Source organism: Sminthopsis crassicaudata, chromosome 2, assembly GCF_048593235.1.
Source record: "Sminthopsis crassicaudata isolate SCR6 chromosome 2, ASM4859323v1, whole genome shotgun sequence".
Classification (NCBI taxonomy): domain Eukaryota; kingdom Metazoa; phylum Chordata; class Mammalia; order Dasyuromorphia; family Dasyuridae; genus Sminthopsis; species Sminthopsis crassicaudata.
The window spans coordinates 271,385,588-271,456,054 of NC_133618.1; the positions used below are offsets into that span (position 1 = coordinate 271,385,588).

Consider the following 70,467-nt stretch of genomic DNA (forward strand, 5'->3'; position numbering starts at 1 on the left):
GTTCAGATTTGCCATAGTTTTCATTCTAAGGAACAAACATCTTTTTTTTTTTAATTAATTTTATAATTATAATTTTTTGACAGTACATATGCATGGGTAATTTTTTACACCATTATCCCTTGTACTCACTTCTGTTCTGAATTTTCCCCTCCTTCCCTCCACCCCCTCCCCTACATAGCAGGCAGTCCTATACATGTTATATGTGTTATATGTGAATTTCTTGTTGCATAAGAAGAATTGGATTCAGAAGGTAAAAATAACCTGGGAAGGACAAAAGTGCAAAAAGTTTACACTCATTTCCCAGTGAGGAACAAACATCTTTCAATTTCACAGCTATAGTCACCATCTGCAGTGATCTTTGAGCACAAGAATATAGCATGAATTTAATACACATAGATTACACGTGTATGAGAGATGGTATAATATAGTGGAAAGAGAACTGGATCTACCCTCAAAAGACTATGGTTCAGACCCCCAGCTCTATTTACCACATGACCTCAAGGAAGACCCCTAAGTCTCAGTTCCTCATCTGTCAAATGACTGGATGCCTGCAGCCGACAGGTCTGTGTGGGGCTGAACTAGATAGAGCCTGGCTAATAGAAGCAATAGTAGTAGATGATGGAAGGCCTTGCAACAGATATCTATGAGTTAGGGTGACTTTTTTCTGGTGAACTACACCCAGGCTGACCTTAATATAAAGAAGACTTCCTGGGTCAATGGACACTCCCCTACTTTGACTTTACATATTATCTAAATATCTGCTCTGAGGAACTTGAAAAGCTGACTAGAGTGGCTGGACAATCTAGCTATGTAGCCTCTTTGTTATCATGAACCCAACTGGGATGTCTTAGTTGCCATGGGATACTATATATCTGATTTCTATCCATGGCTGCTAGATTTGACTGGTACATCTAAACAGACCAGGTTAGTTGAATTAATCATCTTGGATCTTCTTGAAATGAGGATGCATCACCATCCCTGGTTATCTTAAAAAAAAATTTTTAAGTAACAAAATTTTCTATTTTCTCTCTTTTTAAAAATATCTTCTCCCTCTTTTCAGAAAAAATAAAATAAAATCCTTGTAAGTAATAAGTGTTGTCAAACAGAACAGATTCCCAAATTGACTGTGTCCATTCCCAGGTTGGCAAGTGGTTAACTCAGGGTCACTCAAATATAGGCCTCATTCTGCAACTTGAGTTCAATACCTTTCTGTGTAACAGACTTTTCATAAACCCCAAGTTAGGGTTCATCCCTGGGAGAACACAAGAGCATATCCCTAACTCAGAGTACAACAAATAACTATCATTGGCAGAAATGTCTGATTATATGAAAAGCAATATCCCTTCCCTTAAGTAGCCACACTATTGTCTAGTCAACCAAATATGTTTATTGTATAAAAATGTGTACCTTAAACAACAAAGCTCTACATGATTTTGGAACTGACTGCAACAATACGTATACAATAATATGACAAACTATTACAGCACACATACCACATATACACACACCAAAAACAGATTGAATTCATACCTGAACTGGAATCCTTTTTACATTATACCTGATAAGTGATCAGTCGATCTTTGGGAATTCACTGAGGCTGCCTATTCCATTTTTTAAATGTCTCTGGATTAAGAAGCTTTCCCTCACCATCAGACCTCAATCTTGCCTCTTTGTAGCTTCAATTCATTGCTCCCACTATTGTATCTGGGGCCAAGTATGATCCCTTTTCCCCAAGCCAGCCTTTCAAACACTTGAAAACAATTGTCAGACACCATACCCCTTTAAAATCTTCTCTTTTGGCTGAGCCTTCAACTTTTTCCTTACATGGCATTATGTTGAGAACTTTCTCGTTGCACAACTTGTGTTTTTCTTCCATTATTGATGTCCTGTGATGACCTCTAACAACCATTTTAGCTCTAAATCTATGATCTTATCATCCTTTACCAAATGCCTATCTCACAACTAAATACAATATTCTAGATGTGATCTGATCAGGTTAGAATAAAAGCAAACCTATCTCCTCTCTAACTCTAGAATATATTAGTTGATATACAATCATTAATAGCTATTTTTGTAGGTCCATTTCCAAATTCATTTAATTATACTTGGTCTAAATAAAATTTGTCCATTTTGCCAATATCATCAAAAATTTTGCTAATAGCTATGTAAATAATAACAGCTAGCATTTATTGGGCATTTTTAAGTGTTTTACAAATATCACTTCATTTGATTTGATACAACAATTCTGTAAAATAAAAGCTACTATTATTCCCATTTTGCAGATGAGAAATTAAATGGCTTGTGCAGGACCACAAAGCTAGTAAGTGCCTGAGGCTGGATTTGTATCAAGTCTTTCTGAACCAGAGGCCAGGATTCTAGCTACTATGCCAACTTCTGGTTGTTCTGTCCTTCAGGTATGTCCAACTCTATGTGACCCCATGGGGGTTTTCTTGACCAAGATACTGATTTGTCATTTCCTTCTCTAGTGGGTTAGTGTGAAGTCTAATGTAAACCAATGAGCGAACTCCTTTAAAGGTGTAAACTAAGTACATAAGTACCTTGTAAGAATCCTAACAGGAAGTGTTCAGGGAGATTATCTCCTTTCAAAATATTTATTGCAGCATTATATTTAATAGGAAAAACTGGAAACAATCAATTAACTATTGGCAAATAGCAAATTGTTATATATGCATTCGATGGGATGTTACTGTGCCAAAAGAAGTAACTAAAGGAAAAATGAAATTTGAAAAGGCTTAGGAAGTGATAAGAATGAAGAAACCAGAATCAAAACATACATACTTTGTAAAAATATCAGTAGCAGAAACAAATTCCTGAAAAAAAAATACAACCGGGAACTTTTTTATGACTCTTCTGTTAAGACACACACAACTTTCATCAACAGGTAAATGACGTAATTCCTGGTTTCTCGTAGAACCATTGCATTTCTTGTTTATATATGTCCATTTTTTCATCGTTATTAAATGTGGAATTAATTTACAATCCCTGACAACACCGGACCATATTTGGAAGCACATAGTAATGACGACAACGGCGAAGATGACGACAATGGTAAATACAGACAACACAGCTTTAACATATTTAAGTATGCCTTTATCTATTATTTATAGATGCAATTGTTAAATAAGTCACCACCATTTATTAAGCATTTCCGATGGGCAAGGTATCGTGCTAAACAAGAGGAGTGATACCAAAAAAAAAAAAAAGCAAAAAACACTTTCAACACCTTCTAATAGGGGAGACAAGCTGCAAGTAATTACGTACGCACAAAACACATACGGCGTAAATGCAAAGTGATCTTGGAGAGAAGACATTCAGAAGTGGAAGGGGGAGGAAAGCCGGGGAGACGGAGATGGCCGGTATACGCCCATAGCCCACCTAGTTCCGGCCTCGCCCCGCCCCAACGCGCTAACTCGAGTATTCAGAATCAGCTTTCCCCCCACGACTCGTGTGCTCAGGTCTTCCTCCCAGTTTTCTCCGAGGAGTAAACTCTAAGGGGTCTTCCAAGGCTAAAAGACACTTGCTGCGGGTCTAGCTAGCTTTTCCCTGTAGAGAAATCCCCAGGAAGAAGCAGCACGCGGGAACGCCTGGAGGGCAGATTCCCCACGCTTCCAGTCCCGCCTCTCGCTCGCCGCACCCTCCTCTCTCTAACTCTCCCCACCCCCCCCGCCGCGTTCCGTCCGGTGAAGGGGGTGGAAGTCTCACGGCGACAGCGGGGCGGGGCGAACGGCGTGCCTCGGAGGGGAGGGGGCGGGGCCTGGCGGCGGAGAGGAGCGCGCATGCGCGGTTCGCCTTTGTGTGGGTCGAGCGCGGCGGCGGCGGCGGCTGTGGCGGTCGCACTGGCTGGCGGGCAAGAGGGGAGTCCGGGCGGCGGCGTCCGGCGCGGGAGCCGGGGTGCCACCATGGTCAAGAAGCGGAAAGGCCGCGTTGTGATCGACTCGGACACGGAGGACAGCGGCAGTGACGAGAACCTGGATCAGGTAAAGGGGCAGGCCGCGGCGGGGGGCGGGAAGGAAAGGGCTGAACGGGGGGGCGGCCGGGGGCCGGAGCCGGGGCCGGAGCCGGGGCCGGGGCCGGGGCTGGGGCCGGGACCGGGACCGGGCCGCGGGGGCCTCCACCTGCGAGCGCCCGGCCCTCCCTCCCTTCTGCCGGCTTCCGCTCCCTCCTACCCGCCTTAGCCCTTCCCCAGGGCTCCCGGGCCCGGAGGAGCCCGGCCCGGGCCTTGAAACCGGAGTCCCGAGTACTTGGCGCCGTGAAGCGGGATGGTGGGGCGGGGACAAGAGCCGAGCGCCCCGGGGTACCGGAGAGCTGGGAGAGGAGGTCTGTGCCTGGGGTATCGAAAGGCTGGGGGCGGCTAGCGAGCGAGAAGGGAGGCCGACCCTTGGGTCCCCTCCCGGGGGGGCTCTCCAGTCCGGAGGAGAGACTTAGGAAGTAGCTCTGCCTCTTCCTCCCCGAGGCTGGGAGGTTTTCTGTGAGTGAGTGAGTGTGTGTGAGCGCGTGCAGAGGATCGAGTTTGGCAGGCCGGGGGCTTGGGTCGCTCTGAGGGCACGCTCAGGACTGTTTGGGCAGAAGGGGGGGGAGTCCTTGTACATGTGCCAGCCAAGAGATGAGTTGGGGGTGGCTATGGTTCTGGAGAGTTTTGGAAACCCGGGCCATTTGTGGTTGGGAAGGCCCCCAAGTGGGATGTCAAAACAAAGTTACAGTACAAGAGAAGGAAGCAGGTCAGATGCAGTGTGCAGTCCTGGATAGTTTTGTAAGGTGGCATGGAGGGCCTGTGGCAGAGGCCTGATGGGAGGACCTTTATACTCAGACATCCCAGAATCCTTTCCTATTTGGAGTTTATGCAAGAGACGTTAGAAAACTACTTTTAATTTAGCTAATGGCTTTGGAGTTACCTGTTCTGTCCCCTTGAAAATGCTCTAAGGAGGAAGCAAGCAGTTGCTTTTTAGGCACTTCCTTTGCCAGCAGTGATGCCAGAAGCTAAGTTCCAGTGGGAAAAGTATTTTCTGTTTTATTAACAAATGCTAGGGGAAAAAAGGGAAGTTGGAAAGTAGGTTTCTTTAGTGCTTTTCCAAATGTATTCCTAGAGTGGATTCTGCCGAAGCTTGGGGGTGAACAATCTGTTTTGTTTAGGCCCCAAACTCTCAGAACTAAGATATTTGAAGAGGAAAGAAACTTAAGAATACAGTAGCTATTGAAGAGAGGGAAGCAAGGACTGTTTTGGAATCGAAGGTGAAGGAATGAGAAAAAAACACAAAGAAATTTTATTTAGAGACATAAATGAAGGGAAATCTCACATGTACTAATAGAAAAGTCCAAATTTTGTGGTCGCCTGCAAAAATTTGGAAAATGTTGATACATAGAATCTTAACTGGGAATTGGGAAGATGAAAGCTTAACATTCTGAAGTTGTAAAATAAGGCTATTTGATGGGGTGTCTGTACAAGATTTTAACCCTTTACAGGAAATTGGCATAAAAATGAAAAAAGATGGTTCTAAGACACCCAAGTTACTTAATAAACAGCTGCTAGCTATCTTTTTGGTGAATGAACATGGGAGATAAGGAAGGAGCAGCAGTAATGTGGAAGTTCAGTTCTGTCTCTCTTTCCTCTCTCTCTCTCTGTCTCTCTGTCTCTTCTTTCTCTCTCTCTCTCTCTATCTTCTCTCTCTCTCTCTCATATCAAGAAGGTGGTGGTGGTCCTGGAAGAGGTAAAAATTGTCTATCCAGAAGATGGAGGGAAGTGTCACCTGAATCACAAATCTTCACTATGGGCCTTGTCACTAAAAATCATAGGATTTAGAAATGGAAGGGACCATAAAAATCTAGCCCTAACCCCTCTTTTTGTAGATGAGGGAACTCAGACCCAAAGAAGTAAAATGTTTTGTCCATTTAATTCAGTCTTCTCTACTTGTACTACTTTGTTTATTTTTTTTAATTAAAGTTTTTTGTTTTTCAAAACATAAAGCAAAGACAGTTCTTCAACATTAGCCCTTGCAAAACCCTGTGTTCCAATTTTCTCCTCCTTCCCCCACTCCCTCCCCTAGATGGCAAGTAGTCTTAATATGTGTTAAACATGTAGAAATATATGTTAAATCCAATATATGTATACATATTTATATAATTATCGTGCTGCACAAGAAAAAAAAAAACAGAAGCAAAATGCAAGCAAACAACAAAAAGAGTGAAAATGCTATGTTGTAAACCACACTCAATTCCCACAGTTCTCTCTCTGGGTGTAGATGGCTCTCTTCATCACTAAACAAATGGAACTGGTTTGAATCATCTCATTGTTGAAGAGAGCCATGTCCATAAGAATTGACCATCATATAGTATAATGATCTCCTGGTCCTGCTTATTTTACTCAGCATCAGTTCATGTAAGTCTCTCCAGGCCTTTCTGAAATCATCCTGTTGGTCGTTTTTTTTTTTTTTTACAGAACAACAATATTCCATAACATTCATATACCATAATTTATTCAGCCATTCTCCAACTAATGGGCATCCATTCAATTTCCAGTTTCTTGCCACTACAAAAAAGGCTGCCACAAACATTTTTACTTGCATCACTTTTAACCACTTTAAAAATCAGTGTTTTTTTAGATCAGAATAAAATCAAAATTCCTTTCCTTGGTACGTATATCCACTAGTAGAGGTGCTAATGAGTAATAAATCAATAAGCATTTATTGAGTGCTTAACTTTACAAAAAGCATTCATCAAAAATAGCTTTCAGGAAGGAAAGGGTCTCAGCTTAGGGGAGTTCTTTGCAGGGCAATTTAGAATTATACTTCTAGTAGTTATAGCGATTGGTACTTTATCTTATCTTTTCATCTTAGGCATTTTTAGGACATTTCATTTGCTAGTGGAATATTCGGTTTAAATTTGTGTCCTAATGAACTGAACAGTTTGAATAGCTGTTGTTTTGTGCCCTTATCCTTGTGGAAAAGGCATTGAGCCATGAAGTATTATCAGGTATTTAGTGTCAAGATCAGAAATCTGTATTTCATGAGTACGGCTAGTTCTCTAGATGAAGAATGGCTTCTTTAAGTGAATATTTCTCCAATCAAATTACTTGCACTTTCCCTATCCTGCATAATGCTAGGGCTCAGTTTCTAAGATTATCTCCAATTTTTCTTGTTGGTATCTTTTTTTGTATATAATTGTTTGTGTACTGTTTTCCCAGTTAGACTATGGACTTCTTGAAAGCAGGGGCAGCGTTTTGCTTTCTTTGTATACTCTGGTGCCAAGCACAGTACCTGGAACATAACAGCTGCTTAATAAATGCTTGTTAACTGTTACCAAAGGATTGTAAGTTGGATGCTTCCTAAATTCTTTGAGATAGGGTCTTTTTATTTGCTTACTCTAACCAGGTAGTTGAATAGTTAATTTTAGAAGGTGTTTGGTGTGGGGGTTTTTTTTTTAATTAATTAATTTATTATTATTATTAATTTTTTTCTTTTGCTGAGACGATTGGGGTTAAGTGACTTGCCCAGCATCACACAGCTAGGAACTGCTAAGTGTCTGAGACCAGATTTGAACTAAGGTCCTCTTGATTTCAGGGCTGGTGCTCTGTCCACTGTGCCACCTAGCTACCCCTACCCCCTTTTATTTAAAACAAATTTGTAATGTTATTTTATTTTTTCAAATATAATTTTCAGCATTTATACTTATAAAATCTTGCCTTCAAAATTTTTCTCCTTTTTCTCCTCATCCCTGAGACAAGCAAGCAATCTGATATAGGTTAAACATTTGTGAATCTTCATCATAAGTCTATTGAAATTGCCTTGAATCATCTCATTGTTGAAAACAGTTCAGTCCATCAGAGTTGATTATCACATAATCTTGTTGTTACTTTGCACAATGTTCTTTTGGTTCTACTTATATCAGTTCATGTAAGTCTTTCCAGGCTTTTCTGAAATCAGCCTGCTCATCATTTTTAGAAGGTGTTTGTAAGCAAATTGGATTGGAAGATAACCCATTCAACTTCCTTTCTCAGCTTACTTGCTCTAAGATCACAGGGACTTCAACGTGTAAATACAGATTTAACCTGGTAAATAATGGTGGTCTTTCTGTGACATCTCTTAAGACCAATTGAAATTAGAGGAGTTCTTGTTTAGCAACGATGTTTTATTTCAGGTTCATGACTCTAGTTGTATATTTCTCTCATATCTATTTGAGAAGGGTGAGTGGGGGGAGAGTTTATATATAAGATTAAGCCAGGATAGCCTGAAAAATTTAAGATCTGAAGGATATGTTTTTCAGAAATCTTTATATATAGCCTTAAAAAGTTGTAAACACAGGAATATTAAAGTCTGCATTAGTAAGCAATAATCAAGTAGGCTGCTTTTGTATCAACAATTAAAATTAGACAAATCTGTAAATCCTTTAATTGTATTCTTTTGAAGAACCTTGGAACTTCTGACTAAAACCCTTGGCCTTTTACCTCTAGCTTCTAGCTATACCAAAATGGTATGCTTCTCTTTCTGGCTTGACATTTTGGCTCCATGTCATTATGAAATAAATAGCATCAGAGGAACTAGAAGAAAAGAAGTCTTGAGTTATTTACACTTTAGAGCTTGGTGTAGCTTTTGGTGGTGTTTTTGTACATATGCTAATATAGTCTTTCCCAATCTTTTTAACTTTTTAACTAAAATTTCACAGTTCTAAACATATACATTCTTATACCCCTTGCAATAAATCTGTGACGTTTCCTCCTCTCTCCCTTAAATCTGAATCCCTAAGAACTTATCCTGTACTTTTATTTATAAATTTCTTGTTTTCTTTATGGTTTTATTACCATTAATCTGTTTTTCTCTATTCCTTGTTTCTGCTATAAGCTAGGTGTACTGTTATGAGAGATACAGATTAAAAAAAGAGAGAGAGTCCTTTTCTTAAACAGATTGATGTGGCTTCAATTACATTTGCTTTTCAACAGGCTCATGAGTATTTTTAGGAAATTTTCTTTGATACAAATATAAAAGAATCTCCTTGTCCTTAAGGATCTTATAATTCCTAATAGCATTAATTACATTTCCTTTAAGAAACTAGGTCCATAAGTATTTTTTTAAAAACTGTCTTTTGGAGTTTTGTGTTAAAATTGTTGTAGCTATAAACTGGCCAGAAAAAAAAAAGTCAGAATATGTAAAAATCCAATTTCTTATTAAGTGTCATTTTTCACATGTGTGGGTCACATTTTGAAGTGCAATATGAACTTGTGGTTTATGAGAAGTATCATGTTACAGTTTTACATTTTAGTAATAATGTTGCATTAGTGGAGCCTATTTGCTAATTTCATTTTATTTTATTTTATTTTATTTTATTTTATTTTATTTTATTTTATTTTCCCTTGAATAGCAATGCAATGAGAGAAGGAAAAGGCTGTTTTTTGGGCTTTGTCATACAAGTATTTGGATGTTATTATGGCTGAATGAATACCTAGCTTGTTTTGAAGGTAATTTGGTGTAGAGGTGAGGGAATATATAGCTTTTGTTTTAAATTCATACTTAGACCCTATTTTAGTAAATGAGTCCAAAACAAATGATTCTTTCATTAGGCTTTTTATTGAAGAAGGGTAACCAGAAAATAAACAAAGGTAATTGAGTCACTTATTTTATGTTTTTCTCTTGGAGTTCTATTTTCAACTTGTAGCTTTCCTAAATAATGCTTCTATGTAAGTTGGACTAAGCATGTTTGTATTGTGCATCCATTATGTTGAAGATGCTGAACAAGATCTTAGAAATACAAAGATAAAAAATGAAAAAAGCCCCTGCCCTTCTCCTGTTGGGATGCAGCATATACCCAGATAAGTAAATACAAATTAATTTAAGAAAGAGTATCAGAAAAAGCAAGGTGGTATCTGAAATTATACTTTGAAGGAAGCTATAAGTTCTATTAGGCAGATTCTTATAGGAGATTTGTATTGTAGCTGGAGGAGAATGATTAGCCTCCAAACTTAAAATGCATATTGTTTATAAATTCCAACAGCAGTTATTTAATTATATCCTAAAAGTCTTTCATAATCTGATACCACCCATGATACCATCATACTTTCAGATTAGGATAGTTTCTCTTGATCCCAATAAGGAAGTGATAGTCCTTCCATGTTTGCCCTGGTCAGAATATTATTTTCAAATTGGAGTGCCACATTCCAGGAAAGTCATTGAAAAGCTGGAAGGCTTTTATAAGACAACAACCGGCATGGTAAGAGGACTAAAAGAAACTTAGTTGAAGGAATTGGCAGTGTTTATTCTGGATAATAGAAGACTTAAGGGAAGCAGAATAGTTGTCTTCAAACATTTGAAGGGTTAAGTTGTGAAAGAGAGGTTAGATTAGTTCTGCTTATTCCCTGATACCTCCCCTACCATCCTGCCTTCCCTCTTACTGTAGGGGACACCATTTCTTTCCAGGCCCTCAGTCTCACACTCTAAATCTCATCCTTAATTCTTACTCCCACTCCTAAAACTCCTCTCCTCCCCTACCAATGTCTGTTGATTTCATTTTTGCACCATCTCTGGAATATGCCCCTTCTCTCCTTTGACGTTGCTGTTACTCTAGTGCAGCCTCATCACCTCATGCCATAATTATTGAAATAGCCTGTCTCCCTCAAGTCTCTCACCATTTCTAATCCATCTTCCATTTATTCAGTCCTGTTACACACATCCCTATTACCCAGTCCCCTCACTTCCTCCCATTCCATAAACTCCAGTGGCTCCCTGTTGCTTCTGAGATCAAATACAAAATGCTGTTTGGCATTCAAAGCTCTTTGTAACCTTAGTTCCCTTCTATCTTTCCTGGCTGCTCTCATATCAAAATACATCTCCCACTCTCCACCTTCCACTGATGCCTGGAACTCTCCCTCATATACACTGATTTATTCCATTGGCTTTCTTTAAGACCCATCTAAAATCTTATCTTTTATTAGAAGCTTTCTCCAACCCCTCTTAATTCTGGTATCCTCTCTGTTAATTCCTTCCTATTTGTTCTATATATAACTTGCTTTGTACATAGTTGTTTGCTTGTTGTCTCTCATTAAATTATAAGTTCCTTGAAAGAAGGGAATATCTTTTTCTTCTTTTTGTATCCCCATGGTTTAGCATAGGACCTGGCACATTGTAATTGTCACTTAATAAATGATTGTTCATTGATTAATTTGTTTTCTAATACACAAAGAACAAAAAAGACTGAATATGAAACTGTAAATGTGAATACACAAAGAGGACCAAAAAAGAATTGTGCATGAAACAATAGCAAACTTCTTTTACCTACAGTGTGTTTTTAAAAGCACATATTAAATTGTACAAAGTAATAGCAAAAATTCCCTCTTTGATTCTTTGGCACCTTCCAAACTATGTTTTCTATATTTTTTTAAAAATATATGTCACTTCATACTGACTGAATCCTTACTCTCCCTTGTTTGACCAAATGGAATTATCATTTGGAACAAATGAATGTAGTTAGGCAAAATGAATCAAAACATGGGCTCTGTTTGAAAATTTATATCTTGAGGCACTAGGTAGTGCAGTGGATAGAGCATCAGCCTGGAGTCAGGAGGACCTGAGTTCAAATTTGACCTCAGACACTTAACACTTCCTGGCTGTGTGACCCTGGGCAAGTCCCCAATTGTCTCAGAAAAAAGAAGAAAAGAAAATTTATGTCTCATTCTTTCAGCTCTTGTGCCAAGAAATAGCAGATATGTTTCACCATCATGTCTTCTGGAGCTTAGTAAGTGCTTGACACATAGTAGGCACTTAAATGCTTTTTGGCTTAATTTCTAAAGTCTTTGCTATGGCTTGGAGCAGAATTCTGAAGTCTTTCAGAGTTGTTATTACTGTGGTTATTGTATACATTGTTCTCCAGGTTTTACTTTGTTCTAAATTTGTTCAAGTATTCTTGATTATCACTGAATTGTTCATATTCGTTATTTCTTAAAATACACTAATCAAAAATCACTAATCAATTTTTATATTTGTGTGCCCAATTTGGCTATTTCCCAGTTGATGGGTGCCTACTTTATTTCTACTTTGTTTAATACAATCTCTTTATTAGCTCCTTTAGCCTGACTTCTTTTTTCTCCAAGTACCCATTGATGCTTATATTCTAAGTCACATAATTTAATCCTTAATTATTTACTGTCTTGTATTGTTACCTACATGTTTCATATGTGTCTTTTGACTCACCAATAAGATTGTAAATATTTGAAAGTTCTCAATTTGCTGGGTGTCAGGTCATAGCTAAATATTCTCGAGAGACCTTGTTTCCATAGAGACATCCATTGTGAATATAATTTAAAATTATATTTTCTTTAGTATTAAAAGTGATTTGTGTTTAGATGGAATAGCAGAACCCACATTCCATTTTTATAGATTCAAGGAAGATTTAGTTGAAAAGATGAAATTTGAAATTCTTTGGAAAAAGGTAAATAAGTAGCTCTACTAAAGTATGGAAGATTGTTTTCATATTAAATGTTTATTTTTCAGAGTTATTTGCAAAAGATAAATATTAGACCTTGTAAAATAAAACTCTTAATTTGTTATCTTCACATGTTGTGACTTGAATAAAGCTAAGTAAAGAGGAGAAAAGAATACATTCTAAACATGGAGGAATGATTTGCAAAGCTACAGAAATGGGCATGCAAAAATTCTGAGAGTAATATGTAATTTTACTGGTGCTGAGAAGATCAAGAAGAAAGTGGTATTAAATGAACTTAGGTGAAATATCACTTTGATGAAAGTAGACTTGTTCAAGGATTTCATTGATGGTGTTTTTCTAGTCTTGCCATTTAATGGTAAATATGATTCATTACTGATACCAAAGAAGCTATTCAAGAAGCTGATTGTGATTCCTTCACCACATCTTAGTCCTTGAGCTACATATGAGCTGGAAGCTGATGTCTTTTTAAGATCTTCAGTTTTTCTGAATGTTTTCTCCCTACATTGCCTGTCTCTTAAAGTTTGTATATAGATCTTTGCAGATGATTGTTGTCTGATTGTTGTTGGGTAAACCAAGGTGAGGGAAGTACAGGCACTGAACAGGGGAATCCCTGATGCATATTAAATGATATTGTCAATGTGAATCCCTGGTATAGGAACTCCATCTGCCCAGGAGACCCATCTATGACTTAAAAGACAAGTCCTAGGGAGTTGCTTGGAGACCATGGAGGGATGACTTGCTGGGGGCCACACCCTTTGATAACTGTGTTTTTAAAATTTAAGTGGGACCTTTCTGTCCATGGAGAAGGGATACTTTTCTGTATTGTTGACTAACCAGTAACAAAATTTTGGATTCTTTATATTTCAGGGGAAATGATTTGATTGGCATAGACAAATCTTTTAAGATCCAACAAGTTTCTTTTCTTTTGGGGGAGGAGGTTAGGAGGTGAGGCAAGGTACTCCTAGTTAAGTGACTTGCCTGGGGTCCTACAGCTAGTAAGTATTAAGTGTTTGAAGCTGGATTTGAACTCAGATCTTTCTTCGGGATCAATATGCTATTTACTATACCATCTAGCTGCTCCCAAATAAGAGTTTCTCAAGAGACTATTTTGTGTGTGAAGCGCTGTACTTGAAACTGGGAAAAATAAGTTTAGATAAGATGAAAGTATCTAAATTTATCACATTCACCTATATCACAAAAGAATTTTATTGTTTTTGTACACCTCCTGGAAAGGATTATTTACTGGTTGCCTTTTTCTACTTGTTTCCAAGATTGCTTGAGTTATTTAGTTTAGTTGCTTATTTGTCAGTAATATTAAAAATTACAGTATTGACTGAGAAAGAGAGCTAAGCCTGGAGTCAAGCCCAGTTCAAATTCAGTCTCAGATGCTTTGTAATGCTTAATAAGTCACGTAATCACTGTCTATCTCATTTTCCTCATCTGTAAAATGTGTATGACAATAGGCCCTACCTCACAGGTTGTTATTCTAAAATGAAATGATCTTTGTAAAGCCCTTTGCAGACCTAAAAGTATTATATAGATGGTAGCTAGCAATTATTTGTAGCTTTCTTGAAGGATCTTTATCCTTGTGTAGAATATTCCAAAACTTTCAGGTATAGCAAAAGTCATTATCCTTCCCAGACACTGCTCTGATTTGGTTTGGGCATATAAGGAATGATTTTGTAGTATGAAATAGTGTAATGTTCTTAGATTCTGTTTCCTTCCACGGAATTGGTATGCTAACTTTCTGTGATATTATAGAAGGCAGCATTTCAAGGCTAGTAGAAAAGGGAAGGGAGGGCAGGTAGTAGTGACCTAAGATCATTTTATCACTTTCCTGACCAAAAGGAAATGGCCTCAAAGTGAAGACTGTGAAAGAGGGAAAAAATACATTATCACAATTTATTATTTTTCATTTTTATATTTTATGTTTAAATAAGTTTCAATAGCCTCTTTGTTGGTGCTTAATAGAAGGAAGAGTAGAGATTATATAGATGGTGATATCATTCTGAAAGTGTCAGTCCCCCACTAAGCTATATTCCTGTCACCTGAATTAAAACATATATGGTAAGAATATTGAGATTACCAATCTGGGTCTGCAAAATAGTGATAGAATCATAGAATTTTAAAATGAAAGAAACTTCAGAAGCCCTCTAATTCATTTTCTAAAAACTTTAATAATACTTGTTTTTAACATCACCTTCATTTTAAAATATTTTTCTTCTACTCATAGGGAAAGCCATTTCTATTGAAACAAAAATTATAAAAGAAGAGAGGGAAAAAACCAATTCAGCAAAATTAACCAGCACATTGATTGAGCCCATTATAACTAGTGTTCCATACCCATTGTTCCCCACCTCTACAGAGAAAGGAGTGGGGTGCATTTTCTTACCTTTTTATGACCAGGTTTGTTCATAATTACACAGCCTTCAAGTATTTGTACTTTCCATTTTCATTGCTGTGGCCTTTGTGTATATGTTATTTTACAATATATCACTTTACGTCAGTTCATATGTTTTCTGATGCCTCTTCATAGTTGTTTTTAACTCAGTAAAATTCCACTAAAATTATGCACCACATTCTGTTTTACCATCATTCAGTTAATGGGCACCTACTTTGTTCCTAGTGCTGTGCACAAAAAAGTATACTATGAATATTTTGATATATAAGGGACTTTTCTGTGTGGGATCTCTGGGTCTGGACACATTTAGTTTTCTTTTTTTCTTTTCTTGAAGATAATTTCTAGGATCCAACTCATACTTTTTTTTTTTTATAGTTTTTATTTACCAGATATATGCATGGGTAATTTTACAACATTGACAATGCCAAACCTTTTGTTCTAATTCCCCCCCCCCAAGATGTCAGGTTGACCAATATATGTTAAATATGTTAAAGTATAAATTAAATACAATATATGTACACATGTCCAAACAGTTGTTTTGCTGTATAAAAAGAATCGGACTTTGAAATAGTACAGTTAGCCTGTGAAGGAAATCAGAAATGCAGGTGGACAAAAATAGAGGGATTGGGAATTCTATGTAGTGTTCATAGTCATCTCCCAGAGTTCTTTCACTGGGTATAGCTAGTTCAGTTCATTCCTGCTCTATTGGAACTGATTTGGTTCATCTCATTGTTGAAAATGGCCACATCCATCAGAATTGATCATCATGTAGTATTGTTCTTGAAGTATACAACAATCTCCTGGTCCTGCTCATTTCACTCAGCATCAGTTCATATAAGTCTCTCCAGGCCTTTCTGAAATCATCCCAGCATCCAACTCATACTTGAAAAGAATCCCCATTATAACACTTTCGATAAATGTCTGTCTAGCCTTTGCCTAGAGAGGTCAAGTGAAAAGAAATCCTTGAAGACAGCTCAGTCCATTTGGAGATAATTCTTAATTGCTTCCAAGTTTTTCCTTATAGCAAATCTAAATTTGTCTCTTTATAACTTTTATCCATCTCTCTGTCCTCTGACCGAACAGAACCAGTAAAATTCCTCTTCCAACATGCTTTCAAATATTCTGAGACAGACATCACATATCACCTCTATTTCACCAAGCCACTCCCCCTCCCCTTCTCTTCTCCAGTTAAACTTTCAATTGATCTCAAGTGGCATAAATTTAGGGCCCAATGTCTTTGATTGTATGACACCCAGAACTGAATACAAGATTATTTATGTAGTCTGACCAGGGCAGAACACAGTGACACTGTTATCGCCTTATTCCTGAAAGCTGTATATCTCTTAAAGTCATTTTAAGATGAGTTTAGCCTTATTTTTGACTACCCTACTTTTCTTGACATATATTGACTTGACAGACCACTAAACAACTGAGTATTTCTTAAACTATTGAGTTTCCTTCATCTTTTTTTTTTTTGAGCTTTTGAGGTGTTCTTTATTTTTTTTATTTTTTTTTAATTCATTTTTCCAAATTATCCCCTCCCTCCCTCCACTCCCTCCCCCCGATGGCAGGTAATTCCATACATTTTACATGTGTTACAATATAACCTAGATACAATATATGTGTGTAAATACCATCTTCTTGTTGCACATTAATTATTAGCTTCCGAAGGTATAAGTAAACTGGGTAGATAGACAGTAGTGCTAACAATTTACATTCGCTTCCCAGTGTTCCTTCTCTGGGTATAGTTATTTCTGTCCATCATTGATCAACTGGAAGTGAGTTGGATCTTCTTTATGTTGAAGATTTCCACTTCCATCAGAATACATCCTCATACAGTATTGTTGTTGAAGTGTATAGTGATCTTCTGGTTCTGCTCATTTCACTCAGCAACAGTTGATTTAAGTCTCTCCAAGCCTCTCTGTATTCCTCCTGCTGGTCATTTCTTACAGAGCAATAATATTCCATAACCTTCATATACCACAATTTACCCAACCATTCTCCAACTGATGGACATCCATTCAACTTCCAGTTTCTAGCTACAACAAAAAGAGCACAAACATTTTGGCACATACAGCTCCCTTTCCCCTCCTCAGTATTTCTTTGGGATATAATCCCAATAACAGCAATGCTGGGTCAAAGGGTATGCACAGTTTGACAACTTTTTGGGCATAGTTCCAAATTGCTGTCCAGAATGGCTGGATTCTTTCACAACTCCACCAACAATGTATCAGTGTCCCAGTTTTCCCACATCCCCTCCAACATTCATCATTATTTGTTCCTGTCATCTTAGCCAATCTGACAGGTGTATAGTGGTATCTCAGAGTTGTCTTAATTTGCATTTCTCTGATCAGTAGTGATTTGGAACACTCTTTCATATGAGTGGAAATAGTTTCAATTTCATCATCTGAGAATTATCTGTTCATATCCCTTGACCATTTATCAATTGGAGAATGGTTTGGTTTCCTATAAATCAGGGTCAGTTCTCTATATATTTTGGAAATGAGACCTTTGTCAGAACCTTTCCTTTTAAAAATATTTTCCCAATTTGTTACTTCCCTTCTAATTTTGTTTGCATTAGTATTGTTTGTACAGAAACTTTTTAGTTTGATGTAATCAAAATCTTCTATTTTGTGATCAATAATGATCTCTAATTCTCCTCTGGTCATAAATTCCTTCCTCCTCCACAGGTCTGATAGGTAGACTATTCTCTGTTCCTCTAATCTATTTATGATCTCATTCTTTATGCCTAAATCATGGACCCATTTTGATCTTATCTTGGTATATGGTGTTATGTGTGGGTCCATGAGTTTCCTTCATCTTGTACTTGTAAATTCAATTTCTTGAACCCTAATTTTCATATAAGGAAAGGAACTAGATCTATGATTTCATTAGTATAGGGAATTCCTCCCAAATGAAGAAATTCCTTCTACCAAACAGGTTGATATATTCTCATAACTTTGAAAACAGTGAGAGCTTATATATATATGTACATATATATATATATATATATATATATATATATATATATATATATATATATTTCCATTGAATTTAATCTTATTATAATTAACCTAGATTTCTAGCATGTCATTTTTTTTTGGAACCTAATTGTTACTTATTATGATAGGTCTTCTTTTACCTTCAGGCCCCCCATCTTTATACCATATGCAAATTTCATAAAATGCTTTCTGTGCCTTTATCCAGATCATTGATAAAAATATTAAATAAGAGTCAGTCATAGATGTCTGGGGAACATCACTGGAAAGAAACCTTGCAAGTTGTCATTGAATCATTTGGATTCCACCATTCAATGATTTCTAAATTCTAATTGTATTAATATCCATCCTATAACTCTCTTTTATACAATAATGTGAGCTTTTTATCAAGCACCTTGCTAAAATCTTTTCCCAGGAATTAAAAGTCAAGCTTACTGGCTTCGGTGGCAGTTTTTATTTTCTTTTATGCAAATTAATCAAGAGCAACTAAATTCTACTGTCTCCTTACTAATTGTGGGTATCAACTCCCCTTTGGCTATTTTGTTCTATCCTTTAGAGTCAAAAGTCTTTCTCTTTGACAGAGAAAGCAGAAGCAAAGTAAGAATTAAATGCACTTTTGCCTTCTTTGAGTCTTTTTTTCCACAATGTACCTTAAAATGTACCCTCCTTCACATGCCTTCTCCTTATCTTCCTTTGTTGTTAGCTTGTACTGAGTTTGAACACACTCTTTTCTTTCAGGATCATGCTATGCTGTATGTTTTTTCTGTTGCTTGCCCTTTTATCTTCAGAAAAGAACAGATCATGTACATTAGTACATTAACAAATTCATCAGCTTATTAAACAACTATGTATGTGTTACACTGGGGGGAAAAAAGTGAATCTTGAAGGCCTGAGTTCTAGGCCTCTGATCTGATTATTAGGAAAATAAAATAGCTTCAAACTTTATTAGATTTGTCAGTAAAGATAACCCATTTGAAATAGAACTGACATATGATTACTAAATGCCATAAGATAATTCTAGCACAAGAAAACAAGAATTCATCTAAACCAAAGCTCATCTTTCTGGTTGTGGTTGTGGTTTGCTAAAGTTCTAGGTTGTAAGATTAGCAGTCATGGAGGTAATAGTACCTGTGCTACTTAAGACTAACAAGAGCAGTTTTATTTCAAAATTTGCTTCAATACAATGTTGATTAACACTTGACTAGGTAGTTCTTAGAAGAAATAGTGACATATTTGGAACAACTTACAGTTTGGTTTCCCAAGTGCTTATTCTTTTATAAACATATAAGAATATGTACATCAAGTTTTTAAAAACTTGATAGAGAACATTTCTTTTCTTTTTTTTTTTATTTATTTTTTTATTTTATATATATATATATATAATAATATTATCCCTTGTATTCATTTTTCCAAATTACCCCCCCTCCCTCTATTCCCTCCCCCCGACGACAGGCAATACCATACATTTTACATGTGTTACAATATAGTCTAGGTACAATACATGTGTGCGCATATCATTTTCTTGTTGCACAATAAACATTAGAATCCGAAGGTACATGCAACCTGGGCAGACAGATATTAGTGCTAACAATTTTCATTCCCCTCCCAGTGTTTCTTCTCTGGGTGTAGCTACCTCTGTCCATCATTGATCAACTGGAAGTGAGTTGGATCTTCTTTATGTTGAAGATTTCCACTTCCATCAGAATACATCCTCATACAGTATTGTTGTTGAAGTGTACAGTGATCTTCTGGTTCTGCTCATTTCACTCAGCATCAGTTGATTTAAGTCTCTCCAGGCCTCTCTATATTCCTCCTGCTGGTCATTTCTTACCGAGCAATAATATTCCATAACCTTCATATACCACAATTTACCCAACCATTCTCCAACTGATGGACATCCATTCATCTTCCAGTTTCTAGCTACAACAAAAAGAGCTGCCACAAACATTGATAGAGAACATTTCTTGACAATAATTGGAAAACCCAGGAGCTCTGGCAACATAATTAGGTAGCAACTTCTAGATGGTATTCTTGGGTTAGAAATATATAAAAATCCATTTAACCACAATTGCCTCAACAACAACAACAACAAAAAAAAAAAAAAGAAGAAGGAAGGAAAAAGAAGAACTATATAACTATGAATAGTTCAGATAATGCATTTATTTTGCCATTCACAGATATTTTTCTTTGTTGTTCAAAGCTTATTATTCTTTCTTTTCCCTCTAGGAGCTCTTGTCCCTAGCCAAACGGAAACGTAGTGACTCCGAGGAGAAGGAGCAACCTGTTAGTCAGCCTGCAGCTTCTTCGGACTCTGAAACATCAGACAGTGATGATGAGGTAGGTTATGGTGCCAGTGATGCCCGTTAATTTTAATAGAATCTCAATTGCCTGAGGTTCTTTTATTTGGTGGAGTATTATATGCTCCTAAAATGGGAACCACAATCTTCAAACTGGGGCTGTACTTTGACAGAAAAATTAAATGATTTGCTTGATAAGCTATTAGGCAGGCAAGAAGGGATTTGAAGCTAGGTCCTCTGGCTTCAAATCCAACAGTCCTTTCCAGTGCAGATAACTATGATGTTTTCTCTCCCCTAAGTGTTCTTTTCTCTAGCTTACACATTTCTTAATTCCTTTAGCTCATACATCCTGGAACTCTTCCTTTGGATTCTCCAGTTTATCCTTCTTCAAATATGGCATCTAGTACTTAACACGATACTGTTAATCTTTTATAGACGAATGGGCCCAGGACTCTGTTTTGTAATATTTTTATTATTTAGGTATATCACTAAGAAATAAATAGTAACAATTTTTTATTTATTTATTTTTTTTTTAACTGAACCTTCCAAATCACTTTGGAGGTAGGAAAGGATAGTTGCCTAAATGACACTCCTACTTTTCCTTTAGTTCGTTTCTTAGATCATTCACTGGAAGCTCTATTTCATCTCTAGGCCTCACAGATTGAAATAGTATATTTTTTTATTTAAAAAAAAATCCATTAATACGTATAGAAGAATTACACATGTTTAACATATATTGGATTATTTGCTGTCTATAGGAGGGGGTGGGGAGAAGGGAGAAAAAATTTGGAATACAAGGTTTTGCAAGGGTAAATGTTGAAAACTATCTTTACATTTGTTTTGAAACTAAAAAGCTATTTTTTTTAAATTAAAAATTTCATTAAAACAAGGTTTTTCAGAAGTATTAATAGAGTTTGTTATAATGGAATTTTACAGTCATAAGTGCATATGCAGATAAAGACTGCATTCTGGTTAGGTATAGTGTATCAGTAATTTTGAATCATTTAATAAGCAGAATTGCTTCTCATAGCAATGGGTGTTTCCTGGATTTAAATAAGACTGTACTCATAAATTAGTAAAATAATCCTGTTAGGTAGATAATAAAGTTTAAGAAATCAGATACATTATATTTTAATCCGATGGTGTTTTTTATTTATACTTTTGTGAGATATGTGTGAAGTCTTTTTTTAAAGTTATTTTAAAAAAATACAGTTTAACAAGCTGTATTACCAAAGAAGTATAAATTCCTATGCAGGGTCTCTATGGCAACTGTGAGGGGGGCAAGATAAAGGATCTTAATCTCTTGTGGTTTTTTACCCCCAAAAGCTATTACCCTTACAAGCCTTATAACTGCCACATCAAGGATGCCTGTGTGTTCTGTTTCTGTGTTAAGTCTCTTTATTGTCCTACTGTTCTTCAGTAAGGTGTGGAGTTTTATCATTTTTATAAGCTATAGGTAAGCCAGAAAGGATAAACAATCTGCTATAACCTCCACAAAAACAGAACTCAGGGAGACTGAAATTTCCCTCATTGAGAAAGTCTTTAGCCATATCAGGCCCCTGACTTTACTGGTTGTTTTTTCTAGTAAAGGTGTTGCCCGATCTGACAGGCAAACAACAAACAAACAAATCTGACCAACAAACAAAGCCCTTTTTCAAAATAAGCCCTGATCCCGTATCACCATTACCAATTTTGGCTCAGTTATCTTCTGAACACCTTTTTATCCTCTTATTTCTCCATTATCCTCATTCATGCCAATTGAGATTTCAAGCAAGCTCTCCTCTGCCTTAACTTTTTGTTGTCAAGTCAGTAACCATTTAAGTACATACTTTGTGCTAGATAATGTGCTAAGTGCTGATAATATAAAGACAAAAACAGCTCTACCTTTGAGAAACTTTAAAATAGGAGAGAGAATATATAAATAATTATGTACAACCAAGGTACATAAGAGTATGATGGGATGAAATCTAAAAGAGAAAGCACTAGAATTAAAGGGGATGGGGAAAGGTTTCTTCCAGAAGATGGAATCTTAGCTGAAACTTAAAGGAAGCCAGAAGGCAGAGCTGAGAAGGGAATGCATTCCAGGCATTGGGGGACATCTTGTGGAAATTCATAGCTGGGTAACAAAGTGACTTATTGGAGGAACCCCAGTGAAACCCATGGCACAAGACTGTAGAATATGAGAAGGGGAGATATAACACTTGGAAGAGTAACAAGGGGCTAGGTTATTAAGGACCTTAAAAGCCAAAGGGTTCTATAATTAATAGTAGAAGCAATAGGAAGCGCGCGTGTGTGTGTGTTTGTCCTTTACCAAAAGCCCTAATTTGTCACGTTTTGACTTTTTTTTTTTTACTTTGGTTTGTGTCATTTACCCAAGATTTAGATTAAAAAAAAAAAAAAAAAAACCTTTATGGCCAGCAGTATACTAAATTATCTTCTTAACAGAAATTGTCCACATCCTTTGAGATTTTCTGGGAAGGGAAGTTGCTTTCTTGAGAGAGTGTCAAGGTCCTGAATCAGGACCTTGTTTGTTCTTTTCTCCTTTTTCATCTATCAGGAGGCATGCCTTTCTATGTGGTAGCAGTTGAGTCACTTCAACTCTCTGGGCCTCAGCTACCTTATCTATAAAATGAATAGTTTGGGTTAGATGAACAGTTACTAAGGTCCATTGCAAGGACAACAGTCTATATACAGCAGAAACCTGGTATCCAAATGTGAAAGCAGATAGTTGCATAGAAAAGTTTTCCCTTGTATCTCACATTTATTTGTTTTAACCTCTCTTCAAGCCATCTTATTTGAACAGTTAGGTATGAAAGGGTTAATGGATACTTTATTGTATGCTAGAATAAGAAGTCACTACTAATGGTTAGAAAAGGCAAAGTGGGGAGATAAGCAAAAATTGTTCAAAATTCTTCTCTTTGAGGATGAATGTATGCAAAGGGCATTACATATTGGGTTTATATAAAAACGAAATAAGGATATCTTTTAAAGTCACTGAGTTTTTAGCATATGTATATGTCTCTGTATATATATACATTAATACATGTAGATATTTGCAAGGAGGAAAGTTTGAGCGTAATTATGAATATTGTAATTAAAGAATGATACTTTTTATATCTAGATCTAAGCTCATTGGGTTATTATTATTGTCTTTTTTTTAACATACCAAAAAAAATAAAATAGGAGTTCTAAAAAAATCCTTGAACTTTTAAAAATATATGAAAGAGTGAAATGGTTATGGCACTTTGTTTTGTATATTTGGTAGAAACATTGTTTGTAACAAGTAAGAATAAGGTCCTGGTATCACAGTCACTCTATTAAGCAGTTTGTTTTAATTTTTTTTATAAGAAGGTTCTATGGGGGAGTCATTGGGAAGTGACTGTGCCACAACAAAATGTATCAGTAAAAAAAAAATTTTAACATAAGTGATAAGGAGGAAAAGAACAGGTACAGGAAGATTATCCACTATTCTAGCTGGAAGGAAACTTGAAATCTTTTGGCTCAAACTCCTCCTTTAATAGAGGCTAAGGAGCAGCTTATTGATTGGGGGGCTCCCGTCCATGTAGTGTGTTGAAAACAAATTTACTTAGCATTAAAATGACAACTTTTTATGACAGCAGGATTGCTTTTCTTTTAAGTTGGTGTTTTTTGCCTTGTGAGCTAAATAAGTAAAGAGCCAAGCCTGCTCTCCCTAGGACTTTCTGTTGGCTGCAGGTTTTTTTTTTTTTTTAATTAAAGCTTTTTATTTTCAAAACATGCATAGTTTTCAACATTCACCCTTGCAAAACCTTGTGTTTCAATTTTTTTCCCTCTCTTTCCCCTACCCCTCCTTTAGATAGCAAGTAACCAATGTAGGTTAAACATGTGCAATTCTTCTAAACATATTTTTATGATTTTCATGCTGGACAAGAAAAATCACATCAAAAAGAAAAAAAAAGAGAGAAAGAAAGCAAAACATATACAATATGTATATTGTTAACAATAATATAAACAATAACAAAAAAGTGAAAATACTATGTTATGATCCACATTATGATCCACACTTAGTGCTTACAGTCTTCTTTGGGTGCAGATGGCTCTTTCCATTACAAGTTTATCAGAATTGATCTGAATCATCTCACTGCTGAAAAGATCCAATAGAATTGGATCCATTAGAATTGATTATCATATAATCTTATTGCTGTTATATAATGTTCTCTTGGTTCTACTCACTTCACTTGGCATCAGTTCGTATAAGAGACTTAATTCTTAATAGTTTCTATTTTTCTATTGACTCAGCTTGCCTTTTTTTTTTTCCCCCCTGAGGCTGGGGTTAAGTAACTTGCCCAGGGTCACACAGCTAGGAAGTGTTAAGTGTCTGAGACAAGATTTGAACTCAGGTCCTCCTGAATTCAAGGCTGGTGCTCTATCTACTGAGCCACCTAGCTGCCCTGCCTTTTTTTTTTTTTTTTTTTTTAAGTATTTCCTGTAAAGTAATATCTCATTTATTCAGTTCCTATGAATGAGATATACCATATACATTTTTTCAATAAGTAATACTCCTTTAAATACCAAAACATTTTTGTTTTCATTGTATGAAGAGTAAGTATCGCAACTATAAAGCTTTTTGCCCCAATCCTGAAATAGCCTTGAATTGTTGTTTTTTGAATTCTCCATCTTTTTGTGTTTTTAACTGTTCTTGTCTCATTCATTGACACATGTGCCTGCCTCCCCTTAAATTTGTTTCTAATCTACTTTTAACCTTAAAGAACAGATAATGAAGCTTGTTAAAACTTGTTTTAATATAAGAGTAAGTAACCTCTGAGTGAGGTCTGAAAGGGTAAAATACATTAGTTTTTAGTAATGATAATCTCATTTGGCTCCCCATAAAACTTTTACTTGTTGGTTAATCCTGGATAGTCAAGGTTACAAGATAAGGGGAGATGCTACTGTATCTAAATACTGACAGAGTCCTATTACACGTGTTTGCCTAATACAGGTGCTTCGTAGACATTAGTTAACGCTGTTACTCTTGTTACAACAAATTTTAAACTGCTATTGCATATTTAAAGTATACCATCCAGTGTAGCCTTTAATGGCATACGATCCTTTATCACTTGGGTTTCATTTCTATTATTATTCCCCTCCCCTCCCAGTTACATTATAGGTGTCTCTTTAAGAGCAGGTATCATTACTTACACTTTTCTGCTACTTCTGCCCTTTTTGATTTTTGATCCATCCCTGCCAGCTGTTATTAAAACAATTATTAAATTCTTAAAAGTAGAATCAATCAGGGACAATCACTACGTTCCTTGAGATTAGTAACTATTAACTCCTTAGACCCTTCTCTAATTGACCACCCATTTCATAGAAAGAGTAAATTTTAAATACAAACCTAGAACTTGAAAGAATAAATCCTTAAGGGGGTAGTTACAGATAGAAATTTTTTAAGGATTTTTTTTTTTTTTGTAATCTCAGAAGATGATTGCAATGATTGAAGTTGCCTCAACTATAAGATAAGGAAAGTACTTTGCAAAGCTTTTAAAGCACTACATAAATTGGAGTTATTAATCTCAAAATATATGAATGAAATAAATGTAATTTTGTTCAGGAAATTCTGCATATTCACAACATGACTAATATGGAAATGTGTCTTTTTTTTAAATAGTATTTTATTTTTCCAAATACGTGGAAAGACAGTTTTCAACATTCACTTTTGCAAAACCTTGTGTTCCAAATTTTTCTCCCTCTCTTCCTTTCTTCCCTCTGCAAGATAGCAAGTAATCTGATATAGGTTAAACATGTGTGATTCTTCTAAACATATTTCCATATTCATCATGCTATGCAAGAAAAATCAGATCAAAATGAAGAAAAAACACCAGGATGAAAACAAACAACTATCACAATCAAAAAAGGTGAAAATACTATGCTTTGATCCACATTCAATGTCCATAGTTCTCTGTCTGAATGCTAATGGCACTTTCCATCACAAGGGTATTGAAATTGCCTTGAATCCCCTCATGGTTGCAAAGAGCCAAGTCCAGCATAGTTGCTCATTCACATAATCTTGTTGCTATATCCAATGTTTTCTTTGTTCTGCAACTGATAGGCATCCACTCAATTGGAAATATGTTTTTCATGATTGTACTTAGTCTGTATCAAATTGCTTAGCATGTTAGAGAAAGGGGGAGATGAAGGAAGAAGGGAAAACATTCAGAACTCAAAATTTTTAAATGAAATGTTAAAATTGTTTTTACATGTAATTGGAAAAAGTAAAATAGTGTTAAAAAATAAATAAATTCACTTAGGATATACTATAAGATATTTAATATGTATGGGAATGCCTGCCATCTAGGGGAGGGGATGGAAGGAAGGAGGGGAAAAACTTGGAACAGAAGGGAGTACAAGGGATAATGTTGTTAAAAAAAAAAAAAAAATTTACCTATGCATATGTACTGTCAAAAAATGTTATAATTATAAAATTAATAAAAGAAAATAAATTAAAAAATAAATTCTGTAGTCCTAGCATATATACCTTGAAAATGGAGTTTTAAAACAAATCGTAAACTGCCATTATATACTGAATCTTAAGGTAGAAAGTTTGAAAATACAGGTATGGGGTTGAGAGAGATGAATACATTCATGAAATAAATCCATAACATCTTATTAAGGGATTTGAGGAATTATTTGAGGATTGTTCTTTTTGGTAATATAATTAGCCATGATCTTTCATATACTTTAGTCAGTTAGCATTTACTAAATGTATTCCAAGTACTATGCTAAGCACTGGGAGTCAAAGACAATAGGTACATGTGAATACATACCACACATGCAAAATGTATTTAAGGCGGTTTTCTGGAAGAAAGTACACTAGCAGTTAGGGAGTGTAGGTAGAGAGAAAAGAAAAGGGGATTACAGTTAATAGTCATGGACGTTAACTCAGCCAAAAAAAAAAAAAAAAACATTAAAAAGAAACAGTTGAACCAAGAAAAAGCCATCTTTCAGAAACTCAGTATTACCTTTTTCCTTCGGTTTTGTTTGAGTTATTCTTTTCTTTTGCTAATAGTATATACTGTTGTGTAGGTTGGCCAATATCTATTTCTTTCCAGATTCTTCGTACTGAGAGCACAATGCCTCTTACCCATGACAGCAAGTTCCTTTCTGGAGAGATTTTCTCTCTCGCAACCAAAACCCTCAAAAGAGTATTAAGCCACATGCTTGCCTTTTCAGGCAGGAGTAGAAAGAGCAATAACCTTAATGAGTAGACAGCTATTTAGGGCTGTCTCATGATGAGTTCAGGGAGCTATTTTAATGTTTCACTCCAATCCCAGTTATGCTTTTGGATTATACCAAACACAGACAGTAAAAATCAGGAAGAAGGAAGGACAGGGCTTGATGGTATATGTACAATTATCCCAAACTGCTGTGTTTTTACTGTTCTCTTACTTCATCTTTCAGTACACTTGAGCCATTATAGCTTCATTTTTTCCTGCCTTTTGATTATAGGCAGATTCTTTGAAAAAAATAGCATATAAGGAGCAGGTAGGTGGTGTAGTGGATAGAGCACCAGCCCTGAGGTCAGGAGGATCTGAGTTCAAATTGGCCTCAGGCACTTAATACTTCCTAGCTGTGTGACCCTGGGCAAGTCACTTAACCCCAATTAACTCAGTGCTTCTCCCCCCCCCAAAAAAAAAATAGCATGCAATAGCTGCTCCCAATTCTTCATTTCCGATTATTTTTAAACCCCTTCTAAATTTGCCTTCTAAAATCACTGCACAAAACCTGCTAAACCAGATGATCATCTTTTCTTCCCTCCTTTTTTTGGGGGGGTGGGATAACACCTTCATCACTTTATCCTCTTCTAGGTTTCTAGGACAGGGCACTGTTCTCTACTAATTCTACTTCTGTTTGTATAACCATTCCTTCTTAACCATCTTTGTTAAGAAAAAAAAATCATAATAATAATGATAATTATAATAGTAGCTGGCATATCTCTTTTGCAGAATATTTATCCTTTTTCAAAGATTACTTTAAGTACTAAGATCTCCCATAAAGTCCTTCATGATCTTTCCTTGTAGGAATCATAGGATCTAGATGGATCCTTGTTTTTCAGGCATGTCTGATTCTTCATGACCCATGGACCATCGCACACCAATACTGTCCATAGAGTTTTCTTGGCTAAGACACTTCAGTGCTCTGCCATTTCCTTCTTCAATGGCTTAAGACAAACAGGATTAAGTGACTTGCTCAATATCACACAGCTAGTAAGTGAGATCAGGTTTGAACTCAAGTCTTCCTAACTTCAGGCCCAGTGTATCACTTTTGGTTGCATCCTTAGATATTGTCTTACTCAGGTTCCCATTTAGTGGTTCTCAGACAAGTTTGAGATAATGATTCAAGGAATTTAATACTTTAAAAAAAAACTTTTTAATGGTACCTTAAGTAATAAATAAATGGCAAATATATGTTTCCTCTGTGACAATAAGCATGTACATGTTTTTAAAGCATTGTAAGTTTCTATAAAATTCAGAACTGTCATGATCGTAAGCACAATGATTTTGGAATTCAAAGGCATCACTTCTGGCTAAATGTAATATTTTCTTGCAGTTTTTCAATCTATCATCAAATTGTTTCCAAACAGGGGCAGCTAGGTGGCGCAATGGATAGAGCACCAGCCTTGAATTCAGGAGGACCAGAGTTCAAATCCGGTCTCAGACCACTTCCTAGCTATGTGACCTTGGGCAAGTCACTTAACCCCAGCCTCAGGGGGGAAAAATTTTGTTTCCAAACAGCCACAAGGGTTTGATATTTAAGTGCAGACTGATTCCCATTAAAAAATAAGATGCATGTATATAATCTTATTTGTCTTCTGTATATTATACCAAAGTATAACATTTTATAATTTTGTAATGTAAAGTTTAATTTGGTGCCTTTTTTTTTTTCTTTAGAAAAATTTATCATTATAGTTATTGTAAACTCTTAATGGATAGATTTGGAAAAATGTTAGGAATAATACATCATCATCCTAGAAATTTTCACTACATTTTCATTGTTGTTGTTTAAAGAGTTCCAATGATCTAGTCCAATTTCCTCCCTCATTTACAGATGAGTGAAATTCTGACCCTGAGAGGTAAAGTCACTTGCCCAAGGAGATCAACAGCTAATAAGTTGCACAACCCAAGTGTGAACCCATTTTCTCAGACTTGAAATCCTAAGCTTTTTCAGATATGCTATATTTGTCTTCAAGAGGTATTATGATATAGTAAATAGTGAACCAGCTTTGGAGTCAAGAGAATTGGGTTTAAATCCTGTCTCAGGTGAGAATTGTCAGTTGACATTACTGTCTCTAGGCAACTCAAAGATTTCACTGTATAAGGCATTTGCCTGATTTCCTAGATCAAGACTTCTTAAACTTTTTATACTCATAGCCCCTTTTTCACCTGAGAAATTTTTACTCAAGCCCAGGTTTATAGGGATATTTGAAGGGGGAGGGGGTGTAAGTGTGTGTAAAAACTAAAAAGTAAAAAATCAAATATTTACTAATAATAAATCATAAGGAGATTGATATTAAAATAATTCTTTGGCATACACATAATTTTATCATTTGAAGACTAGGAGATTTGCATATTAACGAGATGAATGAGCTTCTTGATTTTTATATAAAGAATTAAATCTTGGCAGATCTTTTACTATTGCCAAATTTTTTATGACCTCTACATTCATGGAATTGCAACCTTAGTTTAAGAAACTTTTTCTTGGATCATTGAAGTCAAAAGATAGAATTGAAACCCCATTATTTATTTACACATTGTGTCCCCCATAAAATAGAAATTCCTTGAGTGCAAGGATTGTTAGGTTTTAGTTTTCACATTCCTGGTACCTGATTCATCTTAAGCTCTTAGTAAATATTTGTAGAATTAAATTCTGAGTCAACTTTGAGATAGTAAAATAAGTAGTGGACTAGGAACCAGAATCAGGTTCTAATTATAGCTTTGTCAATACCAGCTATGAACTTTGTCAGCAAACCTCTCTGACCCTAAGTTGTTTTTTTTTTTATTTTTAGAATTGAGGTATCCCTGCCTTTTCCTTTTTCTTGTGAGAATTAAATGAAGTAATACTATTATTGAGGCTTTCCTTATCCTTGAGACTTTCTTCCTCATTGGATACCCAGAATATTAATATTTATTAATATAACAAACTTGTTTTGGTTTTCTAGGTAAGAACGAGGCAGCCACTTTGCTGCTTGAGTTGTAGCTTTTATGATTGTTTTTGATATACATTTGTAAAATATATCTTATCTTGATATATTTGATACTGCCTAATGTGTATACACACTAAGGTTGCTTGTCGGAATGAAGATAGTTTCTCTCACTTTCTCAGGCTAATCCTGAGCAAACCTTTTCAGTAAAACCTTTTATTTAGATTTTAGTGCCAGCTACACATATTCCCATTTAAAAATGTCTCATTTTACTCACTTTGGTGTTTTACATATCTTAATTTGGGTTATGTATTCTCAGATTAACAGTAAAGGAAATAGGGGCAACTAGGTTGCACAGTGGATAGAGCACCAGCCTTGAATTCAGGAGGACCCGAGTTCAAATCTGGTCTCAGACACTTAACACTTCCTAGCTGTGTGACCCTGGGCAAGTCACTTAACCCCAGCTGGGGAGGGGGGTAATAAAGGAAATATGTTATGGGCACAAACCATCTGAGGTAGTTTATTTCATGATTTCTGTGACTTTTCCTAATGTTGCCTTCAAGATGAGAAGAGCTTCCCTTCAGCCTTGTCCTACATTCCCCAGCTTCTCTACTTTGGCCGATGTTAAATTTTGTTTCACTTCAAGTTAGCAGACCTTTATCATACATTATTTCAGTACTCTCTGTAGTATAGACATTCTAGCCTTGTTACTTCTCCCACATGACATTTCTTGCCTTTTTGTCTTTACATGTGCTCTCCTTTATGCCCTCCCTTCTCGCCGTCGATATTTTCTCTTAGAATTTTCTTAGTTTCCCTTTAGCTTTTAGATAGAATCTTTTAGTTTGCTTCAAAGCTCAGCTCAGATATATCTTCCGCACAAGTCCTTTCCTTTTATCTCTCTCTTCTTCTCTCTCCCTCTTTTTCCTTCTCTCACTTTCCCTCTCAAAATTACTTTGTACCTATTTTAAATATACTGCACACATTTATAAATTATCATGTCTTTCCCAAAACAATGTCACCACCTTCTTAAGGAACAGGATTGTTTCCTTTCTTTCTCTTGCATTTTCAGAGTTTAGCACAATGGAAGTATTTAATTCATGTTTCATTCTCTTGGTATATAAATCATACAACATTTTTCTTCCTCCTTGGGAAATTTGAACCCTTCTTTTGTTTTTTTCCCCTTCTTACAGTGGACAGTTGGAGGTTCAAAAAATAAGAAAAAAGGAAAAACTGGGAAGATAGAAAAGAAGGGAACCATGAAAAAACAGACAAACAAAGCTGCTTCCTCAGGTAGCTCTGACAAAGACAGCTCAGCTGAGAGTTCAGCCCCTGAAGAAGGTAAGACAGGACTCTCTAGCTGGTAAATTCACTTTTCATTTGAAAGTTCTACAGTTGTTAAAGAGATAAAGTTGGATTGATTGTGTCATAGAATAAGATTTTATTTAATATAAGATAGGGTTGCCATATCTTGTCATCTGCTGATACTGAGAAAGTGTGTTAGCTCAACGCCTTTTTGAATTACTATTTCTCAAGACATGATAGAAAAGAAACATCTCTAAGTGAATGCAACTTTTAGAAATTCATTCTTTCAAAGCCAATTCCAGGAATCCGTTGCCATAATTAACTCTTAATATTAAATTGCTAAGCTAGAATAATAAATTTTAAAATTCTTTCAAAATAACTAGAGACAGAGGTCACCTCAATAAATGGATATTTAATTTGTGCCTTTTTAAATATCTACATATTGGTTAATTTAATTCTTCCGTTTTCGTGCCAGTCTTCTCTTCCTGTTCTATTTTAGTGTCTTTTAACCATACTTCATTGAGAACTCAAGTTTGCTGTCCTGTTTTTAAATTTGCCTTCCTGTTTGTGCAGTGAGCGAGAGATGTTGCTAGAGCTCTGAACCATTTTATTTTAGATAGTAATGGGCTAAAGGATAGCAAGTAGACATCAGATACAATATGTGTGGTTTCATCAGCTTCACTCAAGTACATTATCGTCTTAACATCTAGGATTTTATTTCAGGTGAAGTGTCTGACTCCGACAGTAACAGTTCCTCCTCCAGCTCAGATTCAGATTCTTCTTCTGAGGATGAGGAATTCCATGATGGATATGGAGAAGACCTCATGGGAGATGAAGAAGATAGGGCCCGTTTAGAACAAATGACAGAGAAGGAGAGAGAACAGGAACTGTTTAACAGGATAGAAAAGAGAGAGGTGCTGAAGAGAAGGTAAAAACTATAGTCAACTGTTATATTTTAATTATATATAAAATTGTTATATAAATTTGTTATATCAAATATTTATCCCCCTTTTTTTTTTTTTTCTCTCCTTCTCTTCCTCCCTCCCATCAAACCCTATTTCCAAATAGAAACTCTTGTTGGGAAATATTACTCTTGCTATAGAATGTTAAGACTGTGTACTAACTATATTTTGAATGCTACCTATATCTCATTGGTTAGCTATGTTCTAGACCCTTGTCTCACTTTCCTAGCCATGTCTCTGAGAGGAAAGGCAAAGTTTTATCCTTCCTGAATGTCAGGAAGTGTATTATGATAGCATTATTGCTTTGTTCCTTACCTTTCTTTTCTTTTTTTCCTCTATTACAAATAATGTTCATAAAGATTCTTATACAAAAAATTAGTCTTCTATTTTAAACAGAAATTGGTAGATATATTTGATTTGCTAATGGAAATCTTGAGAAAGTAATAAGACATGACTTTTCAGTTATCAAAAACAAAAAAAAAAAACAAAAAAAAAAACATTTAAACCCAGAATTTATGAGGTAACTATACAGACAAACATATTAATATGTTTTGGGAAACTTCTTGCCTTTGTGATATTTAACAATTTTATCAGAGACTTTGAATGAAGATATAAATGGCATGCTTATCATATTTACATATAAACAAAACTTTAAGCAAGAGTTGTTCTACCTTGACACAAGTGATCCATGGATAGATTTCAAGGGATTTGTGAACTTATATGGGAGAAAAGAAATGCATTTTTAATTTCAGTCATTTCTAATTGGAATTTAATATTTCCTTCAATTATGAATGTATGCAACAAGCCTTATTCCAGAAAGAGGTCCATAAGTTTCACTAGATACCTGAAAGAAGTCTGGGGGATAATAAAAGTGAATAACTCCTTCTTTAAAGCAATACTTAACATGATAGGTGATAGTGTCTGAAAAGATTTTGGCAAAGTAGAGCATTAGACTGAATTTATCAGTGTAAGATTTGATAGGAATAGATGCAGAATTGTTCACTTGGTTTTAAAAAATCAGCGTCAGGTACAAATTAGAGGAAACTTAGCTAGAAAGTAGCAGCTCAGTCAAGAATTACCTGGGCAGATCTAAGGGAGGGAGGGAGGAGTCGGGGAAAGGAGGGAGAAAAAAAAAACAATTTGAAGCACAAGGTTTTGCAAGGGTAAATATTGAAGACTATCTATGTATGTATTTTGAAAATAAAAAGTTGTATGTTTTTTTTTTTTTTTTTTTTTGTTTGGTTGGGTTTTTTTTAAGTGACCTGAGCAGGCCTTTAATGAATTGCAAGTTTGGTATGGCAGCCAAAAAAAGTTAATGTGTGCTTAAGCTACTTTGAGAGAGGCAAAGTGCCCAAGACTTAAGGAAATGATCCCTTTCTACAGGTTAGACCTTATCTACTGTGTTGTGTTCCGTTATGGGCACTACATTTTAGGAAGGATACTGACAAACTGGAAAATATTCAGGGAAGGGTACCAGGATGATGCAAGGCCATCAGAAAATGGAATGGCTGTCTCAGGAAATATGTTCCCTCTTGTTGTTTTCAAGCAAAGATTATATGAAGGTGTCAAGTTTGTTGTGGAAACAGTTTGTGTTTAGGAACTATATGGGCAGTAAGAGCTTTTCCACTTTTGAGGTTTTGTGAAATTATTTTGAAATGAATAAAGCTTTGTTCACAGCAGTTTGGTTTTATAAAAATTGACTTTTGAAGTACTTGCATTCTAACTTTTAAATATAATCTTTCCCAAATTTTAGAGGTTTAGTCTTGATACTTGAGTTTAAGATTTGGCAGTTCCCCTGGTGCTTATGTATGGAATAGCTGACTGCCCTAGTGGCCCACTTTTCAGTTTAATGAAATGTCTTTTATGTTAATTGAAAATTGATTAGCAAATGCTTAGCTGATTCCATGTCCCCATTTTTAAATTTGAAAATATTTTTTCTATTCTAGCAGTATTTTAAGGCAAGATTAGAGTTAGGTCTGGTCTCAGTAATAATGGGATCATAGGTAGATAATAAATAAAAGAGTTTACAGATCATTTAGTTCACTTTATAGACAAAACTTAGAGGAGATAAGGGACTTCAGACTTTCAGTATTGTTTCTTATTTAGTAACATCCTTATTTGTGACATTGAGTTGAAACTAGAAAGAACTGGGTGTAATAAAAATCTGAAGACAAGTGTCCCCAGTTTCAGATAATTTTGTTATGGGATTTTTCTCTTTATTCTTAAGTGATTTTTTTTTTCATTTATCAGTAATATTTTATTTTTCTAAATACATGTAAAGATAGTTTTCAACATTCATCTTTGTAAGATCTTGTATTCCAAATTTTTTTTCCTCTCTCACTTATCTCTCCCCTTCCAAAGACAGCAAGCAATCTTATAATTTTATATGGGTTAAATATGTGCCAATTCTTTTAAACATTTTTTTTACTATTATTATTTTTTAAAATTCATTAATTATCATGTTTTATAAGAAAAATCAGATCAAAGGGGGAAAAAAACCACAAGGGAAAAAAAAGCAAACAAAATGATGAAAATACTATGCTTAGATCCACATTCAGTCTCCATAGATGTCTCTCTGAATGTGGCTAGTATTTTCCATCTCAAGTCTTTTGGAATTGTCTTGAAGGTGTGATTTTTAAATTTTTTTTATGTTAAATACAACTCCCTTATTCGTTAATTTGGGTAAAGTGCAGATATTTGAAATCCTATTTCCAAAGGCCAAATCACTTATCAATATCTCTCTCCCATATAAAAATTTGCATTTCAGTTCATGAAAATGGTTTATTAGCTCATATCTATATTTCTTAGATTATTAAAAATTCTTTAATAAATTTTACCAGGTTTGAAATTAAGAAGAAATTAAAAACAGCCAAGAAGAAAGAAAAGAAAGAAAAAAAGAAAAAACAAGAAGAAGAACAAGAGAAGAAAAAACTTACACAGATTCAAGAGTCCCAGGTAAGAAATTCATACACTCTCTGTGTATTCTCTAAAAGGGTCTGTGTTGCCATTTAAAGACAGTTGTGAAAAACTTTTATTAGGCAAGATTAATGTTCTGTTTATGGTATATTCCATTTGAATCTGTTGAAGTATTTTACACCAGTTTGGTCTTCATTTTCATTCACCTCTGGAAATGTTTGAGGGTTTTTCCCCCATACCCATATAAGTGTTAGTTTTGACTTTAGAACTGTCCTTTAAATTGTACATGTTTTAATCTATACTAGATTCCTTGCTGTCTTGGAGAGGGGGAGGTAAGGAAGGAAGGGAGAAAAATTTGGGACACAAGTATTGAAAACTACGTGTATTTGGAAAAATAAAATGTTATTGAGGAGGAAAAAAAAAAGAACTGTCCCTTACAATTTCCTAGGATAAATCTGGGGTTTGAAAAAATGTCTTTTCATTTTGATCTTTCCTCAGAGTAAAATGGTTCAAATTTTTCCCTATTTAATTAGAAAGATTTTTGTTATTTTGGCTTAATAACAAAAAAATCAGGAGTCAACAAACTATAGCTTGTGAGACAAACCCAGCCCCACTGCCTGTTTTAATATGGCCTGAGAACTAAGAATCGTTTTTTAAAGTAAGGTTTTATTGGAACACAGCCTCATTCATTCATTGGTTTATTGTCTGTGGCTGCCTTTGTACTACAATGGCAGAACTAAATAGTTGTGACAGATTATATGCAGGGCATTCATTGTATCATACTTCTATTTAGTATACTACAAATTGCAAGCAACATAGTTATAATTCAACTGTTTCTATACCATGAGGATTATGACATTTTATTTTAATTATTTATCCATACCTATTATATTAAAATACGAAAAGAAGCCCCCCCAAAATGGCTTTTGTTGTTTTGTGTTTTGTTTTTTTGTTTTTTTTTTTAAGGATAGGAACAAGATTGAAATTTATATAAAAAAGAACTACCACCCTCAATCACTATTCTTGAGTCCTAATTGGCTTTGGAAATTAGTTTTTGCTTCAGATTTGATAATGTCCCTTTTTTTTTCCCCCCAATTACTTATAAAGATAATTTTTAACATTCATTTCTGAAGATTTTGGTTTCCACATTTTTCATTCTTCTACCTTTACTGTCCCTCCTCCCCCAAGATAGTGGAGCAGTCCGATATAGGTCATACATGTACAATCACTTTAAAGAAAAATCAGGACAAAAGGTAAAAACCACAAAAAAGAAAAAGGAAATAAACAATAAAAAGGTGAAAATACTATGCCTCAATCCACCTTCAGTCTCTATAGTTCTCCCTCTGGATGTAGATGGCATTTTTCATCCTAATTCTCTTGGAATTGTTTTGAATCACTGTATGGCTGAGAAGAGCTAAATCTATCATAGTTGATGATCATATCATCTTGTTACTGTATACAATGTTCTCCTAGTCCTGCTTAGTTCAGTATCAATTCATGAAAGTCTTTCTAGGCTTTTCTGAAATCAGCCTGATTTTCTTTTAGAAAAGTAATATTCCATTACATTCATATGCCATAATTTATCCAGCCATTTCCCAATTAATGGGCATCTGTTTATTTTCCAGTTCCTTGTCATCACACAAAAAAATTGCTACATACAAGCTTTTTTGGTTTAATATTTTATTTTTCCCGGTTGCATGCAAAACTTTTTTTTACATGTTTTTTCTTCCTTCTTCACTATGTCCTCCCCTCCCCCTTTCATGAGGTACATGTGAAGTTATGCAAAACATTCCCCTCAATTTAAAAAAAAAAATTCCATAAGAAAAATAATGTTTAAAAAGGTGTCAGACCCAGTCAGTTCTTTTTCTGGGTATAGATAGCATTCTTCATAATTGTCTTGGATCATTGTATTGCTGAGAATAGCAAAGTCATTCACAGCTGATCATCCCACAATATTGCTATTCCTTTGTGCACAGTCCATTTCATTTTACATAAGTTCATGAAGGACTCTCCAATTTTTCTAAAAGCATCCTGCTCATCATTTCTTACAGTATTTTTTCATAATCATATACCACAGTTTATTCAGCCATTCTAGTTGATGGGCATTCCCTCAATTTCCAGTTCTTTGCCCTGAGAAATGAGCTGCTATAAATATTTTTGTTAAAATTTTGCACACATGTGGGTTTTTTTCCCTTTTATCATCTCTTTGGGATACAGATTTAGTAGTGAGACTGTTGGATCAAAGGGTATACATAGCTTTATAGTCTTTGGGGCTATAGTTCTATAAGATACATTAGTTCAATTGAGAACTAATATTTGAATCAAAAGCAGTGTCAAATTGCTTCATTTCCCCTGCTACCAAAAGTTAAAATAAGAATAATCTCTTCATTCCCACACAAATTTTCAACGAATATATTTTCAGAGCTCAAACTTAAATTCTAGCAGCAATTTTTGGACCTCAGTTCAGATGCCAAAAAAATTTTCAAAAGAATTTCAAAATCTTTTTGAAAATAATCTAATAGCATTCTATAAATGCCTTTAAAGCCCCAATATGATCAATTAAAGTCATATGATTTATGGGTTGATATCAATATTGGGCGGTGTCTGCTCTGAAAATTTTTTTTTTCAAAATTGAAATATGTAAAATCTTGTTATGGATTAGCATTAGCAGATGAACTTTTGCAATCAGTTTTGATTATAAGAAACACAAACTTTGAACCACTGTTAAGTGAAAGGTTATCTCAAAATAAAGAATTTTTTTCCTTCTCATTAGTATACTTGTATTACAAAAAATTTTTCATTATAAAAATTATTATTTAATTTTGTTAATAAAAATTCTTGAAATGGCTTATCTCACTATACAGGCACTTGTGTAATATATTCAGTTTTGCATTTTGGCTTGCAAAGCCTGTTAATACCCAAGCTCTATACATTGACCCATGACATAGATGCATTTTCCCATTCATTACAAAAGTGTTTTTTAACATTATCAGCACTCAGCAAGTCACAACTAAGCTAGCTTTCTGATTCAAGTTTCTGTTTCATTCTAGAAGCTATTTAGAAATTGAGAACACAAAAATGGCTTGTGAAACACAACAAATTTTATACCCTGTTTGCCTACTTTGAGATGTACTTCCATTCAGATAAATCTTAAATTTAAAAATAATAAGCTCAATTTAAAGTTAAGGAATGTGATTGATGCTATATATGTGGACATTATGCGATGAACTGCTAATTTAATAGCAAAAAAAATTTTATATATATATATATATATTCATCACGTTAATCTCCTAGGTCATGTCCCATAATAAGGAGCGGCGTTCCAAGCGGGATGAAAAACTAGACAAAAAATCTCAGGCCATGGAAGAACTGAAAGCAGAGAGAGAAAAACGGAAGAATAGAACAGGTGAGACAGAGTTAGTAATGACTTTGAATCTGATTTGATTGTGTAGAAATAGCATCTTTCTGACTATTCCATCACATCATCACTTCCAAGAGTCTAGTTAATTTCCATACTTTCAGACCTCAGATCCCAAATGAGATTTTTCAATAAATAAATAAATAAAGTATGTATTTGTGTGTGTGTGTGTGTGTGTGTGTGTCTCTGTGTGTGTGTGTGTATAGTCTTGAGACTCTTTAAATTTTTTGCCTTAACTTATCTGTTGGTCAATTTCAATGTCTTGAGCCCATCAGAAATAAAAGAAATAAAAGAATACCAGTATGAGGTAATTATGGTACAACGGAGACTTATTTTCCAGACAGTCATTAATGTTAATAGTCCTTAGCACAGTACCTTGGGATTCATGTATCATATACTGTGATAACAGAATGACAATTTTGAGAGTCTCTCTCTTACTTTAATTGTGACATGCTTACCAAAACAGACATCTCCATTACCTTCCCCATGTGATTTTGATTGAATGATATTTTGACCTCCAGTGTCATGGAGAATGAAGCCAGAGATTCTCTTTTTCTTTTCAGCTGAGCTGCTTGCCAAAAAACAACCATTAAAAACCAGTGAAGTTTACTCTGATGATGAAGAGGAAGAGGAGGACGATAAGTCCAGTGAGAAGACAGATCGTTCATCTAGGACGACATCATCTGATGAAGAAGAGGAGTAAGTGGGCAATATCTTAATTTGATGGGCTCTAGTCAAGTGTGTCCAATCATAAGGAAAAGCCAAGAACTTCACAGTATTGTGAAAAATCCTTCTGTTTCACCTGTGAACATCTTGTCTGAGCTTCCTTATATTAGTCCATCTGAGCTGAGGTCTGCCTCTGCTACTGGCTGAAACACTAAAACTACTTTGCCATCTGACTGCTAGTAGATAAGATTCTAAATCATTTCAACAAATTTCTGTACTTTCCTGACTATCAGATCATCAGCTATCTAAGAACAACTTGGTTTTTCTTAGGAGGGGTACCCTATTGGGGCAAGGTGTGTGACAATCTGTATTTTCTTTACAGCTCCTAGTCAATGATCCTTTTCCTGAAATTTGTATTTTTGTAAAGAATTGCTGGGGCTTGGGTGGGAGGAGTGATGAAGTCAATTTTGAGTGTATGTTCTATTAAATTTAATGTATCATGTTAGTATCTCTTCTACATATTTAGTGTATAGTTTGCATATATTTATGGACCATCTTATCTCCCTTATTCAAAGATAAATTCTTTGAGGGTAAGGACTTTGCCTATTTCAGTCTTGATATCTCTGGTGTCTAGCTGGATAACTCAATGGATAGAGCACTGCACCTGGAGGCCGGAAGACCTGGGTTCAGTTCCATTCTCAAATACTCACGAGTTGTATGAGCCTATGCAAGTCACTTAACCTGTGCCTGCCTCATTTTCCTCATCTGTAAAATGAGGATAATAATAAAACCTACCTCACAGTGTTATAAGAATCAAATAAGATAATATTTGTAAAGCACTTTTCAAAACTTAAAGTTATCAATTATCTCAATACTGGCTAGCTATCATTATTAACAGTGCTCTAATAATAGACACTTTTTTGTTTAATTTGTATACCTGATTCCCTATAATGCGTGGTCATAATGAATGCTTTTATTTTTTATCCAACCCAGAAAGGAAGAGGTTCCTCCAAAATCACAGCCAGTTTCTCTGCCTGAAGAATTGAACCGAGTGCGGTTATCTCGGCACAAGCTGGAACGATGGTGTCACATGCCTTTCTTTGCTAAGACAGTCACAGGATGTTTTGTACGAATTGGCATTGGGAACCACAACAGTAAACCTGTCTATCGGGTAAGCATTTCTTTTCTTGGCTTCATGGAGTCAAGAATCAGTACTACAACATTGGAAAAGGATAATTTTTTTTTTTTTCCAGAAGAAAGTTGGGACATATGCAGTGGATTAAGATGGTATTTGAATAGATTGCTAACAAATGGTTAGCAATCACATCATACAAAGGCTTTTAGTTCCTTATAGACCAAAGTGAAGAGCTGTGCAGCATAATCCCAGTAACTATTCTTTTTTTGTTGTCCTCAAAAACTACTGGATCAGAATCTGGTGCTGTGTTTGTGTCTTAATTGGGTTAGATCATTGTAATCATAAACTAGATTTCAGAGTTGTCCTAAGCTGAAATGCCTTATGTTTCCTTATACTGCTTGACTTTACATGTGAGCACAAAAGAAGAAATTGACTTTGGATTTGTCCTTAAACTACAATAATATAAGTAGAAAATTTCTTGCTTAAACCATGCAATTCTTGAGGAAATGCTTTTCTGCTGGCCTACAAACCATATATGACTCTTAGAACTCAGGGATAATTTCTTTAGAAATGTTTCTTTTTTGTCTTCAGGCAAGGAGAAGGTGGGAAATGGGCAATGAGGACTGGCCATGTAAAAGGAAATTGTTTTGGTTTGGGTTTTTTTCATTACACAAAAACACTTGGAGGAGCAATGTGCTATAATGTCTAAAGGTCTGACTTTAGAACCAAGACATGGCTTCAAGTCTGACCCTAATATGTACTGACCTATATCACTAAGTTGTCCCTCTTAAGATGAAATTTCAATAAATTGCTAATCTACATTAGTAGGAGTTTCTAAACAGGGACCTTCCTATAAAAATAACTCTGTTAAAATTAAGACTCCATTAAAAAATAAGTTAAGAAAAATTTCAGATTAAGTCTCTGAGGCCTCAGATGAATCCTCAATAATATAAAAATCGCATTAGATCTGAAATATTCAAGTCCCTAGTATTTGATACATGGCATAATTAGATACCTTTCCCATAAGTTTGTTTTCTGTTTATAATAATTAAGAGGTCCAACTCTTATTATGTTTCTGACAGAATGAAGTCAAATATCCACTTGTATACTCTAGGCAAATGGGATATTTAGGCTTTTATGGATATGTTTTTGACTGATTTCTTTCATTTAGGTTGCTGAAATCACTGGTGTGGTGGAAACAGCCAAGGTTTATCAGTTGGGTGGCACTAGAACAAATAAAGGATTGCAGTTGAGGTAAGAGAAATAGGTTTAAGGATTCTTCTTCCTTGTAGTAAGTACCTTTTGTCATTTATTATGTTCTTGTTTAATGTTGGGATTTGAAGAGAGGGTAATAGATAATGTTCATATAGACACATATTCATATGTGAGTGTGATAGACAACTTCTTTTTTAAAATTTACATAAGACGACCCTTATTCACAGGTTGGGAAACTGAAGCTTAGAGAAAAACTATGATGGCACAGCAAGTTATTAGTAAAGAATAGAAACAAGGTGGCGCAGTGGATAGAGCACCAGTCTTGAATTCAGGAGGACCTGAGTTCAAATCTGGTCTCAGACACTTAACACTTCCTAGATGTGTGACCTTGGGCAAGTCACTTAACCCCAGCCTCAGGTGGGGGGGGCGAAGAATAGAAACAACCTTTCTGTTGCTTAGCTCAAAGTCTCATGTATTCTTGTCTTATTTCCCAGTTTTCGTTTAAAAAAACAAAACCCAATATGGGGTAGGAGGGAAGGAAATATAGAAGACTTCTAGGAAAATGGTGCACTAATCCATGAAGTCAAGCTCTTCATGCATGGTGTTACTTTTAAAACAACAACAGAAGTGCTAAAAATAAGAAATGATTGTTAGAAATTTTTATAAGAAAATTAAAGTTCACCAAAAATATATTTAGCAAACCAAAAGGAAGCTTTGATGTTTTTAAATTATTGTTTGAGAGTAGAAAAAATGTCAGAAGAAGTAACACCTGACTTTCAGCGTCAGAATAGTTTCAGGAGAAAGGACACCTTGAGAGAAATGCTCAAATGGATAATACAATGAAAGAATTAAAAGAAAAATCCAACTTAGCCAAAGTAAATGCTAAAAGTAATTAAAAGAAATAGATCCAGTTAAGAATCTTGGAAGAGAGAATTAGCATTTTCATTTGGTAAAACCAAAAAGCATAGGAAATTATGAAGTGGAAGAGAAAAACAAACTCCAAAAGCAAGTGTAGCAAAGATTTAGAAGCAGTTTCTTTGAGAAATAGACAGATCCATAAAAGTGAACTTCAGAATTCTTGGTGTTACAGAATATTTTTTAAAATGAATGTTGTAATTGTTATATTATAAGGAAAAATTCCTTAGAATTATTAAAAACAAGTTATACTGGATAAATATAAAGACTTTCCAGATCTCAAAAGAAGAAATTAAATTGAACTTGTCCAAATTTTATTATCCTGAGACTTTAAAATGAAGACTGCCAGAAATAAAAACGTATATATATATTACATATCAGAAAGGCTCCATCAAGATCTCATCAAAGTTTTCTTCAAAAAGCAAAAATATTGAAGGTTTTTTTTTTTTTTCCTCTGAGGTAATTGGGGTTAAGTGACTTGCCCAAGATCACACAGCTAGGAAATGTTAAGTGTCTGAGACCAGATTTGAGCAGAGGTCCTCCTGACTTCAGGCTGGTGCTCTATCCATGGCGCCACCCTAACTGCCCCTGAAGCATTCTTTAAAAATCAAAAAATATGGAATGTGGTCCTGATATCACTTCCCAAGAAAATTTAGTGATTATCCTCTTTAAAGGTAAAAGATGTATAGGTAACCTAAAAAGGACTACAAAGAATTCATGAACAAAATTCTTACTCTAGAAGGTCTGATTCAGAGACTTAGAATAAGTACTTGGAACTGTTGATCCTTAATATTGAGTAATTATATTTAAAAGTCAAAATGTAAGAATTTCCTTGGGGGGAAAATTAGTAATAATATTTTGTTTTCTAAATTACAATTGGACTTTGAAAGGAGAAAAAATTACAGAAAAGCTAAAGGGAATGAAATATGTGAAAATATAATTAGAAGTATGTTTAATATGAAGGGAAAGGGCAGGAAGAAAGGATGCAAAATAGGAAATAGTAAATTGGTAATCCTCAGGTGTAAATCCTATTTTTAACAAAATAGTTAAGTTTAATTTTGAACTGAGCACCAAATAAAGTAATTAATTTTTTATCAAGTTTGATTTGGTTATAGAAATAGAAAAATATTAAAATTTATAGTAGGAACTGATTGAAGTCTAACTGTCATAATGTAAATGGGTAAACAATAATATAAAAAGGTATATACAGTCTTACTTAAGAATTTTCTATTATATATTTAACCCAGGCATTTTATAAGTCGGTATTCTAGGCTGGGCCATCCTTAAGCCAGTTGCTAGGTATTTTAGATTCAGCATTGCAACACAATGAGATTACTTGGTCCTAACAACAGAATGGATAGATGGTATTAAGAATAACTCAGCTGGTTCATTAGAACATAACCCATCAAAGAATTTCTGGAGCTTCTTTGTACTCAGCTGTCAGCACCTGGCCTGAACCTCTAATTCTTAAAGCCAGACAAGACTCCCGTGGTGGTCTCAGAAAGGCCTAATTTGGATAAGGGATATTAGGATATTGCTTCTATTGCATTAGGTTTAAAAAAAAACAAACATAAAAATTAGTATTGTATATCAATTTCTATAATATATCCAAAGTAGTATTTCAACACTTGAATTAAGCTGGGGTTTTGTTTCTGTAGAAGGAGTGCCCTCATGACTGCCTCTTTTTCCAACACACACACTGAATATAGATCACAGTCCATGACTTTACATCTTTTGTGATTTTTGGCCATGTCTTACCATAAATTAAAAATTTTTTTAAAAAGTTATGAAATATTTGGTACTTGGGGATGCATACATAAAGTAGGGGAACTTCTACATCACATGATGAATAATGAATGTATGTATGAAAGAAAAGGCATTTATTAAGGACTCAATTTGTGCCAGGTTCTATATACTAAGTAAGGGCTTGGGTACAGATAAAAAGAGGCCCTATTTTATCAAGGATTTACATTCTAATAGATAGAAATAATATTTAATGGGATAGTGGTTACTAGAGAAGAGAGCCTAGGGATATAACTTAGCTACCAGTGGAGAAAGCAAACTATCAGTTTGTTCATTTCAACAGCCATCATCATCTAGTTTTAAATATCTCTGATATACTATCCTTATCCTATACTATCTGATACACACCATTTCTGTGCACTGAAGAAACAGTACATTTCAGTTATATTCAGATGGGAACTATATGTGCCCACAAACTCTGGTTGACATTCAGCCCAATCCTAGTCCTTCCCCCTCCCCCTCCAAAAAATTTATATACTGATATTAACATAGTGATAGCCAAGTCATTCTGTCTGTTTCTGTGATTCCTTTTGAACATTTTTCCTGCTTAATTGCATTGTGGCGTTTTTTAAATATTATTTTGGTCAGTATAATTCTGCTTTTTTCATAGATTTTATTAAAAAACTATAATTTTTTGAATTCTTCATATTCATTGGTTTTTATGGTTCATTTATATTCTCACGATCACAAGCCACAATTTTTTTAATCCCAATTTTTGGGCACTTGGTTGCTTTAAGTTTTTTGCTATTATAGGTAGTTCTCCTTAGCAATATTTTTTGTACAAAACTAGGATATAAATATCTTATATAGACCAGAATAACCTGAATACACCAATTTAAGCAGCAGAGATTAGGTTAGGAATGTGATCACCGAACTCCCATGTAATAAGTCACCAAAATTATACAGATTCACAAGTTTTTCTGTACCTTCAAAGAATAAGCCCTATGTTTCATAAGATTTAGATGCTACTTATTCTTATGAGGCAATTTTTAATTATCATTTTTTAGAATAAATATCCATCAGTTCACATTAAATGCTTAATTTTCTTATTTTGTGAAGTTCTTGTCCTTGTCTTTACATAATTCTCCAATAGGGGATCTACTCAGTTGGCTAAAGGCCTTTAAAAACAAATATCAGCTTTCTTTCCTTCCCTATTCTCTCCCCTTCAATCCTCATTGAGAACACAAGAAAAGCAAAACACATCACAGATGTTTATAGCTAATTGAAACAAATTTCTACATTGACCATTTCCTAAAAAATATTTGTATTATTCTCTACACTGAGTCCTTCACTTTTCTATCAAAAGGCGTGTAGATGTTTCGCCATTAGTCCTCTGATCATTATGTTGCTAAGAGTTCAGCAGAATAATATTCCATTGCATTATCTATGATAACTTGTACATCCATTCCCCAGCTTATGGCTGCTCCTCAGAGGCTATCTTAAAAAAAAGTTATGAAATATTTGGTACATCATTAGAACTTGTTTGTTTAGGGACTAATCCCTTCCTTCCTCTACTCTCTTAATTCCATCTTCTGCTCCCCTCATTCTCTTTTATTTTTCTGTTAAGTAAAATGTATTTCTGTATGTAGAAAGATCTCCCTCCCCCCCTTTTGTCATTGCTTTCTTTTGATCAATTCTTCTTATGAGAATTAAATTCACATATCATCAGTTGCTAGCTATCCCCTCTTCATTTATATATATAATATATATATATATATTTTTTTTTTTCTCTAACATTTCTTTCCTTCCCCTTCAATATATTCCTCTTTTCCTTTTTTTCCATTTTTAGGATCCTCAGAATATAACACAACCACATTTCAATGTGAGCAGTTAATCCTTGTTTATTTTCTTATCATTGTTCATTCACTTTTACCCTTTTGTTTCTTTTTACTCTTGTTTTTGAAATTCAGAGTTTCTTTGCTGCTCTGACCTTTTCATCAGAAATGTTAGTCTTCTGTTTCGTTAAAGATGCTTTTTTTTTTTTTTTTTTTTTTTTTTTTTTTTTTTTTTGGCTAAGGCAGTTGGGGTTAAATGACTTGCCCAAGGTCACACAACTAGGAAGTGTTAAATGGCTGAGGAAGATTTGAACTCCTCTTGATTTCAGGGTTTGGTGCTCTATATCCACAATGCCACCTAGCTGCCCCAAGATGCATTTTTATTATCCACATAGTGTTAAACTCAGATGGGTAAGTTCTTGACTATAAGTCCTTATTCTTTGCCTTCTGGAATATCACTGTCAAGTTCACCATTCCTTTATAATGGTGACTGCTTAATCATATATGATCTTAACTGTAGCTCCATGGTACTTGAATTCTTTCTTTCTAGTTGATTATAGTATTTTTCCTTTGACCTGGAAGCTCCAGATTTTTGTTAGGATGTTCTTGGAATTTTTCATTTGAAGGCTTTTTTTTCAGGACCTAACCAGGGGATATTTTCTATTTCTGCTTTTCCCTTTGGTTCTAAGAAATCCATACAGTTTTCTTTTAAGAATTCTTAAAATAGAATGTCTAAACTTTTTTTTTTTGTTGTTGGTTATGGTTTCCATTGGTTTAGTGATTGTATTGATTGGTAATGGCAGAAATGTAGGTTTCCCTTTAATCTGGAATTCTGCCCTGGTTATTCCTATGCAGGCAGGGCTTCTCCATTCTATGGCATACCAACATTACTTGCTATTGCTTCTGGTTTGGTATAGCGGAAAGAGGACTGGAATTGGAGTCATAGAACCTGGCTTGTAATCTTGTAACTGACAATTTGTCACACAGACAAGTCAATGTCTGGATCATAGTTTCCTTATCCAAAAAAGGAGGGATAATGAAAGGTAAAATAGAGTGCTAGTGAGTGACTCTTCTAGCGCTAAATTTTCTTGCTATATGTCAAATACAAAAGTTATCATTGGTAACATGCCGAAACCTACTTATATACATCATGTCTTGCCATTTTCTTTCGAGTCACCCCATAATTTTGATTCTTCTTTTGTAAATACGTCTTTTTTAACATCTATAAATTTTTCTAGTGATGCTATAGCGCTCTGAATTACAGAAAAGTTACTAGTAACATGTTGAAACCTACTTCTATCCACCATATGTCTCCATTTTCTTTTGAGTCATCCATAATCTTGAGTCTTTGTGTCTAGGAATATTTTGCCATCAGTCTAATGATAAAGCCTCCTTACACTTAGCTAACTTGGTCTTTGGACACAAAACACATTTCTTCACTTGCTTTATACTTTCTTTTTCAGATTGCTAGAACTTTCCCCAGTGGCATAGTTTATAGTCTTCAGGAAACCAAGATCATTTCCTCAGCATGAGGCATTGTGTTAGGACTTTAGTGAAAAAAGACTATCAATAACAGCCTATTTTTTTTATCTGCTATCTACCTCCAACTTTCTGTCTATACATAACGCTCTCTCTACTCAGAAACATATACATATATAATCATTTGACATTGGTTTTGAAATGAATGAATAAAGTATAGCTTATTAATGTAGTGGAACATTACTATAAAATTGAAAATACTCAAATACTTTTGATAGATCTGTGATTTCATCAAGAGAAGTGCTCCTTTCAGTTATGCAAATCACATTCCATCCATTTTTTAATCCTGTACAACTCTTTATCCATGTCCTTTTATAAATCTTCCAATGGAGGGATCTACCTAGTGTGCTGAGGTACTTTCTCTATATATCTTGACATTTCATTAATGCCAGTGGAGTGTATCAACTATCCATAAGTTATTTTTCATTATAACTGCATGATCAGCCTACCTCCTTTTTTTGGTCCTTCCTTTCTCAGACTTACAAATATGAAGACCATATAAAATGTTGAAATAATGCAAAGCAAAGAAAGCAGAACTAGAGTAATGACAATGGCTAAATTACAACAAAACTGTGTATAAAGATAAGAAATTGAGAGAAAATACAGAGTAAATAAGTTCTTGTCCAAGGTATTTCTTTAATGTAAGTAGTTCTTATTTGGGTTTGCTATTGAGCTTTTTTACTTCTATTTTTATTTGTTGGGATTTTCATTTATGAAAAACATTTTTTAAAAAAGTTTTAAGCTCCCAACTGCCTTGTTTTCTGGGAGTCCACAAGAAATAAAACCTCTGTCTTCTCCATTGTTCATGCCATTTAGAAGGCAGAAAGGTATTTGGAATGATTGTTCTGAATTGATTGATAGAATTTATTGAAAATTACAATAGCACTGATTAGAATAATATGTAACTTTGATAAAACTGTATGGTACTTTCCATAGTCACCATTTGTAGTTTGAATAGTGCTCTCATTTTTTGTTTTAGGCATGGCAATGACCAGCGAGTATTCCGCTTGGAGTTTGTCTCAAACCAAGAATTCACAGAAAGTGAATTTATGAAATGGAAAGAAGCGGTAAGTTGATGGACTTTAGGTTAGACAACTGAAGAAAATAACACAGTCACATTTAGAGCTCTTGACATTTGGTCTTCTTTTTTTTTTTCCCTGGGGGGGCGGATATTCAGATGTTTTCTGCTGGCATGCAGCTACCTACCTTGGATGAAATCAACAAGAAGGAAGTATCCATTAAAGAAGCTTTGAATTATAAATTCAATGATCAGGATATCGAAGAGGTGAGAAGCTGATAATCCAGGGACTGGCAATTCATCAGGGACCAATGTCTGATGAGAGTGTCAAGATTTTAGGCTCTGGTAGATTTTGAGATCTGACACTTTTTTTTAGTTATTTTGTTTTCTGAATGAGTGGGGAAGATTACAAGAAGAAAGTCATAATTGAAGGAAATAAGCCCAGGGTTCAGGGGTCTGAGTGCCTGACTATTATGCCATAACTTGGTGCTTCATCGATTTTCCTTCTCTAAAGCTTTTTGCCTGAAATTCATCTTCCATCTTCTGCTTTCTGTAATTCTCCAGATCTTCTCTTTGTATTCTTCAGATTCTATAGTTTTCTCCTAGGCAGCAGCTAGCATTACAATCCTAGACCCACAAGCTGCTGCAGAGCTTACTGGTATATACTCCTTTTTCAGACTGTCCCTGAAACTTCTCCATAGTTCAGTCAGCACCAGCCTATACCTTGGAATGAACTCTTTCTGTGGGGCCTGGCTCAGCCCTAGGAAGAGAAGCTGCTTCCAGGAAGGACTTTGTTAATCTCATCTGCAAAGATATTTTTAAAATAACAAGACTCTTACCTCATTCCTGATGTCTCCTCCTCTCCGGTACAGATTGTAAAAGAGAAAGAGAGATTCAGAAAAGCTCCACCCAACTATGCCATGAAAAAAACGCAGCTTCTGAAGGAGAAGGTAAGGGTTAGTTCTTAGGCTGGGCCTGAGGCCCAGTGATGGTGTGCTAAGATGATATGGAGACAGAAACTGTTTTGTGGAGTGAGGAACCTGAGAAAGGCTCCTTCGCTAAGCATTTAGCATTGACTGCAAATGTAGGTTCAACTTAACCGCTTTTCCCTTCTACAAACTAATCAGGATGATTTTCTTTTTATAAATGTTATGTGTTCCTTCTGTTTTGCTCTCTCTTGAAATTCTGTACTCTCAAGTTTCATGACTATAAAACCAGTCCTTGAATCAGCAGGAAATTATACTGATTATTAGACCTGGCAACACAAGTGGTATTGGCAAGCAGAGTTAGATGGCATTTTCTCCATATTTCCCAGTGGTAGCATTAAAGTCCTCTTGGTGGCATTTCATCTTCCTTAAGAATTAGCTATAGGACTGTTGTTAACTGTCTTAATCAGTAGGTGGCCCTGAGGAACCAAACAAGTGGGTAGGGGAGGTTCATTATATTATAATAAAAGAAATGCCTTGTGTTTTTAACAGACTTTTTCAGAGTACTCCCATTTCTGAATTTTGTCTTGTGAACACCATCTTCCAATGGGGATCATTGTCTTGACTCTTCTGCCTAGTCAGAGAATGTAATTTATAAATACAATAAATGAGAATGTCAGACACATGACTTTGTATCTGCAGGCTATGGCAGAAGATTTGGGAGATCAAGACAAGGCTAAACAAATCCAAGATCAACTGAATGAGTTGGAGGAAAGGGCAGAGGCCCTAGATCGGCAACGAACAAAGAATATTTCTGCCATCAGGTAAGTTAATGGGTCTTTGAGCCCAAAACAGAATCACTGAGACAGTGATGTGCTCCTTCTGTATACCCTCTGGACTACTACTTTTTGGTTCCTTTTTTGAATCTGACACTTGCTTTTTGCTCATCATATGCTACTTTCTCCACAGTTACATAAACCAACGAAATCGGGAATGGAACATTGTTGAGTCTGAGAAAGCCCTTGTGGTGAGTAAATGAAGATAAGATGATGATTTCCTTTTTTACAATACAGATTCTTTTTGTTACCTCTCTGTTACTAAACTGAATTCTGAAGGTTCAGGAAAATGGAAACCTTGGACTTTAGGGAATATAACTGATATTTCTGACTTGTCTCAAACCTAAATGAACTTACTGTGGGTAACAAGGAATTCTGCTTCTGTAATTCTGTTCTCTCTTTCAGGCTGAAAGTCACAACATGAAAAATCAACAGATGGACCCCTTCACTAGGCGGCAGTGCAAACCAACTATTGTCTCCAATGTAAGTGTTCAAGTCAGAGGAAAAGAAAGCTTTCTTTAGGGCTTGAGTACACCTTGGAGATTAAGGGAGAGATGGCTAGCATTTGGCTTGCGTAAGGATGCACACTTTCTGATATCTTTTAAAGCAAGGCCTCTGAAAGTCTGTCATAAAAGCAAAAGGGATAACTCCAAAAACAATTAGTAGGGATTTAACCCAACACAGAACTAAAATAACAGCCTAAGTTCCGGAAATCCTATAAAACCTTACAAAGTGTGACTTTGACAAAAACCACTCATTCCCACTCCCTTTTTCCATTGAGGAAGATTCCAGAGTGTTGGTAGTGAGTCATTTAGGGCCCAGCTTCCTAAATTGTGGGTCATGACCCATATGGGGTCTTGGAACTGAATGTGGGAGTTGCAAAATTATGATATATTTCCAGTAATTTTTTTTAGTTGTATACCTGTTTTATATGCCTCTTTTCCTGGGGTCACTTAAAAAACATTTAAGTTCAGAGGAAGAGGGGTTAGAAGGGGTCAATCTTTCTTGTAGTCAGAGTGAGTGCTGAATAATCTTCATTGTGATTTATTTTTGTTCTCAGTCCAGAGACCCTGCTGTTCAAGCTGCCATCCTGGCTCAACTGAATGCAAAATATGGCTCTGGGGCATTACCAGATGCTCCAAAGGAGATGAACAAGGCAAGTACTACCCAGTAGTCTTTTGGGCCAAGCAACTAACTTATAGGAAAACATGTTCCCCCCATTCACGATTTCAGTCACTATCTGGAGGAAAAGTCACTCTTGTTGAAACTTCAAATTTGCCTTACCACCCATCATGTATGAAGTTAATAAGTAACCTTTATATCTCCTCATTTGGAAGAAACTGTCTAATTGGAAGCATCCTTTCTGCTTGAGCACCAGTAAGATCTGAGTCCCTAAAATCTGTGTTTCTCTCCCATTCTGAATGTAGTCATCCACATTGAAGGGGTCTATCCTCTCTTGGAACAATTGAAACCCTGAATGTTGAGGGAAAGATACTTAAAGCACTCGTGTCTGGAGTTCACTTATATCCCACTCCTTTTGGGCTTCAGAGAAGTGACTTTCTTGTCCCCGATTCCATAGGCTCTCCTTTGAGAATAGGAAACTATTTGGGAAGGTGTGATAAAGCAGGTTTTCTATAATAGCTGAGTTAGAGGGGAGAGCCGTTACCAGAAGCTGTTGCCTGGGGTTCTCACTTTGTCTTTAGCCCTGTTCAGTCTTCATACTTGTATCTGCCTTACAGGGTCAAGGAAAGGACAAAGACATCAACTCCAAGTCAGCCAGTGACCTCTCAGAGGACCTGTTCAAAGTGCATGATTTTGATGTGAAGATTGACTTGCAAGTTCCCAGTTCAGGTAGGCCAGGGGGATGGGCCTGGAAAAGTCTCTAGAATAATCCCAGCAGGGGCCTCTGATGGCCTAATGATCTGGGACAATGCTAAAGGACACAAATGGATGAGATGTTTTGGATGGATGAACCTGGTATACTTTTCTCATCTTAAAACTTTCTGAATGTGTGAAGATTTTTATGACTTCATACAAAGTGAAGAGAGCAGAACCCGGAGAACACTACACATGTAAAGTCAAAATCAAAGTGCTTGACTTTTCACAAGGTGGGGGGGGGGGGAAGGGGAAAATATTCAGTTCAACAATTTAAAAAAAAAAAAAAGATTATTTTTTAAATTTGGCCAAATTTTAAATATTGGGAAATGTTTAATAAACAGGAAAACTTGCCAGTTGCTGAACATTCCCATGGTGTTCTCTCCACACAGAATCAAAGACACTGGCCATCACTTCAAAGGCTCCCCCAGCCAAGGATGGTGCTCCAAGAAGATCTCTGAATTTAGAAGATTATAAGAAACGACGAGGACTTATTTGAGCAAGCCCAGCCTTCTGCTTCGGACCCTGCATGCACCACGATGATGTTCCTCTTCTCCTCTTCTCCCTTGGTTTGCCCTCTTTGGGCTGGAGCAGCAGGGGTGCTGGGAAGAGACTCTTTAAACTGCCAGTCATCTGTAACATAAAACCATTTACTGTATAGATCTCCCTCATCCGCCCACTCTCCCTCCCCTCCTGCTGTCCCACACCTGTGTGGAGTCTAGCTCTCTTGGGTTTTATCCATGTCTATTTCAGTTTGCATTTTGCTTTTTTTTATTTTGTCATCACCACAGTTGGTTGGACCACTCTGCCTGTGTTCAGTATTATGGCAGAGTCAGGCTTCCTGCCAGAGCCTGTGGGGGCGGCAGCAGCCCCAGGCAAGCTTCTCCCTGCACCACCTTGGGCATGGCCCTCCAGCTTCAGCACCTGGCCCGTGTTGGCAGGGATGGGGACTGATCACCTGCAGTCTTCCTGCTCTCCTCTCCATCTTTCTTCTCTTTCTCCACCTCTGCAGAAGGGAGTTTTTGAAAACTGGTTTAGTTTCCAAAAAGTGTACATTTTAAGAGGGAGGTGTGTATGTGTCTGTCTGTGTGTGTGTATGTGTGTGTGTGTGTACGTACATATGTATGTATGTATGTGTATGTATGTATGTGTGTGTGTGGATTTTTTTCCAGGTGTTTTTTTATCATTTTTAAGATGCAGTACTCTTTGTATCAGTCTGTTATGGTTCTCTACGGCTGTTTCAAATTTCTATCAGCTGTATTTGAGCATCTGAAACCACAAGAAAGAAACTTATTAAATGTGATTCTTATTAAACAGGCCTGGCTACTATAGCTGTGTGACTCCCTCCATGATTCCCTGTCACCTCTATGAACTTTAACTCCCTAGTAAAGTCCCTACCTAGTGGATGGAAGGGGTTTTGGGGGGGACACAGTTCAGAGCCAGGTTCAAGAGAGGGCAGTGAGACCTAACTCCTCACTGATCCATGGAAGGCTTCCCTGATTCGGTGTGTGTCTGCCCTTAGCCCCATGCCCATGGCTGCTCTCTCTGCGCCCTGTAACCCTAAGCTCCTAGAAACTATTTTGCTTTTTGAGCAATTCTAAAGTTAGCTTTTTAAAAAGAGATTGTTTAACATGAGTGGAAAGAAAGGACACAAAAAGGCAAACTGAAAACGTTACAAGCATGTGCAGTTGTATGTATGCATATAGAGATATACATAAATGATGTATATCAGATATACTGTTATATGTGTGTGTGTGTGTGTGTATATATACATTCATATATATGTGCACATATATGTGTGTCTGGGATATATATCATGTGTGTGTGTGTATATATATATAATCTTTATATAGTTGGTGCAGCTAATGTGATGCCAGCACAAAGGGGTGTGTGTGTGTCTTTATGGAATGTTTGAAAAGAGATAAGCTGACTGCTTGATAATCATTCTCAGGTGTAAAGCTCCAAATGTAAATAAAAGTGGCATTTAACAAATCTTTTCAGAACAAGGTACAGCTAAATATACTAAACCAAGAACTAAGCTAAAGAAACGGCTGAGGGCTTGATGATTTCATAGGAGGGAAGGGGAAATGAACTTATGCTTTGCACCTTTCTAGCCCCTGATAATAGGGAGTTGAGGAGGGGAGGATGAAGAAAAGATCAGGGTTAAGTTGTATTTAATCTCAGAAATGAAATGGATAGTTTTCCTGAGTTTGTCAGATCCTCAGTGTTGTTTTAACTTAGTTTACATTTTTCCTTTAAAAAAAAAAAAATAAGCAGAGGATAATTTTAAAGAGTCCATTGTGATTGTATACGATGTAAAGCAGGGCTGCAGCAGCCACAGCTCTGCTCCATTGTGTGAAGGAGAATTGATGGGCATATTTAAAAAAAAAAAAAAAAAAAAAAAAAAAAACTTATTTACTTGAATAGTCCATTGACTGAAACCCTTTGTGGACTATTGTGTAAATATGGAATCACAGACTGTTAAACATTTTCTGGACTCTGTGCCTGAGTCACTGAGGCCACTGTGGCCTCTCATATAACTATGTACTTGGACTTTTTGTTTTTGTTTTTAAAAGAAGTGAATTTACAGAATCAACCAGAATTGCTGGAGTCATTTTGATCCACCATGTAGATCTGTATTTAGCAACATTTGGATTTGGAGAAGCGCGCCGATGATGTTACAGCTGTGTAATAAAATTTGTATTTAAAAATAGTCGCTATTTGCATCACAGTATAGCTGGTTTGCCACCACCTCCCCACATACGACAGATGAAACCTTCAGCCTGAGACCCTGAAGCACAGAGGGGCTCTCAGTTGGACTGACTGCAATGTAGTTAGGAAAAAAATCAACCAAAGAAGACTCAAGGGTGACCTCCATTCATCACCTGAATAGCCCACCTGTGGTCTGGCCTCTCCCCAAGACTGCTAATTCTCCAGGATCTCACGAAGCAGGTGAAATGCTGGGCCCCAAAAACTGGCCTTGTCACAAAGCCAGGTCTCCGGGGCTGTGCGCAGGAACTCGGCTCGCCTTGTACTGTGGTGCTTCCGAGATGATGGGAACATTGGCTGAGGGGCTGCTTTACACAAATTTTCTGTTTCTTCCAGGAAAGGTAACGCCTTCCCTTCTGTCCATATGATGAGCTCATGATGTACAGATCTGAATGTGTCGGTCTTGCTTTTCCTCTTCTGACAGGTGTGGGGTAAAGCCTCGTTTCCCTTCAGAAGGGATGGTTTTGCTTTTGTTTGTGTGGAGTCCTGACTTGTCACTCAAACTGTACAGATATCTGTAAATAAACTTTATGCCCTGTTTTAAAAGGGGGGATCAGATTTAATCCAATGATTGCATCCCAAGTGGCAAAGTCTGTCATGGAACTGTGTCCTAAAAGCCTAAGAATTCCATCTCCCTTTTCTCCCATTACCTTGCTTTACTTTGCTCTTGAGCCAAAGATGAGGGACTCAGAAATTTTCCTGTTTTTTATTCTTTAACCTGGCTTCCCAAGACCTACTTCCCACACTCCTTTATTACCCTTAAGACACTAAGGAAACTAGTTGACTTAAAAAATGGTAATATCCTACTTAAGATAGTCTGCCAAATGTCTGCTCAGGAGAGAACATAAAATTGCTTTCTTTCCCACTTATATTTAATGGAATACCCCCCAGTCCTCTCTTACAATGCAGAAAGTCGAAGCTTTGTAGCAGATTGCTCTCAACTAAAATTTACTGTCTGCCTTCTGTACTAGTAAATTGACTTCATTCCTCTCTCCAGTACTAGCTCTCTAATTTGAACTAAGCACGGAGAAGGCTCAGTGGGATTAGGAGAGAGGTGTGTGTAGATTGTTAACTTGTTCTAAAGCCCTTAGAGGGAAAGGCTTGTCAGTACTTCTGAAGCCCAACCCCATTGTTACAGGATGATAATCCTGGCACTACAGAATTCATTTAGGATTTATCCGGGGAAGAAGAGAATAGGAAAATTTGATGAGAAGAGATGGTTATGATCACAGTGGCAGGTAGGGTCTTATTACTTAGTATTGTTCCTATGGCCTTAAGCTACACTTGAGTTTAATTGATTACATTTCTTAGTATTTGGTTTTGTGCAGAAAAAAAATTTCCAGAGAGTAACATGTCCTGGGGAAAGGAATCCTTATTCTATCCTGACGCAGGTTAGCTAGAGACCTATCTTGTTCTTTACCACCTTGCTCCAAAAAGAGGTAAAACGCTTTTCTGAAGTCGTGAAACTCCCTTTTTGGAGGACTCTCTCCCTGCCTGCTTGCTAATACCCACCAGCAACACAGCCCAAATAGGCTTAAGAATATTTGGGGCCTTCCACTATTCCTTACCTTCTTCCCACTTGATTTTCACTCCCTCAGCCCAAATGGGTTAAGGAGATCCAGGACCATCCCTTTCCTGGAAGGGCTTGGTGAAGAAATGGGCACTGCCCCGTTGGAGGGGGAGAAAGCTAGCAGAGCTGGGAGCAGCAGCATGCTTTTCCCAAGCATTGTTTGCAGCTGGGAGCCTAGATGTTCCCAAGGTCAGGTTGGACCGGATCTGACTGATTTGAGGATGGGCTGGGGTGGGGGGCAGATGGGTAAAGAGGAAATGGCTTAGCATCATGGGGGAGCCAGGCAGGACCCCAAGGTTAGGACCAGGTATACACAACATGCAACCTAGATAGGAAGAGCTAACATTAGTTCTACCTGGGGCCTTCTGGATAGACAAGATACAGCCTATGTTGCAGTCTCCCCTGGGAAAGTAACCCAGTAGTCAAATCCAAGGGACCCAAGTTTTAAGGTCCCAAGGAACAGCTGAGTGGGAAAGGAAGAAGTAGCAGTAAAAACAAAGTTTAAAATGAAAAATTCCCTCCCCCCAAAAAAGGAAATTCCCCGATAAGGATGGGCAGGCAGAAAGGTACCAAGTCCTCTGGTGGAGCAGCGGAGCACACACACTGAGGACCTGGAGGGAGCCAAAAGTGGTCGGGGGAGGAGAAGGAATGTTGGCCTGCACATCTCTGGGTAATAGTCGGAAGGACTTGGCCACCCCTTCCAGATTTGGGTTCGGTTTTGTTTTTTGCTGTTTGCTTGTTATACTTATCTTTAAATGAGCATACACTGAGTTCTGGAGAAGTGGCTTGCCCAGTCACAGATGCTGGTCACAGCTCTACCTGGAGCTCGCGTGCTTTCATTTTTACTCCCACGCCCCCACCGGCAGGGGGTGCTGGGAATGGGGCGGGGCGCGAGGATAGTGGAAAACGCCGAAGTTGGGTTCAGATGCGCCCTGTGGTCACACCCCACTTCTACCCCTTCCTGTGGCAGGGGCAGAATCCCGACTTCCCGGGGCTACCGGCCCACGGATTCGCAGCTGGAATAGACCTTTCAGGCTAACTTCCGAACCCACTCCTCTCAGTTTAGACAGCAGGGAATGGAGGCCCAGAGAAATTAACCGACGTGTCCGAGCACCCCAGTGGCCGGGGAGGGAGCTGAAAGCAGGTCTCCCTCCGCAGTACCTCAGGCCACCCCTCTCGCGGCTTCTATAAAAGAAATAGGCTAAGTAATGCCTAGGGAGCAGCTGGAGCAGTTCTATCTGGGAGGGAGAGGGGGCGGGGAGGCTCTAGGCCACTAGAAACAAAGACGTTGCCTTTCACACCCGGCAGCGGGGACTGACAAGCCCGAGCATTTTGCTCGGGAGGGCAGCGCAGCCCCTGCCGGGCGCGTAACCCAGCGTGAGGGAGGGGGAGCCGAGAGCGCGGCTGTCCGCAGACCCCGCCCGGCCCTTCCTCCGCACTTCCGGGCCAGGCTTCCTTTTTGATGCCCCGGTCCCTTCCACTCACTAGCCCCATCCAAGAGCTTCCTCGGCTCTTCCCTTGAGAGCTCTCCGGGGCCACTCTGACTTCGTTCCAGGTGAGGCTCGGGAAAGCTCTAGAAACTTGAAAACCTGAGGATACCCGAACCTAGAACTGTCACTTCGATTTGTGTTCCATCTGAGGCAAAAATACTTGGGAGAGAGGGATGGGGAAGGAATCAGTACTGAGTCTTCAACTTTGTGTATCCGAGCTGGGAGAAAGGCTTCCTGTTCTCTCCCCTCCCCCAGAACCTTCATCCTCCTCGGGGCCAAAATCTCACTCCTTTGCCTTCTCCTGAACCTCAGGAACCTTCCTCATACTCCCTGGGATGGAGGACCTTGAGAGCGGAAGCCAAAACCTCGGAACGCCTCACAAATGCCCCCCCTCACAGTCCTCCCCGCTCCCACCCTGCTCAGGATCCCGCCTAGGCTAAGGCTGCCTAGACCGAGCCACCTCTGGGGAACACCGTAAGGAGGGCACTTATGCAAAGGGAGGTTAATTAAGCCCTTGGGCTGAAACCCAGAAGGCAGGAGGAGGGCAACTATTGGACTTAACCCAGCCACCACTGCGATGCCGGCTCTGTCCCACAGCCGGTCCCTGGACCAGTAAGTCCCAAAGTCATCCCCGGCAGCCCAGAGGACCTCGCCTGTCAAGTCGGCCAAGAGCAAGGTGAGCTGAGAGCAGAGGGGAACCAGCAACCCGATTCTGCCAGGGAGAGAGGGCCCAGCAACAGCAGGCCCCAGTGCCCGGTGTGTGCCCATTCTCAGAGACGAAGTAATTTAGAGATGTCCGCGAGCCAGCGGCAAGTAAACGTCAGCTCTCTGAGGAAAGGGACTCTTCTTCCTCCGGGCTTTATCTCTCCAGAACCAAGCACGTAGTAAGGGGTTGGGTCTTGCGATTTGTTTGTCTTCCCGGAGAACAGGTTACAGCCCGGCTGCATTCATAAATGTCTGTTCACTCATTCATCAAGGCTGGTTGGACTAGAATGGATGGGGCAGCGCCGAGCTGCTAACACCGCATCTCGCCTCCAGGAGACTCTCTTCTCTGTACTCCTCCAGGGCTGAGTGGGGCCCCAAAGTTCCTCCTATCTTCAAATCAATGAGACAAGAGTGACGGTTTCTTTTCCAAATAGTTTTATGAGAAAGAGACAGATAAAAAGACAAAGACGTAGAGCAGATAGGAGAAAGGAGGCGATAGAAAGCAGGGAAAGAAGAGAAGAGAAAGGGAAGAAAAGGAGAGAAAAGGGGAGGAAAGGATAGAGAAGGGGAAGGGAGATAGAGGGAGAAGAGAAGAAAAGAGGAGAGGAAAGGGGAGAAGAGGATAGAGGATAGATAGAGAAGGAGAGGTTTAGGGAGAAGGAGAAGAGAAAAGAAAAAAGAAAAGAGATAAGAGAGGAGACAAAGAGAATAGGAAGAAGAGACAATAGGGAAAAAGGAGAGGGGAGGGAGAAAAAAGAAAGGGGGAAAGGAGAGAGATACAGACAGAAACGAGATAGACAAAGAGAGGAATAGAGAAAATGAACAGGATAATTTTAGAAAGCACCAGAATCTTGTGTAATCACAGGTTGTCTTGGCAGCCAATTTGAGGTTGTCTCTTTTATAATTCATTCCCTCCCACCAAAACTCTACTGCCTAAGGACCCTTCCCTTAATAAAGAAGTGAACCCTCAGAAGGAACCTATTAATGAGTGATTCTGGGTAATTTTTCAACCCCCATCAAGTCTGTCTCAGATGGCTCATCTATAAAATGGGGACAACAATAGGACTTATCTCTTACCTTACTGTGGTGAGAATAAAATAGGATGCTGGCAAATAGCTTAGAGAGCTCTGTAAATGTCAGCTATTAACTATTAGTCGATTAGCTTTCCCTAGTCCATCACACTTTATGCATAACAAACACTGAGCCATCTTATTACTCTCACCATATTAAAAGATAAAAAATTAGATTGTAACTCCCCTCTGCTCCTAGACTTTAAATGGAACCGCTTGATCTAGCTGTATGTAGTTGTGGTGTGGGAGACTAGGGAAGGAGGGGCAAAAGGAGGGATAATGAAAAGTGATGGACTGCATCTGTTTTGAGCCAATGGACAGCTCCAACCCTTAGAAAAACAGGGCAAGTGGCCTGGACTGAGCAAGGAGCACCTACTGGTGGCATCTGTGCCAAGGTGGATTTGTAATCACAATCATTTGGGTTCAAATGTCAGATCCACTATTTAGTCCCTATGGGACCTCAGGTAAGTTTACAGCCTAAACCTCCATTTCCTTATCTCTGAAATGAGGGAAATTGAACTTGATAAGTCTCTTTCCAGTTCCAAATCTAATGAACTGTCCCTGCGGCCCCACCCCACTCCCCACCCCAAAGGAAACAAGCCTCTGGATATCAGCCTGAGGTGGTTGGCAGAAACTCCGGGGCTCTGGGGAGCTGCAGAAACAGTGGGGAAGAAAGGAAAGAGCCAGGTGAGAGGCTCTGGCATCCCTGCAGCCCTGTGCCAGTAGGAAGGAGAATGCATGGGGCTGACTCCCCAAGTCTGGTCCTTCCGATTCCATCCTGTAGGCTCCCTAGAGTTCCTGAAAACCAGAACGGGACAATTGTACTTTCTTTTTGGCTTGTGTCTCTTGTGGCTCTGGATCTATTACGGCCAGCTGGGGGGGCCCCCACACTGGTAAGCACCTCAGGCAAAGGCGTGGTGGAGGGAAAGAAGGGCCCAATCAGCTAGCTATATGCCACATTTCTTTGGTGAAGTGGCAGTGGTGATATGGGCAATGGTCGGGGCAGAACTCTTTGTAAGGAAATCCCTTCGGTTAATCAACTCATTTTCTGGGACTAAATTATAACTGCTTGTGATCTCCAAAAAACTAATTAAGTGACTTGTCCGGAGTAACCCGGACGGTTTGGGTCAAAAAAGGAATATGAACCCACATCTTCCTGATTTTATGTTTGATTAAACCCCGATCCTTTTCCTGCAAAATTGCTCAGTTGTGAACTACTTGAAAGGCAGGAGCTGTTTTTGACTCCTGGGTTTCCCTGTTCTATAAAAGGAGATTTGAGGGTAATCAGGCACTGGCACTGCCCCCCAATAGTGATAGTAATAGCTAGAGTTTATATAGTGCTTTACGGTTTGAGAGACGCTTTCCATCAGGTTAACAACCCTGAAAGGCAGCTGCTATTATCTTCCTTTCACAGGTGGGGAAATTAAGGCACGGAGAGGTGTAAATTACTTGCCCAGGGTCTAATTGGGACAGGATTCGAACTCAGTACTTCGCGACTCCAATGCTGGGCTCTCTCCACTGTGCCCCCTGGTAGCCCTTTTCCTCTCCGCACAGACACCGACCGGCTCCTGGCTGCGCACCCAGCAGCTCCGTCGGGCGCAGCTGAGCCTCACCGGCAAGACGCACGGCGTCTGGAAGTCCGGCAGCCTCCCCTCGCCCAAGCGAGTAGCCCGGCAGCTGGTGGTGGAGCCCAACCCCGACCTGCTGTTCTGCGAAGTGCCCAAGGCGGGCTGTGCCAACTGGAGGCGCGCGCTGCTGCTGCTCACCCGCAACCTGAGCGACCGGGACCCGGCCGAGCTGGGGTCCAACAGCCTGTACCACACGCGCCTCCGGCCGCGGCTAGGCTCCTTCCAGCCTCGCGAGTGCGACTGGATGCTGAAGAGCTACACCCTGGGGCTGGCCGCCCGACTCCGCCTACCGAGGCAAGCTGCTGCGAGGGAGGCCTATCACAAGCACCTGGCGGCCAGAATGAGCACCGCCGTCCGCGGTCCCGGGACCTGGAGAACCGGCGCAACCTCGCCTTCCCAGAGCCCGGGACTTTCGTGCTGAGGCAGGCGCCACACGAGCTGGACGTCCACTGGAAGCCCGAAGAGCTGCCCCGCTCGCCTTGCAGCGTGCGCTGGGAGGGCTGAATCGGCGCGAGAGCTAGAGCTCGGAGGCGGGGCGCGCGCTGAGCTTCCTGGGAATCCCCATCCAGCGGCTCTTCTCCTGCAAGGCGCGCCAGTGAGAGGCGCACGGGCCTTGGCTCACCCGCTACCACCTTCGTCAGCTCAGCCCAGAGCAACTGAATGACTCCTGCAGCCTCTACTTCCTCGACCTCGAGCTCTTTGGATATCATCCACTGCACTGACTACTCTCCCCTCGTGCCCGGGGGGAGCTGGGAATTCACTAATAGCAGTTCAGATCGTTTCCACTCGACAGACCTTTGTTAGATTCCGGCGCAGTGCCCGGAGCTGTGCTAGGAGGGGGGAAGTAGAGAGAGCATAAAACCAAACACTCCCTGCGCCGCTCAAGAAACTTAGTTGCACCTGGATACAATACAATGTCAATACAAGATAAGTACGAAATGAAAGAAAAGCACAAGTTTCCTTGGGTCAAAACACAAACTGGGGGATCTGGAAAGGCCCTTGTAGGAGGCAGAATTCGAACCTCAAAGATCTTAGAAGGAGTTAGGGATTCACAGAAACATGCAGCCGGGCGGCGGGGTGCGGGGAAGGGTAGTCCTCCGGGGAAAGGCAAGAAACGGACTGGTGGATAGGGGAACGCCACTTATGACCGGAACATAAAGTCCAACCGAAGAGAAGGAAGTGGGATCCCAACTGGCTTCGGAATCTCAGGGTCTCGAGCCGCCCTCTCACAGAGGCAATTGCTTCTCGGTTGACTCAGTCAATGAGTAATTCAGTCTTATTTCTGTGGTTTGTAAATCTGTTACGGGTGTGGATTACTGGGAGGAGTCTCTCAACCACAAAACTCAGGTTGTTAAACCATACACACCTTTCTCAAGCCCGAGCTAAAATCCTATTTGTTATACATAAATAAGAGAAAGTTTATTTACTCCTTATAGGAATGCCCTAAAGGGCTTCTGTCAGGTTGCTTCCTTCCTTCCTTCCTTCCTTCCTTCCTTCCTTCCTTCCTTCCTTCCTTCCTTCCTTCCTTCCTTCCTTCCTTCCTTCCTTCCTTCCTTCCTTCCTTCCTTCCTTCCTTCCTTCCTTCCTTCCTTCCTTCCTTCCTTCCTTCCTTCCTTCCTTCCTTCCTTCCTTCCTTCCTTCCTTCCTTCCTTCCTTCCTTCCTCCAGCCCCTCCAAAATCCTTGGAAGCTTTTGGTTACCAGTTATGTCTGAATGTCCCGTTCCTTCGGTATCTTCTCACCTGAACTTCCCTTAAAACAGTTGGTTCTGCCAAACATTCTTTACAGTTCCCAATTCCTTTGAACTTCTGGGAAACTTGCACCTGAGAGAGTTAGGAAGTCTTTCTTTCTTTTTAGTGTGTCATAAGAGTAAATCTTCTTATTCTGCATTCACAGTAGTGTTGACACATTTTATTTATCATAGTTGAGAGTGACTTAGGACCCTCAGGAACATTACTTTCAGAAAGAGGAATCTTCCTGGATCGAGGCATCCTGATATCCTGTTCTCACTCTATGCCCTCTTTCCATTCTATATGAAGGAGGTCCCTGGGGACCTCATGATTCTGTTTGAGACTGGAAAGGTTAAAGTATTCTAGAGAAAATAAAAACAAGTTTGAATGTCAGAGCCTGAGAAACATCCTTACCTCTGAAGCCAGGGAGAGGACACATTCTAAATCAGGGTTTCTTAATCTTTTGTGTGTTTATCGTGGACTCTTTGGGCAGTCAGACAAAGTCTATGAACTTCCTCGAACTGTTTTTAACTACATAAAATGGATTATGTAGAATTGCAAGGAAAATAAATGATATATATATGTATATTTTTAAAATTTTAAAGTTAAAAGTTTTAAAAGATTCTTTTCCCCTGAGTCCACAAGCTCACCCAAGCTCTTTACCTCTGAAAAGTCAGCTTCTTTCCTTACCTTCCTCACACCCTTTCCAAGCCTCATGTCTCTGTAAAGATATACCATCTGATCTGAGCAAGAGGAGAGTCGGTTTGATCATGTAGACATGTTTAGGCCTTGAACTTGGACTGAACGTAGGGGAAGGAAAGGGACAGAAGGGGAGACGACTACCTGCCTACCTATAGAAATATCACTGAGAGCCTACAAAGTTAATAGCACCATAGCAGACACATTTGCTGATCCTCCTACTTTTAGCATTTAGAAAAGTATTGATTGGTCTCACCCAAGCAACTCCCTGAACTTTTCCTAGAAAACGCAGCTACCTTGGATAAATGGATTATCATAGATCAGTATCAAAGAGGATGGATGGAAATAAGTGATGGAAATAGTCAGTATCTTGTACCATACAAGCAAGGAAAAGTTTACTTCTGTTTTAAAAGTTCTGCTTTTACAAGAGAGAACAGAAAGTTTCCTCCAAACTTCTGGGTTAGTTTGCATCATTCCTTCTCTCTCTCACAAAACCTTGTTTCTGGGTAATGAATTTTCTAATTCCCAATCAGAACCACATTCCTAATCCTTTGTAAAGGGCAGGGATAATCCAAAGCTGGGGAATAACTGAAAGAAACTATAAATTCTGTCAGGGGTCTGGGGTTCAGCTGTAAATGGGCTATGTCTGCCCTCTGGTGGTTTTAGAGGAGATATTCAGCTCTTCGGTTGCCCACAAAAGTGAATACTTTACCCCTTCTCTTTCACCCATACAACCTAGGGGAACTAGGTGACAAAAGCAATAGAGCTTTGAGCCTAGAGTCAGAAGGACTTGAATCCAATTCCAGTCCCAAACACTTACTAGATCACAGAGCTTAACCTCTGTCTGTCGCAGTTTTCTCATCTGTAAAATGGGCTTAATAATAGCTCTTGTGAAGTTCCAATGAGATAATGCTTGTAAAGTATTTAGCATAGAGTCTGGACATAATAGGCACTTAACAAATGTTTGTTTCCTTCTTTTCCTTCCTTCTTTCTTTCCTTCCTTCCTTCCTCCCTCCTTCTATGTCCTCTCTATCCCTTACCCCTCACTCCCCCTATCTACAAGAGGAATAAAACTTCAGAAAGGGTTTAGAGATTGGAACCCCATTCCCACTCTTTCAGCCTCTTATTCCCTACTCTAAGAATCATAGATTAAATTATTCAGCAAAACTTTATAAGGACTCTAAATGCCAAATTAAGGAGTCTGGATTTTATTCTATAGTCAGTTGAAGAGTAATGAATTTTTGAATAGTAGATCAAAGTCATTTTGACCAGAGCATTAAGGAAATTAATCTAGTAATGGATGATAAGATGGAATGGAAAGGAAAGACTGAAGTTGGGAAGATCAATCAAGAACCTACTGTAATAGTGTGATAAGTGATAAGATCCTCAAGTATGACAGATCTTATGGGATGAGTGAAAAATGAGGAGACAAAGGTGACCCTAAAATTGCAAGTAAAAATAGATAGGGCAGTCAGGTTTTTGGTGGAAATATTAAGTTTTAATTTCTTTATAGCTTGAGCTAATCATACACTTAACCCTGTTTGCCTTAGTTTCTTCATCTGTAAAATGATCTGGAGAAAGAAATGTTAATTCATTTAACCCTGTTCACCTCAGTCTCCTCATCTATAAAATGCGCTGGAGAAGTAAATTCCAGTATCTTTGCCAAGAAAACCCAAATGGGATTATATGGAGTCAGACACTACTAAAACAATGACAACAACATACAAGTGGATATTTGTATAGGAAATTAGAAATGTGAATCTTCAGCTGGAGTTCTTAGTCCTCAAAGTAGTCTATGATTAGATTTCAAGGGGGTCCATGAACTTGGGTGGGATATTTAAAAATACATCTTTATCTTCACTAACCTCTAACTGAAACTTAGCATTTTTTTTTAGCCCTTATGACTTCACAAAACTTTACATCACATGCTCCAAAGTGAAAAACATTAAGTATAGAAGGAAGGTCTCAAATGAAGACTTAGATGGGATCCTTAGATCCCGTCTAATTAATTAGATTACAGATGGGATCTGTAGAGGGAATAGTTGGAAGTCCCAAGAGTGGATGGATGAAGTTGAGAATAGAATGTGAAGGTAGGAAAGAAATCTCATGGTAAAGCCTTGTAGAAAGCCTACAAGGTTAGCCAAAGAAATAAGTTCCAAGAAGCTAGGGGAAAAAGGAGTTAGAGAGGTAGAAGAGCCAGAGGTATGGCATCTTGAAAGCCAAGGAAGGATAAAGTGGCAAGTGGTACTGCAGGAATGCCAAGGAGGAGGAGGGATGAACATAAGAATGTTAGACTTAGCCATTGGGAAGTCATTTATGACTTTCAATAGTTATATGGCTGGAAACCAAATTGCATAGCAAGTTAAGCCAGCAAATGCCAAACTTCTCTGCAGTCAAGCTAGATTGTGAAAGAACTTAGAAAGAAGACATACAACAGTATCTCAATGAGATAATGGGATCAAGGGAAAGATTTTTTTATAATAGATAAAACCAGTAGAGAAGTAAAGATTGAAAATAGAAGAGAGAAAGAAGAGGGACGATTGGAGGAGGAAGGTCTTGGAGAAAATGGAATGGACCAAAGGCACAGGAAGAATTATTAGCCTTGGCCAGAAAGAACCCCATTGTGGAAAGGAAGGAAATGACAGATTTAAAAAGAGCTTTCAAGTGAGAAGAGGGGGGCATTTCCATCAAGTATATTGGATCTTCATATCTCAATATTTTTCCAGAAAACTCTTTCTTCTTTAGGTGTAATTTGACTACCCTTTCCTGACATAGGCTGCTACCCTGGTAGTAGGATGGAATGCTTAGGCAAAGCTCAAAACACTTATTAACACCTTAATAATATTAGGATATTCAGTTTTAAGATCTTCCAAGGAAAAGATATCCATCTTGAAAGATGGAATGACTTATTGTGCCAACCCACCAGGAGGGAAAAAATTAACTCCTCAATATTTATCCTCCCCCAAATATTCTTTTTATAAGAGATCACAGTCCAGGGATTAGACTGGCAGTCCCTTTGCTTGTCTGGAAAGATCTATGAGCCAGTTAGTTCTCTAGTGGTAGTAGCATTTTGGGGAGTCAGATTCCATCCATGTTATGTTCTGTACTCTATTCTCCTCCTTTTCTTTTCCTCTCTCTTCCTAAGGAAGTACACGAGAACTACTTCTGTCCCATCTTCTCAAAGAGTAGGACTGGGGACTTAATACTTAGCTCTAACTATTGACTAGAAAAATGGTTTGCTTAGTTCTCTATTGTGTTTTCAGTATCTCTCCTGTTCTCTGGCCTCACAGTTTGTGAAAAATATTTAAAGACTACCTAGTCTTTTAGTGGCAGAACTGAGTCTGGAACCTGAGAATCCAAGTTTAGAGACATTACTAATTCATGGCCAGTCTCAATCAAGAACTCACCTACTATAAATCAGTGTCAAAAAAACATTGGGTTAAAAATCAGGAGTTTAGTTCAATTTCTCTGAAATTAGTCTCAGGAAATTCAATATTTATTTGAGAAAGTCATTGCTGAAGTAGATAGGAAGCAGAATGGTTGACCTGGAATCAGGATGCCCCCAAATTTAAATCTTGAGTCTGATTCTTACTAGTTATGTGATGCTAAGCAAGTCAGTTTGTTTCAGCCTCCTCCCCCCAACTCAAAAAAATTTGCTTAAATCACTTTAAGCAAGACATTTAATCTCTCTGAATCCCAGCTTCTTTATCTTTAAAGTGGGAAAAATTGGGTTGGTGATCTTTAAGATTCTTTCCACTTTTTAACATGCTATGGCTTAAACCTAGGACATTTCCTTGGTCTTTCGATAATTGGACTTTTAGTTTGATGAATTTAGTGGATAATTCCCCATAGAGATAATACGAGATTTCATATCTTTTCACTTTCTCTGGCAAGACAACTCTTCTGCCTATACTTCCTCTCCTTTTATCTTCCAATGCAGATTCCTCCAGGCTTTTTTCTTTTTCTTTTTCTTTTCTAGGTCTTGTCAGCTCCAGCCCTTGTTGTGCAACTGATGATTTCCTGATCCTTCTGTTTGTCTGGATTAAAGGGTAGCATGAACTCTTTGGGCCTGGGGTGAAAGTCAGACTTCCTTTAGCTAAACTAAGAAGGGAACTCAAAACAGGAAATTTGGATGTCTTTAAGCTTCCAGAAAGGGATGGCCCCATTATGCCACAAAATATTTCTGATGAATAAAAAGCATCATTACAATAATTTTATAATATGTGATTCTGTCCATGTTTAAAATTCAGCTATTGCTGTCCATAATTATTACACTTTTTTTTTTTTTTTGCAGATAGTTTAAAGGATCAAAATTTCTCTTTCTCTTCTCTTGCTATCTTGCCCTTGGCTTTTTCTCCAAAACATTAGCTTTTTTTTTTTTTTTTTTTCCTCTCTCTCTCTCTTCATTTCCTCCCTTAATATTTACTTTGCTTTCTCTTCCTATCAATTTCCTTTTCTTTTTTTCCTTCCTATCTGTTTCCTTTTACTCTCTGAGACTTCATTATTCACTGTGTTTTTTATGCTCTCCCAATGAAGATGATAAAATAAGGGAACTTTTCCTAAAAACTTTTATCAGTGTCTACATTGTTGGTGGAATTGTGAATACATCCAGCCATTCTGGAGAGTGACTTGGAACTATGCTCAAAAAATTATCAAACTGTGCATACATACCCTTTGATCCAGCAGTGTTATTACTGGGTTTGTATACCAAAGAGATCTTAAAGAAAGGAAAGGAATCCACATGTACAAAAATGTTTATGGCAGCCCTCTTTGTAGTGGCAAGAAACTGGAAACTTAGTGGATGCCCATCAATTGGGAATGGCTGAATAAGTTATGGTATATGAATATTATGGAATATTATTGTTCTGTAAGAAATGACCAGCAGGATGATTTTCAGAAAGGCCTGGAGAGACTTACATGAACTGATGCTGAGTGAAATGAGCAGAACCAGGAGATATTTATATATTTCAACAACAATACTATATGATGATCAATTCTGATGGACGTGGCCATCTTTGACAATGAGATGAACCAAATCAGTTCCAATAGAGGAGTAATGAACTGAAGCAGCTACACCCAGGGAAAGAACTCTGGGAGATGACTGTGAACCACTACATAGAATTCCCAATCCCTCTATTTTTGTCCGCCTGCATTTATGATTTCCTTCACAGGCTAACTGTACACTATTTCAAAATCTGATTCTCTTTGAACTGCAAAATAACTGTTTGTACATGTATACATATATTGTATTTAATATATACTTTAACATATTTAACATGTATTGGTCCACCTGCCATCTGGGGGAGCGGGTGGGGGGAAGGAAGGGAAAAGTTGGAACAAAAGGTTTTGCAAGAATCAATGCTGAAAAATTACCCATGCATATATCTTGTAAATTAAAAGCTATATATTTTTTTAAAAAGCTTTTATCAGTGTCTATCAGACTTCTCCTTTTAGTTCCTTTACTTCTCTCCATTTACACAGCCAGTTAATCTTTATATGCTGACTACTGGGGATCCTTTGGAAGAGGGAGGAGCAAATAAGGGAAAAAATGTTTTGTTTTTTGTTTTTGCCTTTAGGGAACCCACAATTTAGTTGTATTATGGGGACAGGGTTAAGTACTGCATCTGTGATTTCACTGACATTGGGAACTACCTTGTGAGGAAATACCCTCTATTCCAATGAAAAGTGGTTCCTTTCTCTTCTACTTCCAAGCTTGGGGAGTTTCCTAGAACTCTGAGAGATCAAGGGACTTGACCTCGGTCTTTACACAGATCCCTTCTAAATTTCATCTTATTAGAATCAGCGCAGTTTCTTTGTAATATACACAAGAAAAGACACAACGCCTCCAAACAAAACTTCCTTTCATTCCAGCTGTATGGTCTTGGGCAAATCGTTTAACTAGCTCCAATTTCTTCATCTATGAAACGGATGGATACTTGTCCTTAAGTGATTTGTCAGTATTAATGCTCTCTATATAAACTAAAGTTGTTGTTGTTGTTGTTGTTGTTGTTCTTTTAGTGACGAGGGACACCGAGACCCAGTGAGGTTACAACTTCAGTTTCTACATCTGTGAAATTAGATTCTCTAAATAAGATTCGCTTCCAACACTCATATCCATGACTTATGTTTCGTATAATGACCACAGCTGACATTTATAGAGAACCTTAGCTTGCAAATTGCTTTACATTT

General features: G+C 37.6%; 1 protein-coding gene across 1 annotated transcript; it reads left to right on the forward strand.

Annotated features, from left to right (window-relative positions):
* The first annotated feature begins 3,790 nt into the window (after positions 1–3,790).
* Positions 3,791–53,933, forward strand: RTF1 (RTF1 homolog, Paf1/RNA polymerase II complex component). Its single transcript, XM_074289334.1, has 18 exons — positions 3,791–3,998; positions 20,071–20,181; positions 31,509–31,656; positions 32,344–32,548; positions 35,423–35,537; positions 38,793–38,904; positions 39,480–39,615; positions 40,576–40,753; positions 41,889–41,971; positions 48,944–49,031; positions 49,142–49,249; positions 49,855–49,932; positions 50,611–50,732; positions 50,878–50,935; positions 51,150–51,227; positions 51,805–51,900; positions 52,484–52,595; positions 53,012–53,933. The coding sequence occupies exons 1-18, from the start codon at positions 3,798–3,800 to the stop codon at positions 53,116–53,118; spliced, it is 2,136 nt and encodes a 711-aa protein (XP_074145435.1). The 5' UTR covers positions 3,791–3,797; the 3' UTR covers positions 53,119–53,933.
* Positions 53,934–70,467: the final 16,534 nt, after the last annotated feature.

What these genes read in the sequence shown, in the direction of transcription:
- RTF1 (XM_074289334.1), top strand. Translation starts at nt 3,798, where the DNA reads ATGCGCGGTTCGCCTTTGTGTGGGTCGAGCGCGGCGGCGGCGGCGGCT. An exon ending in AGAGAGGTGCTGAAGAGAAG is followed by an intron (nt 32,549 to 35,422) that starts GTAAAAACTATA and finishes AAATTTTACCAG; the next exon opens with GTTTGAAATTAAGAAGAAAT. An exon ending in ACAGTAAACCTGTCTATCGG is followed by an intron (nt 40,754 to 41,888) that starts GTAAGCATTTCT and finishes TCTTTCATTTAG; the next exon opens with GTTGCTGAAATCACTGGTGT.